Here is a 60,948-nt window from a genome sequence, read left to right on the forward strand (position 1 = left end):
TTTAAGGACAGAGAATATGACATTTGTTCTCTCTCTACCTTCTCAATCTCAGTTAAAAAGACTGCAGCTGGAGTGACTGGTAAGCAGGTTCACCTAAGACAGCAATATCAAAGGTTAATATTAAACATACATTTCTATCAAAGAATTAGAATAATGGTGAGAAAAATAGGAAATACTGTTAACCAGCCATGTATGAATCAGAATCTCAATATGTTTGGGATCTTCTACAAATTTATCAACCATATTCCGGATTATGTTTCTCCTTGTTTTCATCAGCTTTCTGTGATGAACACTATCCAGGCAAAATTCTGATAAAATCTGTCCTATCCAATTTTACTCTTCTCAATGAACTGTAAAACCTTTCCAGTATTCAAATTATTACTAGTAATATCAGAGTACTGTAATCAGGTCTGCTTAATGGATTTAAGGAGATAGATGAGTGTATTGCAGTAAATGTAGAAATCTATTTTCCATCTTTAGAATATTTTGATTCTCCTTCCACATTTCAAATGAGCTGAATGCTTTTTTTTTTTTTTTTGGGGGGGGGCAAGAGTCAGTCTTGTCTGCTTGGAGACTGTTGGAAGAAATATCCAAGTCCAGGTCCAAGCCAGGAGAAAAGCATTGGAAATAAAATGGAGGCTGGGGGCTGATTGGAAAGAAAGGTTCCCTATATTGATGAAGCAGCCACTGGGACAGCACCAACTACTGGGACAGCTGACCAAATGTCTGAATGAATGGATGGATCTTTATAGTTTCTGTAACTTTGAAGTTTGGGATTTGTGCAATATGGGCTTTGTGTACTAAAAGGGTATTGGGTAAATCTTATTGTGGCTGATGGCTACGTCCTGTGTTAGATTTTTGAGTGAGGGGCAACTTGCTCTAATCCTATGACTCTGCTTTTGTTAGTGGTTGAAATTGCTGTAAGGGGTTTTGAAATATCCTGTCTTGAATGGACTTCTGCAGGCAGTATTTGCTTTGCTTATGAATGGAGCCATCTAAATAGTTGACTTCCTCATTCAATAAGCTTGTTATCTTCTTAAATGCCAGCATCTGCAGTTAGCTTCTTGTTACAGTATTTTCTTTAGGTGCTTGGCTGGAACGTGGAATGGGCTTCAGCAAGGGTGGGATTCAAATTTTTTAACAACCGGTTCTGTTGGTGTGGCTTAGTTGGTGGGCATGGCTTGGTGGTCATGTTATTGGCTGTGCATGGCCAACTCAATATCACTCACATTGAGGCACGCATCTCCTCGCCTGACCTCTCATGACTGTGGGAATGCTGCAACAGTTATAAGTGTGAAAAATGGTCATAAGTCACTTTTTTCAGTGCCATTGTAACTTTGAATGGTCACTCCACACAAGCAAAGTACCAGCAAAGAAGGGGAAAAAAACACCAGAGACGTTCCTGAGACAGAAAGTCCAGTCCTGCCAAGAATGTAATAGGGGTTAATGGAGAGGCAGGTTCTGTAAGCAACACCAGAATGTTTCCTTCTTGTCTTCCTTACAGGATTAGGCCAGTAATTTCTTTTAACAACCGGTTCTCCAAACTGCTTAGAATGTTAACAACCGGTTCTAGTGAGTAGGTGCAAACCTGTAGAATCCCACCCCCGGGCTTCAGGCAGTTTTTTAATTAGCGCCTTGATCTTTTGGATTTTCGGAGACTTTTCCTTATGGCAGGCATGTCAAACTTGCAGTCTGCGGCCTGGATAAATCACATGCTGGCCCCACCCCTGCCCAGCTTAGCAAAGGGGGGGAAGTCCCGATAAGTCACGTGACAACACTGTGATGATGCAAGTTTAACACCCTTGCCTTATGGCTAATGTTTCAAAGGCTTTTCCTTATGGTTAATATTTTATTTGAGGTAACAGGAGGTTTGATTTCTTGTCACAAGACTATCTGGATTACACTCTGCAGTTTTTCTTGGCAAGATTTCAGAAGTAGTTTGCCTTGCCTGCTTCCTGGTACTGAGAGAGACTGGCTCAGGGTCACCCGGTTGGCTTGGTGCCTAAATTGGGATTAGAACTCATGTTCCCCCAATTTCTAGCCTGATGCCTTAATCAGCACACCAATGTGTTGATTTCATGTAGTTCACCAATATTTTGAACTCGTTGCTTTGAATTGTATATATCCAAATTTTGACATCTAGATGAAGTGAGGTAATATTGGTTTGCTGCCTTCTGCAGCAAACCAGCTTTCCAGCCCTGACATTATTCAGTTCTAGTACAAACACTAATTAATCAAAGCACTCTTCCACAGTTTATCCATCAGAATTTGGGATGTCAGCCATTATCTAGAAATAATTAGTTAATGACCAACTTGTCTGCTAATTCTTGAACAGTTGAAAGTATATTCTTGAAATGCCTGTCCTTTTTCTCTGTAACTGTGAAAGACACTTAGGAAACCCAGGCATGATTGAATGTTTTCATAATAATGAGCTGAATAGTCTAGAGGTTACGTCTCAATTCCAACATTTCAAATGTACTCAGCACAGATTGTAGCCGATAAGCAAACAGTAATGGCCAGTTTGCTTAACTGATCAAAAATCTAGTCAAGTTGTTGGGGGAAAAAATAGCATCCTTGTATTTTTCAGTGTAATGAGTTTCACATAGTAATAACACAGTTGAAATTAGAAATACCTATTTTCAATTAGACTTTTCTATTATTTTCCTAGAGCACCCATCACAACCTAACCAATCATTTTTGTAGGATTGAGCCAATTGTACACACGCGTCAATGATTGCATTTGCAATGGAAGCAACATGCAGATTAGTGTTGTAAAACCAAGGAGTTGCTCTGGAATAACTGCTTCAGGATCCAGTACATGATCAAAATGTGGAAGCGACAACTGCTCCTTTCTAGATACATCAACAGTTTTATTAGCAATAACTGAAATGTTGGCCATAAAAACTGTATCTTCGCTAATAGCTTAATCAGTTCACTATCCATTTGGAATTATATATAATGCATTTCCAAATGTTTCCACAGCATCTCTTCCTTCAGTATGAAACTCAAGGAAACTTTGTACATTTCCGATTGTGCTGTTTTTTTCTTTTTTTTATTCTTAAAATAAAGTTTATTTAAGTTTCATATATTTAAAACATTTAAGAAGAAACAAACATATAAACAAATATATATACATATATACATTTTGCAGCAGGTATTGAGCATTGGTTACATTTTTCTTTTCTTTTTTTCTTTTACCCCATAACATTGACGTGATCTACCTTGTTACAATACCTTCCTCGTTCTTTTAATGTTTTAATTTCACAGAATACTTTATGATTAAACACACGTCCTTCATAGTTTCATAACTTATTCAGTTGTCAAATGCTTTTTCTTTAACCATTAGTACCAAGTTTTTTTGTGTGTGCTGTTTTTTTTCCTATGTTGTCACAGACAATATCAAATATATATTTTTATGATTTTCATTATTGTAGAAGTTTCCCAGCACCTGCAGAACTTGCCTGCTTTGTATCTAGTGCATATGAATTCCTCTGTACCTGTATGTGTAGGTGTATCTGTGGAACACCTACATCCAGTGTTATTAACATTAGATATCATGGTATACAATAGATTCACCTCCTGGTGTTGATCCTGAATAGTTTCTGCATTCTCCCTCATTTCTTATTCTCTTCTCTGATCTTTCCTCCAGTTAATTTATTTTATTTAATCTGCATTTTGTTAAAAGCTCCCAGCTATCCATTCCTGGCAATCTGCGTAATGTGTTTCTAGTGGGAGGCAATTAGTTCATATTCCAAACAAACCATCCCTAACCTGGACTGATAAAACAGAAGAGCAGACATATGGCTGGATAAGATATTCCTAATACAAATTTCTGTTGTTTTAATTACTACTTCACATTACTAGTATTTTTATTCATAGACAGCATGAGTACAGATTGAAACCATTAAGAATCTTCACATAAGGGAGTTTCAGGCTTGGGAAGAAAAACGTTATTTCAGTTTTAGATAAACTGGACTGAATAAGGCAGTACAATACAACATGGTATACTTACTTACTTTATTTATTTAGTCAAACAATTATTAGATAACAGGTATAAGTATAAACATGGTTATAAATATATGAAATGGATACGAATAAGAAAAAAAAGAAACAATAGGACAGGGATGGTAGGCATGTTTTGGTACGCTTATGCACACTCCCTACAGACCTCTTAGGAAAGGGGTGAGGTCAATAGTAGACAGTCTAATGTTGAAGATTTTGCGGTTTGGGGAAGAAACCACAGAGTCATGTAGAATATTCCAGACATTGACCACTCTGTTACTGAAGTCGTATTTCCTGCAATCAAGTTTGGTGCAGTTTATCTTTAGTTTGTATCTATTTAGTGCTCTTGTATTGTTTTGGTTGAAGCTGAAGTATTCATTGATAGGTAAGACATTGCAATGTATAATTTTATATACTACTATACTTAGATCGAACCTAAGGCGGCGTAGTTCTAGGTTGTCTAGGTCTAAAATTTCAAGTCTGGTGGCATAAGGTATTCTGCTATGAGTAGAGGAGTGGAGGATTCTTCTCGTAAAATATTTCTAGACTGTCTCAATTGTATTAATATCAGATATGTAATGCAGGTTCCAGACTGATAAGCTGTATTCAAGTAAAGGTCTAGCAAATGTTTTATATGCTCTAGTTAGTAGAGTGATATTACCGGAGAAAAAGCTACGCAGAATTAGGTTAACAATTAGGTTAATAATACTGTATACCAGGATATCTAACGTTAATAACACTAGATGTAGGTACTCCACAAATACATCTTCCTGCATTTCACACGTTTCCAACGCTGGATCCTTTAAGAATCTTTAGAGTATCATGCGCCTGAATGAAATTAATAGAAAAGAGAGACGTTTTGTATCTTTCCCACCGCTATGTATTTATAGCATTTGAATACCGATTCCTAAGACTCTGGACAGCACATAATAAACCAACGTAAAAAACATTAAAACCCAACCAGCAACTTCTCAGCAAAATCCAATTCATATTAAACGACTTTTTTTAAAAAAAGGCGAGCATTTTGTTGGCGGTGAGAAGCGGCAGCCTAATAAAGAGGGTTGCTGCGCACCGTCAGCCCCCGCCCGCACTCTAAGAACAAGAAATGGTAAAAATAAATAAATAAATAAAAAGTGCAGCGGAGGGGACGAGAACCGAAGCCTGAAAAGACGAAGCGGGAGACGCCCACTTTTTTTCTTTTCTTTCTTTCGAGCCTGCAAAGGGACGCCGCCGCTGAATGCTCTTCCCAACTAACTCCCACCCCCTGCTTTAACTAGGCGCGCGGCGGCTCTTCCTTCTGTCACGTCACCTCCCACCGGCGCGGCTTCTGCCTTCGACGCGCTCCTGATCCGACCTCTCCGGGGGGAGGCGGGGAAGTTCCGAGCCTCCTCCTCCTCCTCCTCCTCCTCCAGACTCAACTAGCCGATCCCGTTTTGCCGGGTTTGGCCTCCCAGGGTTCTTCAAAGCAACGTATCGAAGCTCGACTCCCTCGCCTTTCCATCCTGCTTTGTTCAAACAATTGCGGGCGGCGCGCTGGGAGTATGGCTCGGTGCAACGATCGGCTTTTTTTGCAACGCCGGGGACAGTCTCTGGCATGGCTCCTGGGGCAAGTGCTTGCCACGGGGCTCATCCAGGCCGTGAGCGTTGACGAAGCCCTGCCTTTATTCGCAGGTATAGCTGGCTGGAAGCTGCCGTCTGAATTCGGTTCCCCAGCCAACAAGTTTCCATTAGATACGACTTCTGACTCTTGAGTCCCGCTCAAGACATAATCGGTTGTCTGTCCTTTCGGATTTCTGCTCCCCTAATACAGATAGTCCTCGACTTGCAACAATTCTCTTGGTGACCGTTCGAAGTTACAAGGGCCCTGGAAAAAGTGACCTATGATCGTTTTCCACACTTAGGACTGTTGCTGTGTCCCCACGTGATTTATGTTCAGACGTTCGGCAGTTGACTCGCATTTATGACGGGTTCCGGTATTCCCGGAGTCATGTGATTCCCCTTTGGATGAGCCAAGTCAAGGGGGAAGCCAGATTCACTTAACAACCATGTTACTAATTTAAGAACTGAGGTGATTCTTTCAACAGATGCGGTGAGAAAATTTGTAAAATGGGGCAAACCTCACTTCACAAATTTCTCACTCAACAGCATAAATTTTGGGCTCAATGGTGGTCTTAAGTTGAGGACTATCTGTAGTCTGTTACCGTTCTTTCCCCGAAATCTTTGGACGGCATCAGCTTGCCCACCCACTCGCCTGTCGTCCTTTGGTGCTTCAGATGGCAGCGCCTAGCAGTGTAGACAGTGTTCTTGCGCCTGCGTCCCTCTTGGCTGCTTGGAAGGCAAAAGATGCGCTAGGACTGTACGTACAGGCAGTCCTTAACTTACAGCAGGTCATTTAGCGACCGTTAAATGATACAAAGACACGGAAAAGAGTGACATGACTTTTTTTCACACTTACGACCATTGCAGCATCCCCATGGTAATAGGGTCTAGATTCAGATGCTTGGCAACTGGTTCATATTTATGATGGTTGCGGTGGATCATATGATCATCTTTTGCGACCTTCTGTCAAGCGAAATCAAGGGGGAAGCCAGATTCACTTAATCGTGTTACTAACTTAACAACTGCAGAGATTCACTTAATCAAGGAAATAGGGCAAGGTTCACTTAACTGTCTCGCTTAGCAACAGAAATCTTGGGCTCAATTGTGATCATAGGTTGAGGACTACCTATACTTGTTCACAACTTTGCAAATTAATGTATGAAATCTCTGGCTCAGATTGCTTAGAGCAGTGTTTCTGAACCCTGACAACTTTAAGATGTGTGCACTTGAACTCTCCGACTTCAGATAGCTTAAGTTCGCACATATGCTGGCTGGGAAATTGGGAGAGTTGAAGTCCAAACTTCTAACCTTGCCAAGATTGAAAACACTAGCTTAGAGTAAAGAGGGAATGAACAAGGAAGTTATGCTGCCAAATGGTTGCAGATGGGACAACAGTGGCCCCAAATATATGTGGGTGTGTTTTTCATAGGAACAATTTAGGACCACAGTAATGGATTGCAAGGCTAATAAACCAAATCCATCAAATCATAGAAGGCAGGTGTATTTCAATATGGTAGCTTGATTTGGTTTGTGACCACAGTTATAATGCTTGGAAAATGCATATCCAGTATTTCATGATGCTGTGATTAACTTTCCATTTTGTATAGATAGTGGCTGTAAACAGTTGAAGATAATGAAGATAATGCATAGTACAGAATCAACTTGTTTCTGCTACATTCCAAATGGAGCAATGCACTTACAAAATACTTGGTCAACTGTTCAGGTAAAGTCATGCCCTTGATGCACTCATAAATTAAGTGGTTAGGATTATTCTCAGCAGCTCTTGATAATACTGATGCTACTTAGGATTTTACATGTTCCAGTTCACCAACATCTAAAGAGCTACATTCACCCTTATTCTAAATAAATCATGTGGTCTTATATAAGGTAGCATCTACATGTAGAGCCTCAGTACTATGTGTAGATTTATTTTTGGGAGAGCAATCTTGTAATTTTTCAGACAAACATCAGTATTTGCCTCCTGTTTTTTTCTTCCTCTTATATGATTGAATACAGAATAAATCATTTGTGTTAACTGGAACCTGAGTTTTTAGTTTGTAGTTTACAATCAAGGCAAGATATTAAGCCAGGAATTACAGTATTTATGGCTTGCAAGCTCTGCTTGGGTTTAGAGCAACAGATCCAAATTCCAAGTTTAAATGCAATTCGTTATTTACAGATAGCATTCTTCTCACAACGATTTTTTTAGCCACTGTTTGACTGTCACTGAAAAAAGTGACTTATGACCAGTTTTCACATGAACTTTGCAGCATCTCCATAGTTACATGATCAGAATTAGGCTGCTTGGCACCTGGCGTGTATTTATGACAGTTGCAGTGTCCTGGGGTTATGTGATCACCATCTGTGACCTTCCCAGCTGGCTTCCAATAAGCAAAATCAAAGGCAGATTCGCTTAATGATTGCATTATTCACTTAACAATAGCAGTGATTTGTTTAACAACTGTGGAACAAAGCTCATAAAATGAAGTGCAACTCACTTAACAACTGCTTTGCTTATCAGTGGAAATTATGGATTCAATTGTGGTCATAAGTTGAGAATTTCCCATATTTGTACTAGGTCTTTACTTGTGCAAATGGCTGAGGTAGGGTGCCTCAGGATTTCTGTCTGAAAGCGTGTGTCAACATAGATAAACTTTAATGGTGTAAGAAATCCCATTGTTCCTTATTTCACAATTCCTTTTCATTTTTGAATATATAATTAAGAAATTATATTTTTAGGTGTCCATAAACAGCACTGAATTATTTCAAGTGATGTATATCCCAGATGAACATGAATGCCAAAATTCTGAACATTTCCTCGATTTTTTGAAGTGCCTGATTAGCAATATTTGGCAGCCTAGTGTGTCTAATCAAACGATCATGACAGTGGACCAGTATGTTGGCAAAACATGTTTCAGGATCGAACCAACAAATAAAGTACTCTTCACTGTGAGCGTACAACAAAAGAGTGAGTAATATTAACAGATAATCCATTTATAAAATACTTTCGTATTATCAGAAGTATGCATTTTCAGTACATAAGCGAAACAGGTTTTGATTTCCCATCTTTTTGCTTTGTTCCAGTGTTGGATTGCAAACTCGTTCTGTTATTTGTTGCTGGTGGACTTCTTTTTCATTTTGCCTATAACCTGAGTAGGTACGCGCTAGCTTTACTGGAGTCTGTCAATTATATGAACTTGCTACTTTTGAAAATAAAAATGAGCTGCAAGTCTGCAAACCTAAGAAATTGTGTTGATTTCAGCAAGACTTGAGACAAGCTACCATGGGTAGGGTTGTCGTTCTTCCAATTTTTAAAGAGTGTATTTATTTAGATGTGAAATATTGTCTAAATCAGTGATCAGTAAGTGGGTGGAATTAATAAAGGAACATATTGAGAAATAAATTGAATGACTATACCAGGGCTGAGTAGTTGGCTTGACCATGATGTATTTAGCAAACTGTGACTGAATTCACCCATCGCATTAAGCTATGTATCATGCAAACCAAAAAGACTGGATTTACACATTAAGATAATCTAAAACTGAACCAACCACTTTATAGTTTAACACAGTTTATGAATCCAGGCAATATGAGGCAAGGCATTCTCACTGGATTTTAATTGCAAGATTGGGGGGGCTGTATAAATAAGTGAAGTGATCCGTAGAATTTAAATAAAGCTGTATCTTTGCTTTTCTACTTTCTTGAACTTGTTTTCCATGTGTAAAAGATTTATTAGCATTCATGTGTTTCTCCCAAACAGAAGTAATATCTTCTATTATTGTGCTGGGATAGCATTTGGAATTTTCATGCCTCTAGTCTTTCTCATTTTCATGCTTAAAAGATTTATTCCCAAGGTAAGTTTATGACTTTTAATATAAAATAAGGCAGAAAGTATTTGATCCTTCCCCAATGTTAACTGCAGTTTTAGTTTTGTGGGTGAATCGAAGGTTACTGAAGTGGTTTAACCATGGAATAAATATTTCAGTAGCCAGCTAGTAGCATGGTCACTAACTAGTAAAGCAGAATAAAACCTTAACATTACTGCAGCTTGAGGTAAATAGTTTTGAATCCTGTATTTTCTATAGAAACAGAGTCAACTGGTTATTTATTTTTGGACAAGATTTCACTATGGGTGGAAGATTCAAAATCATAAGATAAGTAACGGAGGGCAAAGCATTTTGGTATTTTTTGTCTCTATAAACAAAGAGCATTCAAGAAAACAGTTGAATCCAGATTCTTCTTCTCCACTGGAAGTATTCCTGGAGCAGAATTCAATTTAAAATGTTGTACTGGTAGAAGAAGATAATTGGTCTCCTTTCCTCAGGAGATCCCTGGTGCTTCTTCTTCCTGTTATTCTAGAAATCCCTTAATCCTTCAAAGCAAATTTTCTGAAGACATAGGGAGCTGCAGTCGAAGGAAAGAATCACTGAAATATAACCCAGCAGTTCTGGATATATCTAACACAATAACTTTCATCTTTGATCATGAAACAGAACAGTTTCACTTTACTTTCCATGTCAGCGAAACACACATTTCCGTTTCCTAGCGATATACAAAGAAACTCCAGTCCTTAAAATGCTGTATTAAAAATACCATGTTTGTTCAGTGTTTTGCTTGGTTTTGTTCCATGTAAATTTAGACCCTGGGTTATATTTTAATTGCTTTTTGTGGCTCTACTAAGTTTTTTTCAAACAGAAAAGTAAGAGCTTCCCAGCCATGGGTTGTATTTGTATCTGTAGAAGACCTTTCCTAGAGACCATTAGATGGTCATCAGAGGAAAGGCATGTGCTGTTTCCATAGGGGTGTAGCCTTTCTAAGCTTACATTCAATGTTTGTGCTAATTGTGAAAATATGTACCCATGGAACAAGCGGTATATTTGGCTCTTGCGAGAAGAACCTTTTGACTTTTAAATTCCAAAATGACATTATCATTAGGTTTGTCTAATTGCAAGCTCTTCTCTTCAGTCCTGACTTGCTTCAACTTGACTTGCGGTGTTTCACTAACTCCACTTTTGTATATCTGTATGGACAAACATACACCATAATCAAATGCATTCTTCTTTTCTTTTCCCTTCTTTTAGCGAAGTACCTTCTGGATTTTAATGAGTGGGTGCTGGTTCTCTTCTCTGTATATGTTCTATGTTTCAAGAGAAAAACTGAAATGGATGTGGAATAATTCTACGTATTATATACTGGGTATGTGAAATAATAACAATATAAGAGACTTTGAAAAGGAAGGAGCTTCTTTTAAAATGGAAAGCTTGTCAAGTGAAGTACATTATCTCCCAAAGGTTGCAGATTCAGCCTAACACTATCCTAATTAGACATGCCTATTGCAGGTAGTCCTCAACTTACAACAATTACTTTAATGACCATTCGAAGTTACAGTGTCACTGGAAAAAGTAACCTACGACCGTTTTTCACACTTACGACAGTTGCAGCATCCCCGTGGTCGCATGATCAAAATCTGAGCGTTTGGCACCTGGCATGCATTTAGGACGGTTGCACTGTCCTGGGGTCATGTGATCACATTTTGTCACCTTCCTAGCCAGCTTCCGGCAAGCAAAGTCTCGTTCTGTTATTTGTTGCATAAAAACAAATGGTTTTATGATTCACTTAAAACTGCAATTATTCACTTAACAATTGCGACAAAAGATCATAAAATGGGGCAAACTGCTTTGCTTAGCAACTTAACTGCTTTGCTTAGCAACGAAAATTTTAAGCTTTGGTTGTAATTCAAGGACTACCCATATACTTACAAGTAGTCTTGGTTGCATTCCCGGTGAATCTTACTTGGTTATATTTGAATGACCGAAAGACTATTCTGAAAACCTTCAAAAACTGAGATTTTATTGTTTTCCTACCTCCTGGCTCTGGGATACAGCAACCTTTCATTACTTTGAATGTTAAAAAAGCTGTCTCTTCCTTGATGGGAAAGGTGACGCTTCAGATCTGCAAAATAGATTAGCTTCAAGAACCTCTGGAATTATGTGAAGTGATACAAAACATTCTTTATGTAGTGTCCTTTCATATATATGATGAATCATCATTTAGTGTTTAGTCATTGCTGCTTGTGTATGTTCATAGCACTAAATCAGGATTTTTTTTTAAATTAATGTGGCTCATAATGATAAGCTATCGGGTAGATTCACACATCCATATATGCTAGATTGACTTTATATGTGAACTAAATAACTGAGTAAGAGATATGCTTGTTCAACCTCTGCCGCATAGCTGCAATCATGAAAACTCCTACTTTAAAGTTCTCTTTAACAAATACAGATAGTCCTCACCTTACAACTGTAACTGAGCCCCAAACTATGCTTATAAGTTGTTGCAGTCGTAATTTGAGGCATAAACGTGACCGAATCTGATGTTTTTTTGACTTTTTCTGCCAGAAACCAGAACTTAACACTGGAAACCAGCAAAAAAGTACCAAATCATGGTCACATGACTGAGGGGCGCTGCAAATGGCATGAAGGTTACCAAGTCCATAAAATGTGACCAAAGGGAAGGTGCAACTGTTGTAACTTCAAAATGGGTTGTATGTAACTCTGGGGAGGTCTATTGTAAGTTTGGTCATTAAGCAACCAGTTGTAACTTGAGGACTACCTGTATTGTGAGACTTAACCTCTCAGTAAATTTCCACACGTATTTACGAACATATATACAATGTCACTCTTTTTTTTTTTCTGGAATCTTGATCAGAAAGTTTAAAAAACCCTCTTTCCATGAGTATTATTTTAAATGATGCAATTGGAAAATGAGCACATTCTACCATTTTATTAGTATTAATAAATATTAATCTGCCCAGAAAACGTTGGGCAGATACATTTCCAGAATAATCAGTCTATCTGCCTTTCAGATCAGCATACGTTGCTTAATTTTAAGCTGCTGTTATGCCATGAAAAGTATCCCACTAACATAGAAAAAAAAATCAGGGGCAGAAAGAATTTACTTCCAGTTTACTTAAATATCCCTCCCAGAAGCAAATGTTACTTAAGACTTAGCTCCAAGCGAACAGTTAGTTGCAAGCCTAAAATGAAGTAAATTGTCACCTTTTTATCTACTGATGTTTTTCAGGGTATATTTTATCAGTTGGATTGATCTCTTTTGCTATTTGCAAGAAGCATGGGCCACTCGGCAGTGATCAAAGTATGAACCTCTTGATGTGGATGTTGCAGGTGAAAGGCCTGGTCTTAATTCATTTTGGCATTGCAATCCCACGGGTTGCCTATGCAGTCACAATTGCTATGCTCTGTACAAAATTCCTGCATTATCCCCTTCGAGCATCCTGCTACATTGGCAAGTTAGTCACCTTTCACTTATTAAATCAAAATGATATTCTTAGCAAAATTAGGTGAAGCATCTGTTATTGTATAACAGTCTGACATTTCAGGCAGTCTGTTACTGTCAATAAAAACCATATCATAATTTATTAAATTTGTTTTCCGCCTATGTTCTGTTTTCTCTCTAATATGTAATGGAGCTTACACAGTGCCAGAATGTCCCAGAAGTTGTTTGTTTCTGTCCCCACTCAGCTGAAAGTCATTCAGTGCAAGGCTATGGGGACCTTCCAGCTCAAACATAGCATCACAATGTATAGAGAACAACTTGTCCTTGAGGATTTAATTTTTGGCATCAGTGCCCTTTTTCTAAAAGTTATTGTCTTAGTGGATTATGACTCTACAAATAAATTGGCTATGTTTGTAGCCAGTGCAATGCTTAGTTAAGGAAGCATGAATCATTCTTTGAGGATAAGCAAAAAAATTCCCATACCCTCAAGAAAGCATGGGTTGGTTTGAGAAATGGAGTCTGTTTAGACATTTGCTTTAGGACCTTGGTAAATTGGCAAGGATTTAAAGGGCAACATAGAAATCAAGGAAAAATCTAGGATTCTGGGATCAGTCCTAATAAAGCATGACTAAAACAAATCAGAATGTGTAACCATAATTTCTCTTTGCTTTATTACTTGTGATGCATTAAGAGATTGAAACAGTCTAGTTAACATGAAACCCGGTCTTATCATGATGTGAAATCCAAGTTTCTGTTTTGTTATTTTCTGTACTACCTTAGAAGCAATCATTCCAGGAAGCTTAACAATTATCTGAGTCCATATTCAGTTTATAATATTCTTTATATTTTGGGTGTGTCATTTTAGAAATAGTAGCATTATTAGAGATTTTTCTGACACATGGTTGTGTTCTAGTATTTGAGCTATTACACATTATTCAGCATATTTTAATATTAGTGCTATAGTAAACACTGCATGCAAATACACTTCATTTTATCACTGTTGGATCAAAACATGTTAGGATTTCTGCTTTATTTGACAAGATAATTCAATGTGTGTCTAAATACAAGTGTCTTCAAAGGGTGCGGCTGTTCATCCATTAAATTATACAATGATAAGGTATCTATGTTAGGGCTTTTAGCAATAAACTCAGGAACCTGGGGAGAAAAATTTCTTTTAGCATTTTGAATTCTAATCATAATTGGGCTTGGGATCTCATTAAAGGACTGCAGAACTGCTTGGGTATAAAATTGACACCTTGTCAAGAACTCAAGTTTGGTTGTGCTTGGAGAAGCCTTAAGAAGGAGATCTAATCTCCAAGGCAGCAAGGTTAGAAGGTCACTTCTTATTTTTCCCCATTGCAAAGTGGTACAACACAATCCTCTCTATATGTCTGCTTGGAAAGAAGAATCATTGGAATTTACTTAGGAGCAAACAGCATAGCCAATAAATTCAAACTGTCTTGAATGTAATTCTTTGGTTATTTTAACTTGGTAGGGATTTTCCATTTAGTATAGTGTAGTCAAGAGCAATAGTCTGCCTGTCAGATTCTAGATATTCTTTTTTAAAATATATTTCATACACTTTGGGTTTCGAATCCATAATACAATCTTTACAGTGCCCTCCCTTTCTCCCTGGTTTAGAAAAGCTGCTCAGTATTTCCACCCAGAAAAATTGGAGCCTCGTTATCTGACAGAAGACGAATACCAGGAACAAGGAGAAACAGAGACCATGAAGGCCCTAGAGGAGCTGCGCATATTCTGTAGGAATCCCACTTTCCCCTCCTGGGTAGCTGTGGTCAGACTGCAATCTCCACAAAAGTAGGAGCATTTATTTTCTTTTCCATATCTCAAAGCTTCATTTGTGGTTTAAAAATAGCGAATCTTATTTTCCATTGAGGCTGCCCTTCCACAGGAGTGCTCTTTGGCGGGCTATACTCAAGTATAGCCTTTGTGGATGAGATTTAAAGCAAAGTGGGATTGGGCCAGTATTTTTCTTCCTGGCATCCCTCCCCTTTTTCATCACTTTTAAGTGTTTGGTACATTGCTTTCTTCTGGTTAGTGACCCCTCTTTCTCCTTTCTCCAGGTTTGCAAACTTTGTTCTAGGTTCTCCTCATGTATCTGCTGAAGAAATGACAGCCCATGAGGCACAGTATGGCATCGGAGGAGTTCTCCTGGAGCAACAGCTTTTCCACCGAGAGACCGAGGCAGAACCAGAACCCCAAAATGCTTCTGAGGTGGAGGAGAGAAACAAAGAAGAGGGACTGAGACTATTACAACCAAACATCCGGCATTTTCACAGTAGAGAATTTCTTTGAGCTGCTGCCCAGGTCAGCAAAAGCATGCAATAACATGCTTTTTTGAACTGTAGAGGGCAGTTTAGACATTTTGAAGGACTTACCATGACCTCATTGTTTTCCAGGAAGCAGTTAAGTTTGCAAAGCCATCATGATTAGAGTTATGTAAGGAGGCAGTCCAGGCACACCTGAACAATACTGGATTTAGCCAATGTCTCTGCTTAGAGGAACCATTTGCTGGAGGTTTGATGAGGCAGCCTGTGGAGGGCTGGAACAAGGAATTCCTCTCAGTTGCTTTATCAATTTACAAGGCTCACTTTATAGTGGTCTTTTTTTTTTTTTGCCTGATTGTGGTTTCTGAGTTTGCACATTATTCCATGGTGTGCTTAACTCTCATTTGCTGAGTTTACGCAAACATGTTAAGCCATAACTTTCAAAATGGCTGCAATCCAACACAATCACGTTGCTTGGGACCAGTGACCCAGTGAAGACAACTGATGTTGGGAAAATGAGCTGAGAAATTGAAGTTACTGTTGATTAACCACTTTATGCTAATTATTTCTCTCCAGTAATTGGGCTGGTTATTTGTTGCTTGACTTTTTGTCTTTGGCCAACTGTTTTTTTTCCCCTTGATATACTTTGATGTTTTTTCTATAAGTCACATGGTGTCACTATGGAATCAAGCAGTCTTGAAATTGAAGTACATAAATGAACGTATGAAAGGCTTAGAAGCATATGTGTAACGAAAGACAGTTAAGAGTTGCTTTGGCTCCAACCAGCTGATTTCGGATGGAGGTCTGAAGCTTTGTTTTTGTTTCATTTTAAAGAAACTCGATTTTTCTTTTGAGGCAACAGGCTGCCAAAAGAATTGTGTAATCGTAGGTTACTAGGACTCTGATTTTCCTTGCATTGCATCCTGACTCCTTTGGACTTGGTAAACATGCTTTGGTTTTCATAGCAGTTCATGATTTGGGATGCAAACTCTTAAAGTCTCTAGTCCTCAAATTGAAACATTTCACCTAGAAGTATGTGTACTTAACATGCTCTTAGAAACATGGAAAGGGAACCAAGGAGATCTTGTTCTTGAATTACTCTCTAATTGCTTCATATTAGTCTAGCATGCATGAGTCCATTAAGTTTGCCGTAATGTCATCATGATCTCTCTGATTAACCTATCCCACTGGCTTTTGTGAAGATTTAAAAAATGGAGAGACCATCTTATATACCTTGATTTTTTAAAAAGTTGAAGTATAAATGTAAGCAAGAACAATGTGTGTGTGTGTGTTGATTGATGCATTGCTGACAAAATGCATTGTAGAAAACTGCTTGGATTTTGTAAATCCCAACCTGTTTTTAATACTCACTTTCAAATAAAACGAGCCATTGTAAATAGAAAGTGCATTCAAATGTATTAATAAAGTAATCTTAATCCCTGCACAGAGCAGCCCACAGGACACTACACACGGAGCATCTGATAGTGCTAAAGATGGAGATCTTTGCTGAACCAGATGGTTGATAATGTTGATTTACTGCTCATCTCCCGGGTTCAAAATTATTTCCGTGTACCCGACTTCCGGTTTGAGCTTCTTCAGCGACAGACTGAAACCTCGTCTCTGCAAGGCTTCGATCCGTGCTCGCCGCTGGAGCGCCCTGAGCCGGCTGGTTTCGGGGCTAAGCCACCCCGTAGAGGTGGTGAAGAGGGGGGAGACTGCCAGCAGGGTTGAGGAGAGCCGCATCTCTCCCCCCCAGCTGCCCATTACTCCCTTTCCCGAAGGCGGTTGCAGCAGTGGTCAGAAATGGCCACCACAAAGAAGAACTCGACCGGAAAAGAATGTGCAGGAGGAAGATAAGAAGAGAAAGTTTTGGTTGACCGGATCAAACAGCAAAAGCAACAAATAAGGTACCCTGGAATTGAAACTGTTAAAAAAACAATAACATTGTTCCCTAAGAAGATTTTTAAGCTGCGAAGGAGAGGGAAAAGGGAAAAGATTTGGTTTTATCCTTTTCCTATACTGACAGCTAAGAGACTTAAGCAAGAAATTGGAAAAAAAATCCACTTTGACATCAATAGGCATTTAATGCTGAAAATAAAAAGTCAAAGGGATAATAAAGATTTCTGGATAATTAAAAGCTTTTGAAAATAGGAAAGGAGAGAGGAAGAATAAAAGGGCAGGATCTGGAAGGGAGGAGACTGCCTGGAATTAAAAAAGAACTTATAGAAAAATCTCAACAAGACTTCCAAAAGATGCATTCTAACTGAAATATCGCAACAAAAACCCCAGGAAGAGAAAGTCGAAAAAGAAATAAGAAGATATAACTCGGGACTATCTGGATTACTTGATGATTTCTGGATTCTTGGTTATTGTTTTGAATGATTAAAATAAATCGGGTGGTTGTTTAAAATTTTTTAAAATGGCTCCACTTTTAGAAGAACTGAAAATGGAACTTAAAAAGTACAAAGAAGATGCACAAGAAGGGTGAGGTTCTTTTGGCTTCATATTTCAGTTTTTAGAAATGGAGATTTGGAATTATGAGAAACAACAAGAAATGTCTGCAGAACAAGAAGATTGCGACAAAGAAGAAGCCATCTTTAATGAACAAGTAATCTTAGATGGGGGGGGGAAGGAAAGGGGGGAAAGAGAATAGAAAGTTTAAGATTGGGAAAAACAATTCCAAAAAAAAAAAAATAGAGTGAAAAATAAGTATAAAATCAGAAAGCAACAGAAGAGGGAAATACAGAAGAGAGAATTAGAACTAGAGAGACAAGGGGGTAAAAAGGGGAGGGAGAAGATGAGAGGGAAGAAAGAAAGGAAAAGAAGTTATAAAGGACAGAAGCAAAATATAGAGAAACGGTCTATTTAGAGATAATGAGTGAAAACTTAATGGAAAAGGGGATTCTGCAAAGGTACATAAGATAGTATGGTTATATTAGAAGCAGAAATAATTTTAGAAAATATGAAACAATGTATGATTAAAATGTCTGATAAAATAGCTATCGTAATTCAGTGGAATGCTTGTCAATAAATAAATGTAACAGAAGGTATATTTAATGATTTATAAAACATGTGAAGAGAAATAAGGGAAAAATTATGGAGATTATATGTGTTTTTAAGGAAGTATGATATTTAATTGAAAAGAAATGTTAAAGATGTTATGGTTTTAATGATTATTAATGATAGAACTGAACTGGAATGGAATGAGGGTTTATAATTACATGTATTTACAATCTTTTTTTTTTAAAAGAATATGTGTATTATAAGCAGAATTCGATTGGAAGTTATGTATTATGTATTATATTGAAGGTCATAAACTTAAGGTATATATTGAAGTTTAAATAAGAGTTGAATGGATGTAATTAAAAGATATAAAGGTGTCATACTCCAATTAGTAACTACAGGAGAAAATTTGTTTTATGAGAAAAGATAATATGAAATTGAAACAGAACAGACAAAAGTATAAATATAATGATTTGAATTGAGATGAGATAATCAAAATAAAATTGAGAAAATTAAAAGAGGGGAAAAACTACATAGAAAATGTAAAATAGTATAAGATATGGAATAGAATACAAAAAGGAGCATGAAATCAGCCCGGGACCATGCTATTTTCAAAAAAGATGTTTTACTTGTATTTTGTGTGTGAAAACCCAAATAAAATTTATTAATATATATATATATATTTCCATGTACCCCTTGATGCCAAAAATAAAAACAAGAAAAGGGATATAATTAACTTCCTCTGGACAAGGAAAAGGAGGAGGGGAACTCATCTATGATCTCACAAGGGGACAGTTAAATCCATCCTGTGAAGGGCAGTTCTTGAACTAGCCAGACTATCATTGATCAATACTTGTCTGCACTTGCAAGGAATTTCTATGCTTCATGTACCAGTAACAATTTGATTGCACTCTAGGTACCAAAGAAGAAAAGCTGCCTTGTTGCAAAAAGTCACCATGTCAAGCCAACCTTGGGGGGGTGGGGGGTGGAGGAGTCCTTCAGAAAATCCCAAGCTATAGGGAAGTTGAAAAAGCAACCTGGAAGAAGAAAGTGACAAGTCATCTAGTAATCAGGAATCAAGCTTAGTGGGTGAGGTTATCAAAAGTAACTGCAGGACAAGTGTCATCGTAACCATCTTAAGAGCCATGATATAGCCGTTACTGAATTGAGGGCTTCCTTACTGATAATTTTAGAGAGAAAACTTGCTGTGCAATCACTTGCCAAAAAGTTAGTGAATTCTTTTTCTTCCTTTTCAGCAGATTAGCAAAAGGTTCCCTCAGTGCATATAAAGCAGGTAACAAATATGCTGAATACCTGCCATCATCCGATGGCTGAATGAGATGAGTCACCCATTCACTCCTTCTGCAAATAGAGCAGTCAGATTAGATCATAAAGTCTTGTTAATATTGTGTTTCATCCTGGTCTTTAAAGACCTGGCACTAATCAGAGCCATTAACTGGAGAAGAGAGGCTGAATGGTAAGTATCTCAAAACTAGCCTAATAGCAACACGAAGTATTTAGTAAATACAAGAGCTTGCAAATCCACCACCTCCTATGATCATTTATGTTGTTATTGGGACATGACATTTTTGACATACATAGAATTTTATTTATCTCACTACATTTTAACAACTTCACAAATACGAGAGCTGTCTACAGCCCCACTGTTCACAAACAAGGAAGGAACTGATTTGACTGGCAGGTTGGATATGTAAACATAATGTGCAAGTTCAATGCCTTACAATTCAGGAATCCAACATTAACAGTTATTACCACAGCGTTTATCATATAGACTTCAGATAAATTCATCTAAAGGATCCACCGTCTCTTAAATAACCATTTTCAGTTTACTTTGTTTTTTTTTTTTTTTAAAAAAATCATTTCCTTCCTTCCTTCTGCAATACAAACATATAATAAATAGAATTCTGATTTTATTTTTAAAGGTCACTTAAACAAGTCAAGAGAAATTTACAGTACATTTAAGTTGAAGTGCAAAAAATAGCTAATAACTACTTGCCAATATTTGGTCCCAGGTACAGATTATAGTCTGTACAGTCCCTTAAGGCTTATGTAAGGAAAACACCCTTAACATCTATCTTAAGGTATTCTATATTCTGCATTCAAAATCAAGTTTATCTGAAATTTAATTCTATGAGCCACACCAGCCCCTGGGGCATAAATGGCATCCCACTGGCTGCCAGAAGTCAAAAGACAACTGGGCAAAACTACACATGAATGGGACTCCTCTAATGGAAGGCTAAATTTGACATACAGTATATGCTTGAAGCCTAAGCGCTATGAAATTGATTCTGACGTTTCCCCTTAGCTATAATAACAAAGAATGTACGGGAACTGGGTTCAATTCTGTGAAATGTGAAATGTTGAATCCGAATCTGTCAATGTCTTGACAAGTAGTGCTACGACAACATGATCAATATGCTCTATCCATTTATCTCTTCTTCCAGCTGCTTTTATATTAACTATGTCTTCCTTTCCTATATAATAATTAGGATTTATACCCCTTCCCAATCCACAGGCACTTTAAATATATTCTATAAAGTTTTATTCCCTTTCCTATTAAATAAACACATTCTATCGTAAAATAAACTATATCGGCCTGGCTAAGAAAACTCAAGAAGCAGATGATATATATGCCTGCTGCTGAGGATCCTCTCATTACCAGTTTTCAGAACAGACTGCAGACCTTGGTTAGGGAAGTTGTATCAACATCACCACTCCTAAAAATCTAATAAAGCTAGACATTTCTGACTCTTTGTTGTTATTGTGTAACACAAGTAGGAACTTCTCAGATCTGCCTGTGGTGAAGGAGTCATGTTTCCCTATCACATACATCAGAGAGGCAAAAAAGAATCCACATAGACTGCTTCTGTAGGACAATCCCTCTTCGGTGATTAGGACAAATTCATCCTATATAAAATCATTAGTATCTTCCAACTGTACCATCACAGTTCAGGCCTTCAAACTCAACACCACACATCTCAACCCACATCCTGTTCTTGCAGGGTTAGGGACAACCACATTTTCTTGTACTGGTTCTTTCTAAAATGCCAATGCACTCTGGCCTGGCCATAGCAACATAAATGCTGCTTGTCTGGTTAGGAAGGCTTCAGCAGATATTTCATGTAGAACTTTTCCAGCCAAAAGTTCTCCAGCATCTCTGAGAAGTCTTTACAAAAGACAGAATTCTATGTGGCTCCTTCCTTCATTTCCATATTTAACTATTGTATTTTCTCTGAAGTTTCAGTAGGTTGCAGAACTGCTCTAGGGAAGCCTGCACCCCATAATAAATAATCACTGTCTAAGAAAAACTGCTATGAGATCTTGTCTTCCCTTTCCCTAATATTGAATTAAATTGTTCAAGTGCATTAAGCAAGAGGAAATGGAGCTGAATGGCGGGAGTTTTTGTCTGTGAGAATTAATTACAATCCAGAAAATTATGAAGACAATCAGATGTGTTTGTTTACAACACTTCCATTCAGGTGGGGGGGAAAAACAACTTCAGATGAAATAGCGTGCTCCTTTGCTACGTATTAACCTGGCCACTTTTGCTTAGCCTTCCAAATTGTCCCTGTAACAGGCCTCAGGTTTTGTCCCAGAAAAGGCATTAAATATTTTAAAAGCTTTGGCTGTATCAGGTTACTATTGCCAAGAGGAAGAGCAGTGAGTTCTCAAACTCCCACGTCAGTCTTTTTCTGATTGCCTAGAGCAGTCTTCAGTGCCACGAGCTGGATTCAAGAAAAGTCCTATTCATGCCTCCTCTCAGGAGACTTAGCTCTGCTTTCTGAAGGAACCAAGCTGGGGTGGTTTTCAAGGGTAGCTGTAGGTATTGAAGGTTCCACCATTGAACCATCATCAGGTCTTTGATCCAGAGGATTATCTGGTGTGGAGTCATGGTTACTGCTGGCATTCTAGGGAAGAGGAAGGGAAAACCACAAGTTAACATCCAGCTGTGTGGATTTGTTCAGAAAATACACAGAGACTGTCATTCCTGATAAGCCAAGGGAGCTTTGTCTTAACAAGGATCACAAAATCATATTCACAGCACAGGGCACAAGCAGCCAGGCAAGAGCAAAAGCCATCATACGCAGGGAACAGATCAGATAAACTTACCTGTCCTATATTTTCCTAACTGCTTTTCCCCAAGAAGCATGTAGAAAAAAAACTTAGTGTATTTTAAGACAAATAATAATTCTGTGTAGGTAAGAAAGAACGTTCCTCATAGCTTCTCTCTATGCACTTGGACATATTTTCCTCATAGACTTTCTACGTAGTACTTTCTATTGGAATGTCGGCAGTGTGCTATTTGGGGAACAGAACTATGAATATTTCAGCAGACAAGTAAATTATCTTTCCCAATAATCACAAAAGGGGTAGGACAAAAAAGACATAGGTACATTTTTTGCTAACCTAAAAATGTATTGTAAAACATTCTTCTCCAGCTGTGCAAATGAATATACTAAATAACAAGATTAATGTTATATTCTGTGGATGAACCACAGAATGGTTAACTGATATAAGAAAGCAACCTCGTGTGTATAGATGGCTTTGCTAGATGAGGTGCTGCCAAACTGTTTCTCTTGCACAACCAACCCAAGGCATGGGATGAGACACTACACAGTACCTCTGTAGGTCTGAGACAATAGCGGATTGACTATGCAAAAATATTAATGTCAACAGCCTTGTCTTCCTTGATATTTTTAAGAGGTGCTCCTTGGCACCCAATGAAAAAGTTCAGCTTTGCCTCTTGATCAAGAGTTCTAGGATTATTATTATTTTTTTAAAAAAGCTAATAGATTCTGCAGTCTGAGAAGGTTTGACTAAATATGTATTGTAAGATTAAGCATTGTCACTATCATACATCTCTCCATTAAAAATATCCCAATAGATTTTGTGCCTGTCACACAGGCCCAAGAGATCCTCTAGTTTGCTAGCTGCTCCTTTTCTCCAACCACACTCTGAATCCTTTTCCAAATCCCAAGTTACACGACAAATGAACTCTATTTTTTTTTTCTTCCTATGAAATGACAATACTGAATCCATCCAATGCAAGGCACAGAGCTCACCCATGTCTAACTGCCTTGCCCAAGCAAAATCCATGTTACATTTTTGTAACCTCTGTTACTGTTTTAATAGCACAAAGATTTAATATGTGAAGAATGTTATGTACTAATACTGTATTTTGGGAGCTTCTGTTTTAGAATAGGAAAGCCTTGAGTAGCAGGTGTGTGCAACTTTTTGCCTGGAAAATACCTTTCATGCACCCAAGCCCTGGTTACCTGCAAAGGCTGGTTTTCGAGTGCCTGATTGGTTTTGGAGAGCTGAACCATCTCTTTTATCTGATAAAGAACATAGGCTAAAGTAACCCAGGGTGAAGAACTGACACCCCAGGCAGGCTTGTGTACATCTTCCTGCTCTTCTTGATGCTTGGTCTTTTTGGCAGGAAGCTTGGGCAACGGGCGAGGCATGATATCTTCAGTCTGTTGTACCAGATCAATTGTGGCAATGGGCACCGGACTTGAAGGCACTGGGATCCTTTCGGCCAACATGGTCTTTTCTAAAATTTCAAACAACAGACAAGTTGTTCACTTCAAGAGAACTCACCATCTAAGAGTTAAGTGCAAGCACTTTTCTGAATCCAGCATTCTGATCCTAGCTTCTCTCTGGCTGTAGTAAGAATCCATTCCCAGATTTTGATAACAAGCTCCATTTCCTCAATTATGAAATTAGCACTTACTGACTGCTAGCTACTGTACTGGGGAAAAATACTTCACACCCAATATAATACAAAAGAGGTACAGAGTCTTCTCTCAATCCATTTGCAATATAGCTCTTTTTGTTTGCAAGAAGAAAAAACAAGCACTGTATAAAACAATTATCAATAATGTTTAACTTCCAGTCTTATTTTCAAATAAAATAGTACGCGGCCGGGCAAATGAAGCCAAGTTTTCAAACATCTCATGTAACTTTAGGTCATCTAATTCTTCTAAGATGCAGTTCAGAGAAAGGTATCAAAGCATCTCTTTTATTTCAATTACCTGAGCATTCACAAAACCAATTTTTAAAACGGACTTGAATTATTATACAAAGAAGTACAGTAATAGAGGCAAGCTTATTTTTAGCAACTTTTTTAGCTTATAGGTGAGTCATTCTACATTTCTCCCCATTCTACATCCTTCTATACAGACAGAAAAACTCCAGAGACAACCTCCAGATGGATCTGCATGATGAAAATTACAGATTTACAGGATGAGGACATGGAGGAATTGTTTCACTAGCAGAAACCATTTTCTATAGACACTGGATTTTACCATTTTTTCCCCCTGGTATTGTTTTCCCAAAGACATCAATGTTATAGGCCTATGTGCATGTCCTTTCAATACTTTTAAATCAATCTGCATTATATCAAGAACACAAATCAGGTTTACTCTTGCTTCAATCTGACATTGTGAAGGGGGAAAAAAAATCCAGTAACCCAATCTACTGTATAGGCATACTATAACAGGATTGCAAAACTACCGATGCTCATGAGATGGCAACACAGTATTCTGCTTAGGCTTGCTGCCATTATCTAGAAGCTATTTGAATTGTTGGAGTTCAGATCTGGTAGGGCTGCAGTAAATAAAGCTAAGTGGTAAACAACACAATATGTCACATGAATAAGAATGAATCCAATCCAAAGTCATAAAAAGTCATCACTCAGGCTAATTGGTTAGAGACAGCAATTAAAAACAAAAAACAAAAATGACTTCAGGATAATGCAAACTAAAAATAACCCAAAGGAGAAAACCAGTTAGGTAAGGTTATATACCTAAGGGAATAAGCATTTTACCTTCTTTCTCATCCTGAACTGCCACCCACTGAATCAAAGCAAAAAGCAAGAGGATAACAAGAAAAGCCATTCCTATCCCTCTGAATGTTGAGGCTGCTCCTGTAGAGGAAAAAGCACACAGAATAAGGTCTGATTCTGGTGGCACAGTGATTAGAATGCAGTATTCCAGGCTAATTCTGCCGACAGCAGTTCAATTCTCACTGGTTCAAGGTTGCCTCAGCCTTCTATCTTTCTGAGATGGGTAAAATGAGGATCCAGATTTTTGGGGGCAATAGGCTGACTCTGTAAACCGCTTAAAGAGAGCAGTAAAGCACTGTGAAGTGGTATATACAAAAGTCTAAGTGCTATTGCTATTTTGTTGCATGAGAGCAATTGACAAGGTAGGCATGTATTTACTAAAACTTGACAAGGTAGGCATGTATTTACTAAAACATGCCCTACTCATGCTTCAGTAAATAAATGAGCCCATTTGGTGTGGTGGTTAAAACACCAGGCTAGAAATCAGGAGAGTATAACCGTAGTTCTAACTTTAGGCACAAAGCCAGCAAATGACCTTGGCCAGGTTACTCTCTCTCAGCCCAGGGAAGAAGGCAAGGGAAATCACTTCTGAAAAACCTTGCCAAGAATAATGGGCAATTGCCGGGAGTCAAAATTGACTCAGTGGCACAAAGACAAACAAACAAAGCCCTATCCTCATTTAAATGAAACTTTCTCCCCTGCAAAAGTGTAGGAGAGAATAACATTCATGCTCCAAGGAAGCAGCTGCCCCAAGTAGTGGATCACTGCACCATTTTGTTTATTCTCCCTCAAAAGGCAGAAGATAACTTGAAGGGTCATGGACGGTGAGATCAAAGAGACAAGCGGAACCGTATTTTAGTTAAACAGACAAAAATGGATGCCATTTTTTTTAAAAAGCCAGAGAAAGCTATCTACATTTATGGATACTTTTCATTAACAATTGCTGAACAGCTATGACCTTACATTAAGGAAATTACACAATGTAATTATTATAGGTTTTATTTACACTACCGTACGAGAGGCTTTTTAATAGTTATTGTTCTTTAAGGACTCTTTAGGGGCCTCAGGTTTCATTATAAATGTGCACATTTGTCCATTTCAGCCTATAACTGGAACTGGAAAGTGTGAAAAAAGGTGTTCCCAGTAGGAGTGTGTATTTTTTAAAAAAGATTTTAATGCTAAAAGTTTGGTAGTCATTGGATATTTACACTTGAAATGTTTTCCCATTTCCTTCGAACAAGATCACATATTATCTGCTGCAAACTCTGAAGAAGAGACCATTGTTTCACTTCATTTCAAAATCTATGCACCTTTCCTGTGCCACTAATTTATCTGCTTCAAAACTTCCTAGTACAGTTTGCAAATCTCTCTATGTGTTTATCAGAACAATCTCTCTCTCTCACTCTCTCTCTCAAGATCTATTAATTATTAGTTTATATATCACATTTAGAAACCTCCCATCTTTCTTATAGAGCAACTTTGGGCCATGTACAAATCTAATAATAGCAATAATTACCAGAGAGGAGGCTGCATCCCAAAGAAGCCAGCCTGCCCAGCTGCTAAATCACCACGGTCATTGCAAGAGCACCATCTATCATGCAAATAGCAGGGTTTGTGCTGAGAGAAAATGAAAATCCCTACTTATATTGAAAATCTCACAATTAGTTGGCTTTGGTTATGGGCTAAGAATGAGATACCATCTTCCTCAGCAACATCTTCTATTTCCTAGAAGATGATGAGCAAAGTCCCTTTGAGATGAAGTTTGGAGGACTTGTAGAAATGTCTCTAGAACTACCGCAAGAAAGTTGAATTATTGATATTTGCTGATTGATATAGGCTGCATTCTCCCAGTGTGACTTTTCCCTTTCTGTTCATTTTGCATGTGTTTGCGTGCGCGCATGCATATATGACAGCCTAACAAAGGAAAGTATTCAAATTGACTGGTTGCCTGCAACAGTGAGAGCTACAGTCCAAGACAACAGGAATGGGACAACTTACCACAGCCAACTCGCCATAGCAAACTCATCATGGCCAACTCGCCACGGGTCAATTTAACAATTCTATTTAATTATTTAAAATAAAATAAAAATATTTTAATTTTTGCCGTTCACATTTCATTCTATCCATTCTTTTGCATCTTTTCTTTAATGATTCTATTCCACCATTTTCTCTGATGTTAGTGCAACTCTTGTCCTGCAGCGAGTTTTCCTGTGGCGAGATGGCCATGGCAAGTTGTCCTGCAGTGAGTTGGCCATTGGGAGTTGGCCATGGCGAATTGTCATAGACCCCAAGACAACTACACAGCATCTGGTTGAGGAAAGCCAAACCAGGAGTCTGGTAGCACTTCTGACTGCTACCACAGTTCTTCAATTTCCGTAACAGTTGAGGAAAAGGCTCTCTTCAAACAGTTGAAAGTCATATAAATGCCCAGGTTTCCCTTACCAAAATAATTGACCAACACTCCACCAATCATTGCTCCACATCCTCTGCCCAGGCCAAGGTGAAGACCCTGCAAGATCCCTTGGGCTGATGTCCTCAGTTCCAGAGGCACCGCAGCGCTTAGATAAGAAATGCAAGCTGCCCAGATGGCTGCATGGGTTACACCTACAAAGAAGAGAAACATGAACACCACGTATTCTAAAGATGGTTGTTCTGCAGGAGTGTTGGGAGTTATACAACAAATACAGATCATGGCAAGAGTGTGTGGCCATTTTAGGGTGCAGCTGCACTTTGAACCCTGTGTACTCTACAAGAGCTATAAAACTGAATGAGGCTGGTGGTAAAGAGTGCCAGAACACATTCATACATCTACCATCTGTCACTTTCTTCATCAGCATCGTATCTGGGGAAATTGTAAAGAGTTTCTTTATTTTCCCTTTATTTTTAAATTACAGATGTGCAAACTCAGTGAGATATATTTTTATTTTAAAAAACCCATGAAAATAAATTTGGCTGGTCAATTAATTTGCCTGCAAAGACTCACATTTAAATTAAATAAAACTTCCATACTCTTGTTAGAGTACTTAATATAACTTTTAGTAAAATACATCTTGCAACTAATCTAGAAGATTTTCTTATTTTGTAGAAACAAAATAAATAATTTTCTAAGAAAATAGCAAAAACAAATTTCGAAAAGTAACAAGTTCAAATTCCAAGCAATATTGCTGAATATCTATGGCCGTGATGGTGAACCTATGGCATGCATGCCAGAGGTAGCACACAGAGCCCTCTCTCTGGGCATGCGAGACGTCGCCCCAGCTCAGCTCTGGTGCACATGCACGTGCATTGCCTCCCACCAGCCAGTCTTCAGATCTCTGGGCGCGCAAGGGGGTCGTGCACGCATGTGGGATGGGGCGCACGTGTGGGAGGGTTGCCCATGCATGTGGCCTGGGGTAAGGCGCATGCATGGGTGCGCATCTATTGCATTTTGGGGGTGCGCATGCATGCACTTTGGTGCAGAAAAGGTTAGCCATCACTGATCTAGGGTTCCTGCAATCTTCATTCTTTCAGTCATATACTTGCTAATACTACAAATATTAAATAGTACTACAAATAACGTTATGAATATTGGAGAATCAGTTTTATGTAATTGTTAAGCTGTTAGAGTAGAAGCTGAGAGACTTCAGTTCTAGTCTTCCTCTAGCCACAAAAGGTGTGATTTTGGGCCAGTCAATCTCACTCTTGTCAGGCCCAGCCCAAGAACAACATAGAACAATTGAGGCAAAAGTTCAGCTCTTTGCTCAAGCCAGATAGAATCTTGTCAAACTAAATCTATACTACTCTAACACTAACTGATATATACTCTGGGAGTTTCTAGGGAGTGGCTATTCTAAATCTCTTCCTCCTGTGATTCAGCTCCAGGCTGTGTTCTCCCCTGTCTAACCCCTATCTGCAGTGGAATATGTTCCTTCCTTCCTGGGAAACTATCATTTTATGTAGTCCACCACACCACTTCCCCTTTGTGGCCTATCACACCACTTTAAATCCACTTTAAAAAGTGATAGCTGTGGGGAAAAATAGGAGGTGGGAACATTATACTATAGGCTGCCTTGAGTTGTACAAACGAAGTCAGAATATAAATCTAATAGTAAATAAAAATATTCTATTCATAGTTAGAATGTTAGCCTAAGTCAGGGGTGTCAAACTCGTGTTGTCATGGCATCATCACATGACATATCGGGACTTTTTCCCCCTTCACTAAACCAAGTGTGGGCATGGCCAGCAGGTGACGCATCCGGCCCACGGGCCGCAAGTTTGACACCAGGGGTGGGATTCTACCAGTTCGCACCTATTCGCTAGAACCAGTTGTTAACATTCTAAGCAGTTCGGAGAACCGGTTGTTAGAAGAAATTACTGGCCTAATCCTGTAAGGAAGGCAGGAAGGAAACATTCTGGTGTTGCTTACAGAACCTGCCTCCGTTAACCCTTATTACATTCTTGGCAGGACTAGACTTCCTGTCTCTGGAACTTCTCTGGAGTTTTTTTCCCCTCCTTTGCTGGTACTTTGCTTGTGTGGAGTGACCATTGAAAAAAGTGACTTATGACCATTTTTCACACTTACAACTGTTGCAGCATCCCCACAGTCACGAGAGGCCAGGCGAGGAGATGGGTGCCTCGATGTGAGTGATGTTGAGTTGGTCATGCCCAGCCAGTCACATGACCACCAAGCCATGTCCACCCAGTCACATGACCACCAAGCCACACCTACCAACTAAGCCACACCCACAGAACCAGTTGTTAAAAAATTTGAATCCCACCCGTTTGACACCCCTGACCTTAAGTGATGGAAGAATGTTAACCCGAGTGAGGGAAAAGACTAAAGGTATTTTAAGTTTCATGGATGAAAATGCCTTATGAGCATAGCTATTCTAATCTTCTACTGGATGGGCCAATTTTGGGGGCTTTTTGGTGGACCTGATTGTTCCTCAGTTAGCAACATTTTCTTGGACTTGGAAGCTTCTGTTTCCATTGCCTCCCTTCTAATCAGATGCATTAATTCATAGAGCACAGGACACATCTCAACAAGTCTTGTCTGGATCTCAGAAATTTCCACCTCTTCCCTGCCCCAAATCCATTATCAGCTATTTGGCCTTTAACTTTCACCTCAGTCGCAGAAAATGACTAATGCTAACCAAAACAGAACAAAACTGGTTCTGCCTGAATGCATAGTTAATTTTAAAAAAACAATATTTTCCTTTACAATTACACAGGTAATACGATATTAACAGGCTTAAGAAATTAATACCTTCTAGGTACAGCCCTGCTAGCAACTAAGCCTTATCTGCTGCAAGTTTCATCAGGAATCCCTTGTCTGAAAGGGTGCGTTGTTGGCTTAGATCACATGGCAGAATATTATGTCCGCCAACTGTAGAAATCACTTTCTGTCATTCACCTTTTTTGCTCCACCTGCCATAATAGAATTGTACAAAAAGGATCCCTTTGGATTAGAGTTCCTGACGAAAGCTGAAGCCCAGGTGGATTTACTATATGCTTAGTTATGGCTCAGCAGGCATTACTTGTAGGAACCTGAATCGTAGAATTCAGACACAGAAGCACCCTGTTTTCTTACCTTGAAGGACTTCCATAGGCAGAACAGTCCAAGCATTTTCTAGATAAGAGATATAAATATAACGAGCTGTATTGCAGGCAAGACCGATATACAGGACTCTGCAAGTAAATAAGAGGAGAGATCACTGATTACTTCTGATGTGTTTTAATATTCTTACCCACAAATTCTCTGTATTGCTTTCAATCTGATCTACTTGAGCTTCACAAAAAATGAAGATTTAAAAATATATCCAGGACTGGACACCAAGTTGTTCACAGACCCTCTTAAAATGCAGAGGGAAAATGCACAGAGATAGTAGCGGCCAAACTATTTAAATTGGACACATTTTGCCCATTCTACTCAACACATAGAACCAGTTGGAATGGTGGTTAAGGGTCCAGGCTAGAAACTAGAAGACTATTCGTTCGAGGCTTGCCCTAGGCACAAAGCCAGCTGAGAGACTTTCAGTCACTTTCTCTCAGCTCTAGGAAAGTTTGCTAGAGGTGAGAGAAGCTGAAGGGTGTAGTCCAGTCACCAAGAAACAAAAACTGAGTCAAAGGTGTGTGCACGCAAGCACACCAGTGTGTGTGTGTGTGTGGACGCACGCACACACACACACACACACACACAATCAACAGACACCGAAGAGTATTGTTTGTTGATGGGGGAAATGGACAAGTAGGGTGGTACAGCAAGGAATGACAAGGAGTGAGAAATGACACTGCAACATTTCATTGCAGAATCCCACTTACCGTTCAATCTACAGGTAGTCCTCAACTTACAATTCATTTTGGGACCATTCAAAGTTACAGGAGCACTGACTTAAGACCGTTTTTCACACTTACGGCTGTTGCAGCATCTCCATGGTCATGTGATTTATATTCAGCTGCTTGACAACTGACTCACATTTATGACGGTTGCAGAGTGACGGGGTCATGTGATCCCCCTTTGCGACCTTCTGACCAGCAAAGTCAATGGGGAAGCCAGATTCATTTAACAACTGTATTTACTAATTTATCAACTCCAATGATTCAGTTAACAAATGTGATGAGAAAAGTCATAAAATGGGGTGAAACTCACTTGCCAAATTTCCCACTTAACATACACTTTGGGCTCAATTGTGGTCCTAAGTCAATGTCTACCTGTATTTTCAGTGAAAATGTTATGCACAATAGCAGTTGCACATTTCTTTTATAGCATTTTATTATGTTTATTATCTTTTATAATATATTAGTAAGCATATATATGCTGATTGCTTTAAATATTTATTGGCATTGAAATGTTAAGCTTTCCTGCTGTTCATTCTGAGTACTACTGCAGAGAAACCAGTGGGTTTCTTTTTTTAAAAAAAAGAATAAATATAAATCATATGCTATACTTTATTGAGTCTCAAGTACTAGGTATAAATACAGTGGTAAGAATATTCAACAAATTACCAAAAATATTTCTTGGCTTATATTTAATGTAAAACTATACAAAGTAAATAGTAATAATAAAAAATGTAACTGGCAAAAAAGAGGATATTTATTGTAAATATGTCATGCCTTTATTAGAATAAGCTGTCTTTCTAAATGCATAATATTGGAAACAAATACATTTCAATATTAACAGAGCCCATATGGATTCACTGGCATATTTAATGTCTCTCTGAATGTCTGAATTCCAAAATATGTTCATAATTATAAATATTTATTTTGCTGAAACTGGATATACAGTAGGGAGTCTTCCACTTATAACCACAATTGGGTCTGGAATCTTGGTCATTGAGTGAGAGTCCGTTAAACAAGACGCTACATAATCATTTCATTCAATGATCACAATCTTGGTTCTCTCAGTTGCAATTAAGCGACACGCAAATCATTAAGCGGAGTGCCAGGAAGATGATCTAAGCCTCCTGGCACGGTGAGGTGGGAAGCCTACTTATTTATTTATTGGTATCCCGCCTTTATTATATTTACAAATAGTTCAAGGCAGTGAAAGTATCCAATATACCTTCTTCCTCAGCAACAATTTTGTTCTTCCACCTTTTCCCCACAGCAACAATTCTGTGAGTTGGGCTGGCTGAGAGAGAGTAACTGGCCCAAAGTTATCTAGCTGGCTGTCATGGCTAAGGCAGGACTTGAACTCACAGTTCCTGCTTTCCAGCCTAGTGCCTTAACTAGACCAAGCTGGTTCTATCCCACATCAGTTTAACCACTCAGTACTTCTGAAAGCGGACTGCAGCCCGTGAAACATACGCATTTTAATAAAAACTCAAAAGGTATTACCAGATTCCTTTTAATTTTTGACACCATACACTAATGTAGCTCCTACAATGATCAACAACTATTATATTTAAGAAAAGTAGAAAGGGTTAAAGTATTTTGGGAAGGAAAAAATAAAGAATGCTGACCAAGCAGGTGAATGAACATGAATGAAAGTGCTAACCACAGTGACAGTCACAAATAAATTAAATGCATTCAGTGGAAACTGTGAAGTGTGCAACATGAGTAGGAAATAGCATTCCCATAAAACTATTTGAAATACAACACACATAAATTAAAAGAGTTAAAAAAGAATTGTTAGAAAGAGAAAAAATTCTACACACTACAACATAATTCCAAAATCATGATGGAATAGAACACAAATTCTACACTTTCTCAGACTCCAAGGAAGGCCCTTTCCATCAGCTCCCTGCTTCTCTTTCAAGGCATCAGAAGGTTTTCTTTTTCTCTTCTGCAGCTTATCACTGCACTTCTTACCAATTCATACTTCCATATAATTCCCTCTGGCTAATTCCATATAACTCACAATTTAGCAACCACAATCAATTTGGTATAACTCTAGGCTTTTCTACTTTGCTTTGCCATATACAGTATACTTTGATATTTTATCACCTCTTATTATCTTAAATTATTTTCAAGGCCTTTTTAAACTCCTATTTATTTATTTTTGTCAATTGCTTACAAGATAATAGGTATAAGTAAAAACATAGTTATGAATACATGGATACATATAAGAAAAATAAAAAATAAAAGAAACAATAGGACAGGCTGCTGTATATTATTGCTAAAAGCTGGAATAGCTCAATTATAGCATCAAAGACATGGCCAGGTGCTGATTGTGGAATAAATTATGAACTGCTCCTCTGCATATTGGTGGTGATGGAGGAGGCGGAGGAGATTTCCACAATATGATCTTGAATATATACCCACCATGATCAGGAATCATGATGAAATCCTAAGCCTCGCTGATAAAGAACCAGAGGAAGGATTAATGTGAAAAGAGACGATCAAGAGAAGAAAGCAAACTGGATGTCAGAACAAACTATGGAAATTGCTGAGAAGAGAAGCTAAAACTAAGAAGGACAAAATAACCCAGAAAAGAACTTAACAGAGATTCTGAAAGCTGTTAGAAGTAACAAGAAGTAGTATTACAACATCTGCTCCAATCTCGAACTGATGTGCTAAAGCAGGGATCCCCAACCTTTTCGACGCCGCGGCCCGGTTCCGGCGTCAGCTGGGCGCCACGGCCCGGTTCCGGCGTCAGCTGGGCGCCGCCATTTTTTTACGAAAAATCACTTCCGGTGATGTCACGGAAGCAATTTTTCGTCAAAAAAAATGGCGGCGCTTTGCGTGAGCTTTTCGGTAGAAATGGCTTTCTACCCGAAAAAGCTCACCGGAAGCGCTGGCGCCGCCATCTTTTTTGATGAAAAATTGCTTTTTTTACCAAAAAAAGATGGCGGCGCCCAGCAACCAGCGGCCCGGTAAGGCTTGTTCCGCGGCCCGGTACCGGTCCGCGGCCCGGCGGTTGGGGACCCCTGTGCTAAAGGACACCAATGGATAGTCATTAACTGATTCAAAGGAAATCAAAGAAATTTGGAAGGCTACTGAAACACTGCACAGTAAAAATGTCAACATTTAAGATACCTTAGGCTTAGAAAGTATTTTCTTACTTATTAGAACCGCTAATACTAGAAGATGAAGTTAGAGCAGCACTCTGGTCATTACTAAGTTGGAAGGCTACAGGAACTGAACCACTGAAATATGACAAGAGTCAGTCAAGGTTCTAATCAAACGAAATTCAGTAAAACTAGAGAATAATGGTGGCCAACCGAGTTGAAGAAGTCAATTGATGTTCTAATACCAAGGAGATTTAATAGAATCTGTAAACTATTATACAATAGTGAAATCCATAATTTCATATGTTAGCAAAATGGACAATCCAACACACATTAGCTACAGGGTGGGTGGATGGGTACAGTAAAGCTACAAGGTGGGTAAAACAAGAACCCAGATTGTTGGGGGCAATATGGTGACTGTAAACTGCTTAGAGAGGGCTGTGAAGCACTGTGAAGTCTAAGTGCTATTGCTACATGGAAAAAGAGATGTCATATGTTCAGGTTTTAGAAAAGACTCAGGAACACAAGACATTATTGCAGATGCACACTGGATAATTGAGAAAAACCAATAAAATAGAATATGTATGTCGTTGATTATAAAAAGGTCTTTGTGTCAATCATATCAAGATATAGAAAGTGATCAGAAAAATGGGAATCCCAGAACATCTCATTCTCCTCATGAGAAACACATATACAAGTAAAAAAACTACAGTATGGACAGAACATGGTGAAACAGATTGGCTCCAGGCTGGCAAAGGAGTATAACAAGATTGTATATGCTTCCCTTATTTATTCAATTTATATGGCTCAATATATATTAAGGGAAATTAGACTGGAAGAAGATAAGCATAATTTTAAAAAGGGAAGAAAAGCATCAATAATATATGCTATGCTGATGACACTACCGTGATAGCCAAAAATGCAAAGGATCTGCAAGCCTCATTGCTATAAGTCAAAGAGTGCAGTGAAAAAATGGGAGTAAAATTAAATGTGAAGACCAAATGACAAGTAAACAAAGCAATGGTTCATTGAACAAATCAACCTAGAGTTCTCACTTGAGGCACAAATGACCAGGTTCAAATTATCCTATTTTGAACAACTTTATCCAGTAGCACTCAGGTTATGTCATCCAATAACTGTGCCTTTCACAACCTCTCTATTTTGAGATATATTCTTAAAGTAGTTTCAAACATACATACTTACAGTTATCATTAAGACTTACCAAGATCAAATGTTATTAGAATGGGGGAGGGGGGTGTAAAAAGAAACAGTTCAATTTTGATTTGAAGCAGCTTGAGTAATGATCCAGCCCCTGAAAGAAACCTATTCCAACTGAAACACCATGAACTGAAACACCAGTTCAGGGGGTTAACTACTAGATCACTCCCTGCATGGCTGAATCAGCATGATTAGGAGAAGAAATGGAACGCCCAAGGGTGCTGACCTAGAATCTGGTTGACCATGAGTTATAGTTTTCTCTTGGGCATAGAAATCTAACTTCTTAGCCCAACCCACCTCACAGAGTTGTTATGAGGGAAAATAGGAGGAACATTATGTACACTGCCTTAGATTTACAGAAAATGAAGGAGTTTACTTTAATAAACAACTCATTCTTAAAATAGATAATTAGGACCCAGATTTGGGGGGGCAATATGCTGACTCTGTAAACCGCTTAAAGAGGGCTGCAAAGCACTGTAAAGCGGTATATAAGACTAAGTACTATTGCTATTACTACGGCACAAATTTAAAAAGTGATATTTTACTTGAACTGTAATGGATAAGATACTGAAGTCTTCCATTAACTTACTAGGTACAGCAGCATTAGGTAAGATAGTCTTTCCATATCTCATCCTCATCTGAGACATACAGGAATTAAAATTTTGAGAATTAAAGTTTACAGCCAGAATAAAATACAGAAATTGTTCTGAATTACTGAAAGTGATTTATAAAGGATGGCTCTATAGTTTTACACTTCTTGGAACGGCTAATTTTGCAGATCCATTACTTATTGTAAGAAATAATTGTTTAGCTTACATGAACAGTACATGAAAATATAGTTCTTTGTTCTGTACTTGTTCAGTGTATGACACCAAGCAGAATGTTTATGTATCCTAATGTATAAGAACATGCAAATTGCAAAAAAGAAGCCTCTGGGTTCCCACACAGTATTGCCTATTGCTGTTGCATGCTTATAGCTTTTGCTTACCTGATGTGACCAATCAGCTCAATCAGTTTGTGGCTGAAGAAATACGCCGTCAGTTCAGAGATGTGACTTAAAACAGAGCAAACTCCAAAGAGTGTGGTGGTGCCATTCAGATCTTGCAGGTGCCAATAAAGGAAGGTGAACACAAAGCCGTATCCAAAACCCATAAACCATGCCACAAACAGAACTGAGCCATACTGGATACTGCAGAGCAGCTTAATCAAGTGCCAAAAATTAAAAGACTGGGACTGGCTTGTATCACTCTGAGTGTCATGGGAGGAATCTGTAGAGCAGTTTCTGTCCACACGGGAATCCTCCGGTTCTGTGCTTTGAGTTTCCTCTTGCTTGTAGTGATTATACCGGAATCTGAACTGGGTGGCCACAATCAAAGAGAGTGTCATCAAGACTCCAAAGACTATGAAAACGATCCTATAGTTCTTGTAGTCTGGAGCCTTACACCCTTGACCTTCAATGAGCACATCAATATGGGTAGAGTCAATGCCAATGCCCACTGACAGCATGGCCAGACCCCAGCCCAGAGATCCCCACATTCGTTGTAGCCCATAATGGTCCCGGTGTTTGCCAAGATACTGCAGAGTCACAGTGTCTACTATAGTGACTGAGGAGGCACTGAAAAACTCTCCCACAATCACAACAAGGAGAATGAGCAAGAAGATCGCTTCAACCTCCTCATGATCATATAAAAGAGTAAAATGGGCAGGAGGGGCTGATTTTGTGGTGACTGTAGGTGATGGCGTTGTGTAGCTGGTGTTTCCCAACAGACCCGCAGTAACAATACCTTTTGGAGTGCTGACAACAGTTGCACCCTTTTCTTCTTTTAAAGCACGCTTCCTAGCTCCATTTTGAATAGTTGGAGAAAAGGTAGTTTTAGAATTTGTGGACAAAGCTGAGCTCAGAGTTGGCAAGTTGTAAGTCAGCAAATCTCTTTTCCCTCGACTCTTTGTTATCGTACTTCCCAGAGTGGGAATGACAGAAGAAATGGAGATATTTTGCGGGGATGCTGTTATAAGGGGACTGGCATTGGTAGGGGGAACGTGGATAGGTTTCTTTATTGTACACCTTAAGGTTGCTGGTTTAACAAATCCAATTCCCAAGTTAAACAGCACCCAGCATAAAAGGGAGAAGAGAAGAACAACTTTCCCCTTTTTAAAGCGATCTGCTACCACTCCCCAAAAGGGAGCACTGCAAAATTCAATGAAGTATCTAATCCCTACTAGGAGTCCACTCTGGCTGGGAGTCATGCCTAGTTGTTTGTAGTATACAGGAAGCAATGGGTACAAGGAACCATAAGCAGCATAAAAGAAAAAATAAAAAACTTTTGAGATCAAGAGATCATTATTCACTTTCACGCAGTGTCTTTCAAGCCAATCAAGCTCTTCGTCTGGAATAGTAGTGGTCTCTGTTGAAGGAGTATCACTTTGGGTTTGGAGGTCTTGCTCCTTGGGAATCTCACTGAAAGGATCAGCAAGCACATATTTTCTCTTCTGCTCTTCTTCATCATCAGTTAAGATGGCTACTTTATCATTGGTCGCCATGATTTCACCGTAAGCATGAGATATACATGTGATTCTCCAGACTTCAGTTCAAGGAGCCTGTAGATACAAAAAAACCAGCAGTTAATAGGATAGTACTTAAATATTTGGGGGGAAGAATGCTGCCATTCCAAAGAATAAAATATTTCACTTCTCACTTCACTTCTCACATATATAAAATCTGAATTAATCTGAGATCAGTATCACTCCTAGAGCTCCATGATCTTATGTGATATCCAGAGTTCTTTTTGGCTGAGCCGCTTAACTTTCAACTTAGCTGATCCTCCACCAGAAGAAATATTGTGAAGATATCAATGTAGAGTTTCCTTCAAAAATGTATGGTAGATAGCATCATATCATTAGGAATTCCCTCCTTGCCTCCCTGCTGGAATTTCTCTAGTTCAGTCTCCTTGAGTTTAGCTATTATGTCCCTTGCTGCCCCTTCCCTTTTCTGTTGTTTCTGTTGACTATTTTTCCCCCATTTCCACATATAGTGGCTGGCATGCAGAAACAAAAGCACCACTAGGAGTATCTCTTTTTGCTTTTCCCATTGACCAGCTGAAAGGGGCACTAGTCTACACATAGGTAGCAGTATGAGGAGATATGGGGTTGGGGGCAAATGCCAACAAAACTATGGAAAACAGAAAGCAAGGGGTAGTTGCAAAGATAAGCATTGAACATGAACTCACTCACCCAATTGCTTCTTGAAGCCAAATAGTAGCAGTAAATAATCAGCATCTTAGATTAGCTATCATAGTTTTCTAATAAGAAACCCTTGTAATATGTAAAACATGCAATCTCTTAATAAAATTTAGCTTAGCTTTACAAAACATTAATTCTATTTATTTCCTGTACCAACAGTACCTTATATCTTCTTAATCAAAACAGAATTATATGCAGGCATATGTTTAAAGGAGCAGAGAATCGGGAGTGGAAATGGAGTGGAAATGGGAATGACCATAAAGCAAGTTATTTAAAAATGGTCAGGAACATTGGAAATAATCTGAATCATATCTCAAATCATCTGCTCATTTGATAGAAAGTGAACAGCCAGCCCCCTGACCCAGAACCAAAGAACCTTTCATAAATTTATTTTTATTTTAAAATGTTTGGTCACTTTGTGGACGAATGGTGCTTTAGACAAAAAGAGCATCCCTTTTCTTGGTTCAGCAAAAGCACATATAGAAACAAACACAAATCTATATTATCACAAAACCAGTTCGAACAATTTGACATTCCAAAAATAGCTGTATTATCCCATAAGGCTTTGTGCAAAAATAAGTTAACTCACATTTGCTAGACCAATACTCGAATACAGTTCATCAGTCTGGAACCCTCATTACGTATCTGATATTAACACAATTGAGAAAGTCCAGAAATATTTCACAAGAAGAGTTCTCCACTCCTCTACTCGTTGTAGAATACCTTATGCCACCAGACTTGAAATTCTAGAACTAGAAAACCTTGAATTACGCCGTCTTCGGTCTGACTTAAACATGGTATATAAAATCATACATGTCCTGTCAATGAATACTTCAGCTTCAACCATAACAACACAAGAGCACACAATAGATACAAACTCAAAGTAAACCGCACCAAACTTGATTGCAGGAAATACGACTTCAGCAATAGAGTGGTCAATGTCTGGAATACTCTACCCGACTCTGTAGTCTCTTCCCCAAACCCCAAAAACTTTAACCTTAGACTGTCTACTATTGACCTCACCCCTTTCCTAAGAGGCCTGTAGGGGGCGTGCATAAGCGCACCAACGTGCCTACCGTCCCTGTCCTATTGTTTCTCTTATTCTTTTATTTTTCTTATATGTACCCATTTCATGTATTCACAACTATGTATACACTTATACTTATTATCTTGTAAACAATTGGCAAATCAAATAAATAAATAAAAAATAAATATTCTTAAATGACCACGTAAGCTGTTTCTCAATGAAACTGATCTTTGTTGTTCCTTAATGTCCCCTGCTAATTTTAGAATATTGTCATTCCTGATATCAGATTTATGGTGATGCTGTTGAAGAGAATTGTGCACAGACTAATTCATCAAACATAAATTACAAACTGACATAACTGAGACTATTTTAGCAGTTCCCATATAACCATTTGGAAGGATACAAATAATTATTTCAGCAGACATTTTACCTTGCAGCTATATAGGAGGATGGAGGACTCTCTTTTTAGTGCTTGGGAGGGAGAATACAGTTGAGGTTATCATTCATAATCTACTAGGAGTTATAAATTATATGACATATTACACTATGCTATGGTGAGTGAGGCACACACAAATTCCTTTTTAGATTACACTTATATTTTAGAGGCACTAAAACATCTCTTGGACCACAGCATGTACAACTCTTAGATAACATGGTGATATCGACTCACTAAACAATTATGGAGTTCTTTTTAAATAATTCATAAGACTGCAGTGATCAATCATCTGTGTCAAAATGCTAGGCTGATGTTTTTAAAGCATTTATCTTATTAGCACCACAAAAAAACCTTATTTCAGCCAGAAACAATTTTAATAATTATACCAGTCACCAAAGTAAATTAATTATTGCTGTAATTATTTATTTTTAAAATATTAGGAATATTGCAATAAAGATGTCTGATTCATTGGAAAAACATTTTAAGGTAACGCTACCTCCTACATTTTGAAAACAAAGCAATAATGCAAAGTATAATGACTATTATTATTATGACCCACAAAAGGTTATGTAAAGGTTAATATATTCATCTGTAAAAGAACAAAGCTTTATATCAGCTGCTACTTATGCAACAAACTTCCTGGGCTTTTTGATCACAGAAAAACCTAAGTGGTCACCTAACTGGTCTATAGAAAATTAATCAATAGATCATTTAAACCATAATTTAAGCTAAAAAGTATTAGAAAACTGAGTTACAGTATCAACTGTTTATTTTTCACGGGTATTCATTATTCAGGTCACATTTTTTCTGATTCTTTTTATTTATTATTTTTTCATATTTTTTATTATTTTTTCAGATTCTTTTTTTTTTCAGATTCTTCTGATTTATTCTTTTTATTTTTCTAATTATCCATCCTATCTATTGTTGATAAAGGACTAGCTTTCTACATATGCTGCAATATGGAAATATAAAAGAAAGACACATTTTCAGATGCTTGTCTACAGAGATGTTGACTCCAATTAATGATGGATGCTGCTCAGAGATAAAGAAAATGATGGCATTTAGCTGAAAAGCATTTAGCATTTGGTGCTTGAATAGACCTCCAGCTTACACTTTAGTGCCATTATGGACATCAGAGGAAGAATACTTGCTGTTAAACCATGTGATGTGGACTTGAAATTAACCCCATCACTTAGCTGAAGAGAAGGGAATAAATCTAGGCTGAAAGACATTCACCATTAGCACTCCCATTAGGGAGAGATGGATTGCATCAAGAGAGCCATGTGAATCTCAGGAGGCAGTTCACATAGGAGCCTCTCTCTTTCTTAGAAATTTATTTATTTATTATTTATTTATTTTTGTCAATTGCTTACAAGATAATAGGTATAAGTAAAAACATAGTTAATGAATACATGGCTACATATAAGAAAAATAAAAAATAAAAGAAACAATAGGACAGGGACGGTAGGCACTTTGGTGCGCTTATGCGCGCCCCGGGACCTCTTAGGAAAGGGGTGAGGTCAATAGTAGACAGTCTAAGGTTAAAGTTATTGGGGTTTGGTGAAGAAACCACAGAGTCATGTAGAATATTCCAGACATTGACCACTCTGTTACTGAAGTCGTATTTCCTGCAATCAAGTTTGGTGCGGTTTATTTTTAGTTTGTATCTATTTAGTGCTCTTGTATTGTTTTGGTTGAAGCTGAAGTATTCATTCACAGGTAGGACATTGCAATGTATGATTTTATAAACTATACTTAGATCGGACCAAAGGTGGCGTAGTTCTAGGTTTTCTAGGTCTAGAATTTCGAGTCTGGTGGCATAAGATTTCTGTTTCAAATTGTGGGATGCAATTGGCTCAACCAGTAATAATGCATTTCATCCCCCTGGTGCCTCACTTTCCTAGTTTGTCATTGCATGGCAGTAGGTTCATGATTTCTCCATGGGGAATGAAAGAGAGGAGCCAGGTGGCTGACATAACTATTGACTTCAAAGTATGCGCCTTCGCTATTGCGTTTCATCACAATTACCAAACCCCTTCTATTTCAGTCACTGGAAAGTTCCCTAAAGGCATCCTTTCTATTTGCCTACTAAAACCAACTTAACTGGTTGGAGCTTTAATGAAAGCAGGAAGGGATCTTACATAACCTAAGTGTAAAAACAGTAAAGGTAATCCTTGATTTACAACAATTCACCTAGAGACCATTCAAAGTTACAACAACACTGCAAAAAGTGACTTATGACCATTTTTTACACTTAGAAACATTGATTCACTTAACAACTGTGGCAAGAAATGTTGTAAAATGAGGCTAAGTTCACTTAACAAATGTCTTACTTAACAGATTTTGGGCTCAATAGTGGTTATAAGTTAGGGAGCAAGTGAATTGAAAGAAACAAAAAAAAAAACAAGAAAAGAGAAGTCTGCAAATGTGGAATCTTTCTAACATCAGCATAACTCTGTCCATGAAATTACCAAAAGTCCAGATCAACCTGAAGGAGGCTTTATGATTTCTCATTGAACAAATTGTAAGAAGAAAGCTAGATTAGTTCAAGGTAGTTTTCATAACCTTATTTCCTTTTAATAAAATGTGTTGGTTTGAAAAACTTTCCTAGATTCCCCTTTGGTTTTTTATTATTTCTGTAGTTGTCTCAGATTTTTCTACATAATGAAGAAGGGAGGAAGGAAGAAAGGATGGAAGGATGGAAGGAAGGAAGGAAGGAAGGAAGGAAGGAAGGAAGGAAGGAAGGAAGGAAAGAAAGAAAGAAAGAAAGAAAGAAAGAAAGAAAGAAAGAAAGAGAAAAAGAAAAAGAAAAAAGAGGAAACCTTTTTTTCCTCAGTAAAGTTTTGGTGAAGATAAGTATAAAAAACTAAATGTACAGTGAACAATATAAACTTCTACACATGAAAGTCTTCCATTGACACTAATAAACCATTAAACAATAAGATTAGCTAAATGAAGGCTGGGGGGGGGGAGGGAAGATTGATAAAAATACACAAGATGGTTTATTAGCTCATAAAGAAGAGGAAACATACACTGGGGGGAGGCATATGTTTCAGAAAAGGCACTACTAAAACCCTTTAGTTGAGTACAATCATTCCTTTGACCAGACTTCAAAGGTTAAAAAAAAACACAGAATAATGGGTAGCATCCCTTTATTCATTTAGAACAAAAAACAGCTGGCTTGAGATTTCCATTTTTTAGACAGGCCACCAGCCATAAAACAGCCACTTATCAAAAAACAAACTCTTATTCTTTGCCATCATCCTTTTAAATCTGTTTCCTAAATGGTTCTATTTTTATTTTAAAAAAGAAAATAGAAAAACAGCATCATCCTTGCTTCACAAAATATCTGGAACATTTACACATTGAAGCAAGACAATCAGTAGAGAATTGTACCATAGACTAATACAGCATTTCCCTAAGCCACCCATCAAAAGAGGGCCCCCAAAATTACATTTTCAGAAAATTGACTCCCCCCCCCCAACTTTGCACATATCCTATCTCAAATCAGTGGGGATTTCTAGGAGCAACCTTTGGGCCTTGGGTTAGCATGGCCTTTGGTACACGTGACAACTCTGCCCCCCCCCCCATGTTGCAGTTATTATTTGATTTTTTAATGACCTGATGACCAATAGAAAACTCACCTGTATATGAAATCAGACCATACCATTTTATGAGTTCAAAAGGAAGGGGGTTAGCTACAAAACAATGTGCATACATACCAAATATTAAATATCTATGCCTGTGAAGTGATATAATTCTATTTCTCTGATTTATTGTGATTTGAATCTTCTATAATCATGGAAGACATACATTTTAATATAAACAGCATTGTTTGTAAAGGTATTAACAATTTATTAAGAACAAAATCTCTAATTAAAAGGTAGACAATCATTTGTTGTAAATTGTTTAGATATTATTTGTGATACATTATTAGAGGAAATTAATGAATATTGGGGGGGGGGGGGCTTAAATTTTTATGGTGCCTAAGGCCTCACACAGGCATAATGTATCACTGAAGACAATTAGAAGCCTGCTTGTCAGCATTCCTATTTGTTTCTTAGCAATACATTTTCTTGCTCACTCTTGTTCAAACACTTTTTTTCTCAGTGAAATTCCCCCATCATCACTGACATCTCAGTCAAAGAATGTTTCCTTCATCAAGTCCCCTAATTTGATCCATCAATCCCCCCATTTATAAAGTAGACTAAAAAAACCACCAGCTTTAACTACAGAATGTATTTAGCAGCTTAGCTAGTTTTGTGAGTTCAAAAAAAATGGTGCCAAGTGCTTTTCCTGCAACTACACAAACCACATGGCCAACATCTCCTAAACTTTCCCCTTACTTATGAACAACACACTCCATGTGGTGATTCAGGTGATTCACTTCCATATGCTTTTTGGAACTGCCACCATGCTGGAACCCAGGAAGCTACACATCAGTTGACTCAAATCCATCCATTCACAGCGGTTGTGCTGTTTTCCGGAAGAGAAAACAGTAGCAATAGAAAGGGATATATTTGCTCTTGAAAGAGGAAAGGGACAGCATCATTGGTATGCACAATGGCAGCTATTCACCTTACAAAGGCCAAGTGATGTCAGAGAGTGCTCCAAGGACTTGCAAGGAAATCAGACTTGTTTACTTCAATGAAAAAGAATTCAAAAAAGCTCACGTGCTGGCTAGCTTACTCAACAGAAATTATTATAATTAACTGTAAACATTTAAAATGCTGCCTAGTACAACACACTGATCCAGTCTTGTCTAAATTTGCAGCATGATTTCGTTGCAAATTAAATTTTTTATTATTAAATTTTTTAAAATGCCAAATGTTATTTAAGAGTTATTGTTTACAGTCACTGGCAGTCTTACTGAACTTTCTTTTCAAGTGCAGTTGTATCCTAGAAATATTTTTTGGGCAGTTTTCTTTTTAACCTCTGGGGAAAAAATGGTTTACATTATAAAAACCCTGCTGTTAATTACCTCAGTTTTGCAGACCTTTCTATCAACATACACCAACCCACATTTTAAGTGATTTGGGAAAATTTACCTTAACTCTGACTCCTCCAGGCCCCCACTGACTGAAGTTAGTGATCTGCCAATCAACTACAATAGGACACCCCTGTGTCCTATTGTTATGTCACAATTCACCCCATCTGCCTCTGTCAATGATGTAAGAGATTTCAGGGTACACTCTCAACTTGATGGTAAGGTTATAAATTGTACCCATGTGTACTTAAGTAGCCTTCCTTTTTTCTTTAAAGTATACTAGTAATAGAGAGATAGCATAAAACCGAACATGGTAGTTCAGCACATTTTAAGGACTAAAAATACCCATATGAAGAAGACTCTGAATTAAAAAAAGAGACAAAATATTATTCACTGCAAGCTTTCATCACAGGTCAGGAACATCATAGGATAAGCTTGTCTATACTACATGTTTGCCCTTGGTTGGTGAATATCTGCTTCTAATACAACCACTACATATTTTACAACCTGATCTCTTAAATAATTTTTCTTCTGAATGTATCATGCTCTCAAACTGTTTTAGGCTGTTTTTGTTGTCACTGGTTGAAATAGTCTGAAAGGACCTGGAAGCTTCAGCCAGCCTCTTCAGACACAACAAGATTATTTATGCCTGAGAACTAGTGTGGACCTTTTTTTTTTTTTACCTTTAAGTGCACACCAGAAACTCAGGGTTATCTTCGTATTTCCCTTTGACTATGGTAACAGTCAGACACTTTTTTCCAAAACTAATTTTCAACATGCATCCACAGCTGTGAAAATAAATGTTACTTTTTTAAAATGAGCATAGCTGCTCAAATTTAATTTACCGAGCCATGTATTCAGAACCTGAAACAACCTGCATAACCTGTCCTGTCTTCTGAATTCATCACAATTTCTTTCCTTAAGCATTACATATTTATTAGGATCTTAACTTACATATGGTTATACTTATTTTCATTTCTCCAAACATGTTATTACTCCTTACTGCTTTATTGAGTTTTTATGCTGACTATCTCATTTATACAGCAAATGCAGGAAGCTTACAATATGATAAAAATAAAATACTATAAAAATTAAAATTAGAAGAATTAAATAGAAAATTAAAAGCAAAATGACATGGATCAGTAAGGTTTTAAATGTTATTTTACATATTGGCTATTACTGAAGTTAGACAGTGGAGGAAGTGAGGTTAACCATTTAAAACATTGATTTGCAAGCTGGAATAAAAGATATTTAAATAAAAACATCAAATATCAACTACTTAGATATGAGGATTGCTATGGGAGAGAGACAAAATACTGGGCAGGGAAGAAAAAAAGGTAAACAATTTATTTTGCCAAAACATAAAGTAATATAAGAAGCTAGTCTTACACTGTCTTGAATCAGATTATTAATCCATTTATCTCTGTATTTTCTGATACTGACCAAAAGGGATTCATCAAATTTTCAGAAAGATATATCTAGAAATGATAGGATATTGTATCTGGGATCTTCTGCACACACTCTTATTGAGATGTAACCCTTCCTGAACCATGGGATCCTTAGTGAAGGATGAAAAGGTGTTTTGGTTAGACTTTGTAGAAAAAGATAATTGTTACCTTTGACAGTGTATATAACAAAAAGGGGAAAGCCCAGTGTGAATCTCAGTAACCAATATATTGCTTAAATATGATGAGTACCTTTATGCACATTGTGAAGATATACTCCCAGGTTGTATACTCCCAGGTTGTAATCTAGAATTTATTGTCATAAAAACGGAGATAGGATTAGAACCACAGCTGCTACAACAGGGTTAAATTACCCAAGACAGGAATTGTCACAAATGTGCATTCAGACAAAAAGCTACAACTGTTACCTCTTTTAAACAATTCATATGTAAGTTTTAAATTTAAGTTTTATTAGCTGATGTAACTTGCACAAATTTTAAATAATAGTGTATTACTTATATATTTGAAACAATGGTTGTAAATGCAAAGAGATAGGCTGCCTTGTTTTTAAAGGGGATATGTAAAAAGAAGGTCTGTCTTTGAAGAACCCTTCTGTCATGCCCCTGGTGGAGACTTACTCTGAGGGAGAGGAGGAACAGCCAACAGGGAGTGGAAGTGTGGCTCCGGAGGTTGTGGAGGAGGCTGGGGAAGGGCAGAGCCTGTCTGAGCAGTCAGAGGAGGATCCAGGCCCATCCCCTATCCATCCTAAGGCACACAGGGAGGAGAGGATAAGGGAGAGACGTGGTCTCCTCGGGAGGAGAGGGCCTTGATCCTCTTCATGGGCTGCAGGTGTGAGAACTGCATAAGAGTTTGGACCTGCGTTCTGGCAAACGCTGGAGACAAAGCGTGTTTTATTTTGGTTTGAGGTTATCTTGGTTGGCGTCCTTCCAACAGACTGTGCATTGTTATCTCCTTGAATTTGGTAAATACTTTTCCTGTTCCGCTGTGGAAATTTCATCATTGTAGTTTGTTTGGTTTTATTTTCACCTCATTAAATTTGGGTTGTATTGCTTTCTTTTGAAGATTATTTTTGAGTACGTTTTATCTCCAACTGAGAATTATTGAACATTGGGGCCAAGTTGGAGGCATTAAAGGACATTTATTTACGTTTTGGATTTTGTTACATTTGTGTTACACTCTGGGTCATCACACCTTCCCTCTGGCCTAAAATACACAATACCTCTTCCAAAATAGTAACTCTCATTTTAAAACTGTGTTGTTCTATATAGGAGCACACAGCACAAGCGCCAACTCATATAGATGCTGAGTTCTTTGTGTTCTCTGAGCTTGGATATTTTTTTGAAATCATTTCATTACCCAACTAGATGCAAACATATTGATGTTACTCTAGATGAGCATGCAAATGAAATATTTGCATGCAAACAATCAAGCACAAAGAGCACCAAGAACTCCATAGTTCAAGCCTGAGCTACAGATATTCTTTGGTATTTCTGTAGACCTCCCACTGGAGTACATTATCTATCTTCATTTTAAGGAAGCACCCTAAGAAAAATCAATAAAAATGCCAACTTCTACATTAGGATACAGCTAGACCTTAACAACACCAATACTGGTATTGCTCTTAGTTCAATTTAATGGCAGATTTGAAATGTGTAAGTTTTAGTCCCACTGAAGATATTATAAAATAAGTAAATAAACCAGGAATAAAAGCCAATTCAAAATACTGAATTGCCTTGTTGATATACAGGTTGCTTTAAGTTCATAGCTTCTCTCACTTTGTTACTCAAACCTATAATGGCATTGTTTACAGTAATAAATCATCCCATGGCCTGGTTTCTTCTAACAGTAATATACGGACAAATCTATAACAGCTTTATGTTACACATGAATCAGACTTCTATAGCTTGGTCAAAAAATCATGTTCAGAATCCTGATTTAGCATAATATATGAATTAGATGATTGGTTTAAAAATGGGAATGGATCAGTTTCCTTCTCATGGTTGTACTTTAAGAAGAGAAATATATATTATCTCAAAGCTAGCTGCAGTTGTCCCTAGAATCTAAATTACAAATTAGAATCATGGCAGCCTTCAGATACATTAAGCTACACTAAAAGGCATCAGGCATCCTGGGGAGGTAAAGATGAGCACAAGCTGCCATCATATAATAAACAACTGGGTTCCTATGCAATCCTGGGTTTCAGTATTAGGAAGGAGAAGGGAAACTCCTGCTATTCATAATAAAGAACACTTATAAATGGGACTGAACATACTTGGAAAATGGCTTGAAGAAATGCTTGAAACCTCAAAATGGTGCATTAAGTTTAAAAATGGCCGAACTACGGCACTCGAGAAGTCCTGAATGCTTTCAAGTGGGAGATTTTTCCTCATCCGCCCTACAGCCCTGATCTTGCACCAAGCGACTACCACTTGTTTCCGAGGATGAAGACCTGACTTGGAACACAGCGCTTTGACGCCTGAGATTTGAGCCAGTCAGTCACGCACGCACGCAGTTTCGCGTCGTCATCAAAGCGCTGTGTTCCAAGCCAGGTCTTCATCTTCAGAAACAAGTGGTAGTCGTTGGTGCAAATCGGGCTGTAGGGCGGATGAGGAAAAATCTCCCACTTGAAAGCATTCAGGACTTCTCGAGTGCCGTAGTTCGCCATTTTTAAGCTTAATGCACCATTGGCGCACTCCACCTTCAGTGATGATGTTGTCCCCGTACACTTCACACAGTTGCCGAAAAATTTCAATCGGTTTATGGTTTTTTGCCAACAAAAAAACATCACTGATCGCACCTCACAACTCGAGGGATTTTCAATTGCAGTACACATTTCAAACGTTTGCTGTGAAATAACGGGCAACGATACGAACCTCCCACTAGCACGACTAGATGCAGACTGAGCGGCGGATGCACAGACCAAAGATGGCCGCGCTAGCTCCGCCCCTTCTTGCTACAGACGAAAACGTAATCTATTTTGTGGATAGCCCTCGTATAACACTGGCAACAAAGATGGGATTCTAGAAGAGAATAAAGGAAACGAGGTGAAGACGGAAAATTCTAACAACAGAACGCTGCTATCACTGTGCTGATCAGAATGTCCACCCACGCTCAACCAGAACCTTTTGATCCAAAAAAGCATGACTGGGTCACATACATGGGACAATTTCAAATGTTTTTAGAAGCGAATTCACTGCAGGATGCAACAGAACAGAGGAAGAGAGCTCTATTCCTAGGATATTGCGGAAATCGCCTTTACAAAATGGCTAGAACCCTAGCTGCTCCCAAAGATGCGGAAACAATGGAATGGAAAGAATTACAGAAGATGTTAGAAGAACATTATGCTCCCGCTGCATCGTCACTGGCTCACCGACTTGACTTTTACCACACAGAACAGAAACCAGGTGAGACCATAAATGATTACCTTACAAACCTACGAGATATTCCTGCAGGCTGTGAGTTTGAAAATGTGGAAATAACTTTAAGAGATAGAATTGTAATTGAAATGAGGGACCTGTGATTGCAAAGGAAGAGATAGAATTGTAGTTGAAATGAGGGACCTGAGATTGCAAAGGAAGTTGATAACTAAAAAGAGCATCTCTTTAAAAGAAGTAATAGAGGAAGCCCGAGCAGCAGAAATCTCAGAAAAACCAGCAGCTAAAATTGAGAAATCTGAGAGCGTTCACTAAGCATGGGGGACGACCAGCAAATATCAGGGAGACGGGGAGATTGGAGAACTCTCCGAAGAAGAGGAGGAAGAAATACATAGAGTAAAACCTGATAGAAGATCAGGGGGGCCCCAAGGGATGAGCCAGAGACCCCTATGGTGTGCAGGCTTGTAAAGGGAACGACCCCGGGCGGTTAGCAAATTCAGGGATACAATCTGCCGCCGATGCGAGAGAAGGGGGCATATTGCTGAAGCATGTAGAGCAAATCTGCCAGCATACCCCAGGCAGAGACAAGCAGGGTTTTCTAATCATCCACGTGGCCCACAACAAAGGGGATTCCAGAGACCTTCTCATTCAAATTACAGGAGGGAAGAGAATAGAATGGAGAAGGACAGAGACTATGAACACACAATAGTGGGGCATTCTGATCACCATAAATCAAAGAAATTCAACATCACAGTGATAATAGGAGAAAAACCTTGTGGAAATTGACTCTGGATACTACATATCTATGATGTCCTGGACAACTATAAAAGAAGCAATCCCTGGCATAACTTGACAACAACTAAAACCACAATGTTTAATACTAAAAAATTTCCAAGGGAACAGATTTCCCGTGTTAGGAAGAGGAATTTTTCCAATAAAATTCAGAAACTTCACCAGTGAATTGCTTTTAACCATCGTGGACAAAGAAGTACCAAGCCTCCTCGGAATAGAATGGTTTAGAGCCATAGAAGTAGAGGTGACTATCCACACCACACAAACAGAGGAGCACAATCAAATGAGAGATGACCTACAGACTGAATTCAAGGATGTGCTCGACAGAACCCTAGGCAAGTATAAGGGGACCCCTATTTCCCTCAAAAGTTGATCCAAAAGTTCCCCCTGTCAGAATAAAACCAAGGCGAGTCCCTTTCTCCTTGAGACCCAAAGTGGATGAACAATTAGATAAACTCATAGCTCAGGGAGTACTAGAGCCAGTTGATCACGCTAAGTGGGAGACCCCTATAGTCACTCCAGTTAAGCCAGATGGGTCAATCAGAATCTGTGCTAATTATAAAATTTCAATTAATATGGCATTGCAACACAGCGTGTACCCAGTGCCAGTTGTACATCTATTGCATTCAATAGGAAAAGGGGGGTTGAACTGTGAAGGTCCAGGAGCACTCACAGGAGTCCCTCCTACTTACATGATTATGTCTGTGAGTGAGAACTGATCGGATGAATGCTTCTTCCAGGAGGGGAGGGGTGTTAGATATTCAATGGGAAAAGTCAATGATGTCAGACTTCCCCTATTGGTTCATTTTCCAGGCGGGAAAATGAACAGTCGTCAGTGGCTGAAATTGTGGACAGCAGCCTGTAAAAAGAACAGCAGGCACACCGGGCGGCAGTCTTTTGTTCAAAGCTAAATAAAGAAATCCTTTCCTTCTACTGTTGTCCTGCCTCTTCAATCTAGCCCATATATAACAGGGGTGGCACCAGCACGTGACACATCCAGCCCGCAGGCCACGAGTTTGACACACCTGACTTAGATACATAGTAGGCAGTTCAGAAGCTGTCACTCTGTTTTGATATTAAGAACATTTGCTCTTGTCTCCAAAATCTAACAGTCTCTTGTAATCTGGTAGTTTGGGGAAGCAAAGTATAGTTCTGAAAGGTAATGTTTCAACAACTACAATTAAGATTAACCACTGGACTGGTGTCATTTAAACTGTGATTAACACGAAGATCCTGAAGCCCTGATCTTGTATTTATGTCCATACTAAAGCAAAAAAAGGCCCTTATGAGCAGAGAATGACTGCAGTTCATCTGTGTAAATTATATAAAATATGAGTAACTCCTCTGTTGCCAGACAATAACTTTCAACAACATACTACTCAACATGAAACTTGAATATATGGCTGGGGGAAAACCTCACTATTATTTCTTCTCATCTTTACCACAATAAAATCAGGAAGTCAAATGGATTACCCGAGAGGTTCTTTCTATAAATACATTTTAGCTATAGTTAACTTAACCCAATTTTCCATATTTGCATAAAGAAAAACTAGCATTCAATGCTGGGTCTATGCAATATATTAAGACAGACAGTGGTTGATTAATTTGTGGTGACAAAAGAACTGTGTTTGTCTACTATCAGGGTCTCTCAAGTCTATGAATTAGAGAGCCATGGTAGCACAGTCATTATAATATAGTATTGCAGACCAATTCTGCCAACTGCCAGCAGTTCAATTTTGACCGGCTCAAGGTTGACTCAGCCTTCTGAGGTTGGTAAAATGAGGAACCAGATTGTTGGGGGCAATATGCTGACATTGTAAACCACTCAGAGAGAGCTGTAAAGCACTATGGAGCAGTATATAAGTCTAAGTGCTGTTGCTATTAGCTTTGGGAAAACCAATCATTATTATGGTTATGGCAATAGCAAATGTTAAAAGAGCACTCTCAATTCTACACAATTAAAGCCATCTCTATATTTCCATTTCAGTGTGAGCATATACTGATATAGGGAGGCATTCTGATTATGCAACATCCCTAGGTCCCCTTTTCTTTTCTTTATAAGAAAAATGATGATGGCCCTTGTTTGTTACCCTTTAATGCAGTGCTTCACATTAATTGGGTGTTTTTTTCTTTGGGGGGAGGGGGTAATGAGTTCATGTGCTGTTAGCCAATCACAACAAGGACACTTAAACTGATTTAAAGTGTTTTACCTACATGGAGCAAGATGGACTTTCTGACAAGTGGGTTTGGGTACTGAAAGAAAACATTTGTGAAGCACTGCTTTAATGCAAGGTGGATACCCACTGCTTGACCAGAAGCTAAAGGAAATTACACTGAGACATTGAAACAGTGAATGTGTTTTTATTAGAGATGTAGCCTTAAGAAATATAAAGATGAAGGGCCACTGCTTGACTAGAAGCTAAAGGAAATTACATTGGAAGATTAAAACAGTGAATGGTGGTTTGTTGTTTTTTATTTACCTAGAGAGAGAAGTAACATGATATATGAAGGGCCATAACTCATTCATAAGGTACACACTTTAGGATTCTATTCTTGATATTTGTAGAAACTCCTGGGGAAAATGCCTATCCAAAATCCCGGACACCATCTTTCTAGCCAGTAAAGATCAATGAAACACAATGAAAGCTGCAATCCAATTCTCAAATATTGGAGGTTGTACATCACCATCACACCATGAACACGGCTGACATGTTAACAACAAATTATTGTTTACAGAGGGGTGTTTAGCTTTAAAGTTTCCTGTTCCCCATTTCTGCTCAAACAGGATATCTGCAATAAAAGTTTCTCTTTTAACCGAACTATTTTATTTATTCAGTAAAAATGAAAATGCTACCCAGTATTTGGACAGTATTGTCATCTTCTCAAAAGAGGTTGTTCTAACAACATTACAACAAATATAAGCAATTCAAGACCATCAAATTGATCCTTGCTACAACTGAGTTAGTGCTTTCTATCCTATTTTAAGTTGGAAGAACACTATACAGGTGTGCTATTTGCTTTTCTCATTGCAAATTCTTACTTTAGCTCTACGCCCTCTTTCCCTGTCATGACTAAGATCATGGGTAAAAATGCTTAACAGATTTGATATACCTCAAAACTATCCCTGGCCTGTTGAGTAAAGAGAAAATATTACTTTAATAATGGATACAGCTAAGGCATGCTTGTACCTGACTCCTACTTAGGCTGGGGCCAAAGTAAAAGCAATATCATGAGGAAGCAACATCAGGAGGAAACAGCTGTAGACAGGCCATGATTGTGTTAATTGACTGCAAATGGGAAAAGGACTTTATGACCTCCAGTCACTCATCCATCATTATAACAGTAATAGAGGACTTCTGCTACCTAAATAATGGTTGTGTGGTGCTAGAAGACAGAAATAAGAAGCGGAAAAATCAACAATGGGCCACCAAATTTCATGTCAGTGTAGTTTGTCAATCATAGGTAGAAAGCACTTCAAAGCATTGGATTTAGAGAAAAGAGTGATATTCTGGAGTTGTGCTATTCTCATTCATGAAAGTGCCTTTAAATGAATTTGTAACAAACCACAGAAGGCTCCTTCTGGTCACAAGTTTAGTGTCATCCTAGAACTATGGTAAAGTCAAGAAGCAACTCAAACAACCAAGAAACATCAAGAGGGAGGGGAGAGAGAGATTGAGGGAGAGTGGAAATTGGTAGAAGAAAAAGATAAGATTTTTTTTTCTTATACCAGTTCTTCCAAAGTAGCATGGATGTTATCCAATTTGGCTAGTGTGGACAATAGAATCCAATAGATCCCACTCCTTAAGGATTGATAACCTGGCTAAAACATCAACCAAGCAAGATCCAAGGTACATCAGGCTGTGTATGCAGGAACACTGTTGCGACTTGTGGTCTGTTTTATAAGTGGAAAGCATTGACAGGGGAACTAAAGACTACTTAAAGTGCTCAGGTACAGAATAGGGATGAGATGAAGGCAACTGGGAAAGCTGGGTGGGGGGGTTTCCTGGAAGAAAGTGCAGGGGAGGAAAGGCCCAAAATTTCTGATAGGGAAATGGTTCATCTTGGGCATTCCTAACCTATTGGTTCCTAACTGTTAAGCTCATTTGAGTGATTACAATAAAAACCATGTCCTGCTTTAAACCTAGTGACCATAACATAAAGTTTGGCACTAGCTTGCAAAACAAAAGCAGGAATTGTATGCCCAGCCATAAGCTCATGAATTGATCTAGTGGTTAAGGTGTTGGCCTAGAAACAGAGGAAAATAAATTTTAGTCCTACCTTAGCCATGAAAGCCAGCTTTGAGCCAGTTTGACCCAGCTCACCTCACAAGATCGGTGTTGTGGGGAAAATTAGGGGGAGGAAGGAGTATTAGGTATCTTCATCACCTTGTGTTATTTATAAAAATATAAATACATATAACTAATTCATAATATAGGTAGTCCTTGACTTACAACAATTCATTTAGTGACATTCAAAGTTACAATGGTACTGAAAAAAGTGACTTATGACCGTTTTTCACCTTTACGATCGATGCAGCATATCCATAATCATGTGATCAAAATTCAGATGCTCAGCAACTAGTTCATACTTATGACCGGCGCACCATCCCAGGGTTATGTAATCGCCTTTTGCGGCCTTCTGACAAGCAAAGTCAATGGGGAAGGCAGATTCACTTTACAACCATGCTACTAAACAACTGCAGTGATTCACTTAACAACTGTAGCAAGAAAGGTGATAAGATGGGGCAAACCTCATTTAACAACAGAAAGTTTGGGCTTAATTGTGCTCCTAAGTCAAAGACTACCTGTATACACACACGTATATATACACACACGCCACATATCTATAGATAGCTGGACGATAGAGATGTAGACAGACAGAATCAATAAAAAACCCGAAGCCTACAGCAAAAACAACAGCGGGCGCGCCAGCGTCGTGAAAAGGATGCGACGCTTCCTCAGAGGACGCCGCCGAGCCTGTTCGCGACTAGCTTGGTTGCTTGCTCGATCGCTTCCTCAGCTTCCAGACCAGCTCGGGGCTTGGCCATATTTCCCTTTCCCCTGGCCCCGGAGGCTCTGCGGAAGTCACCGCCCGGGCGATGCCGGCTCTTTGGCATGTCGCGAAAAAACAAGACGAGAGGCGGACTTCGGCTGACAGAAGTGGAGGATCTAGTCTGCGCCAAGCCGGTGCTCGGCGATTTCCTGTTTTCAAGGAAGATCCATTTGAAGCGGTCTTGGAAGGAAAAGCGCGAATTACAGAACCGTAGTAGCAATCCTAGGGGTCGGGAAGCCCGAGATATTTTCCTCAGCACAGTGGAGGTGGCAGCGTTCCCACTTCTTGAGAAAAAAAGTACTCCAGGACCATCATCATCCAATCCGAGTCTAGAGTTAACTCCCAACTCAAGGGATTTATTCCAGGTAAATGTGGAAATAAAAGAACGGCAAGGATCACTTTAATTCTTTCCCCTCCCGCCCGCAACTCTGTCCCGCTTGCAACCGAAGCCCTTCGAGACGCTTCTAAACCCGTTTTGCAACGCGTTCCCACGAAGCGATTGGCAGCCCCTGAACCCGAGCTCGCGATGTTAGACTTTCAAAGCGATCGGGGTCTTAAATCCAAAGGCCGGGCCCTCATCTTAAAGAGTTCGCCGGTCTTTCCTCCGCTTTTCATTCCAAGATCAAGCCCCGGAGTCGTTTCAAGCTCTCCTTGCACACCGGATGTCCAGGGCGAACGCTTCGGGTTGCAGACGCCATGGCTCCGACATTCCCACCTATTGCATATTGCATAGGGGCACCATCACCCCAAGGAGCGCGGCCAGAAATAACGCTTCCCCGCCGGCGACCCACCTAACCCGGCCTGCCCGGAGCCTTTTATTCGCCGCCTTTTCCCTCGCGATCGTTTTCCCCCGGCTGCGGCCGGGAGAGACTCACCTTGATCAAACGCGGGCGCTGCCCGAGGCTACTTCTCCGTGGCGGCAGGCGCAGCTACGGCAGGTGGCGGCCCTCCCGGCCGCGCTCCGAGGGCTGCTGCCCAGCTTCGCGCACCATCACCCGGCTGCTACCCCGGCGCCGCTTCTCCCCGGGCTTTCTATGCGAGGCCCGCCTTCTCGGCTTGCAAAGTGCAGGGCGGCACCCAGGCGGCCTCCCTGAGGGGACTCCGGCTCCAAGGCGCTTCCAGGGAAGGCAGGACCCAGCAGCCGCCAGGTGCAACCATCAGCCCCGCCCTCCTGCCCAGCGCCGCGCCTTTTCTCCGCCTTCCCGGTGCGGCTGCTCCTTCTGCTTCCCTTTTCTTTCCCTTTGCCGAAAGGCGCACGAGAGTGGCTCGGCCGCTCCAGCCTCGATTGCTTGAAGGGTGAACAGCCTTGGCTGCTCGCCGCAGGAACGAAGAGCGCCCGAAAGCGTATGCTGCGTTTTTGTATGAAATATTAACAGATCGCCGGAAGGCCGCTAAGCACCTTGGCCTAATAAGAATTACAGGTAATCTTCGACTTACAACAGTTCATTTAGTGACCGTTTGAAGTTAAAATGGCAGCGGCTGATGATCATTTTTCGCACTTACGACCGTTGCAGCATCCTTATGGTCCTTGTGATTGTAGAAAGTTAGCACCCACCCCTCTCCTAGAAGAAGGAAATATTTTGAGAAATATTAAAAAGGCAAAATGTTATATTTCCCTGGATGAGAAATGGAGAAACATACTCTTGGAAAGCAGCCCCCACCTTTCTTAATAGCCCTCAGCAGATGTCAGCACTTAAGAGATAAAGAGATAGCTAGCTCTATTCATAAGCAAATATCCTCACCCAAGATCCAACAAAGATAGGATTAGCCCTCAGCTACAATGGGAATTGCCGAAAGCCCCTTCATTGCATCACCCTCCAAACTTCAACCAAACTTACCTCAGACAACCTACTGAGCCAGCTATGACCCCTACAACAGCCAATAGAATACAAGTTCTTGCACAGGAATGGAAGTTCAAGTTCAAAGCCTAAGAAAAGGTATAAAAACCCCTCACTCTCAACTCCATGTGGTCAGTTACTGAGAACCTAAGTGGTTCATCTTCATCATTAAACCATCTTTCCAATCAGACTTCATTATTTCCAGTGTCTTTCTCTTGGCTTGGAACTGAACCAATGGATATTTCTTCCAACATGATCAAAATTCAGACTCTGGGCAACTGACTCACATTTATGACCTAGAATGACCTGGGGTCATGTGATTCACTTTTGCAACCTTTTGATGAACAAAGTCAATGGGGAAAGTGGATTCACTAATATAAGAACTGCAGTGACTCACTTAACAAATGTGTAGCCTATTGAAGTAGATCCCTCTCCTTATCATTTTGGGTTACTTACAGGAAGGCCCAATGCAATTCTTGATTGTGTTGGCCTGCTTGGTAGGAATTCTACAGAATTTGATCTTGTAGAATTCTAGGCTGTCAGGGGATTCAAAAACATATTTGAACAAGACCGTCTCTGACATATTGTCCTCAAGACAGATATGTCCAGGTGATCACTGGGAATTGCCATGGACCATCTTTTGTGCCATTTTTTTTACTGCAATTGAATTCTTTTTAAAGCATGGTGACTAACCACGGAAATAGAGCTATGAAGTTTGGGACCAAATTTTAATAACAATCCCTAGAATTCCCATTTTAGTTTTGAGCCTCTGTATAGGCTTGAACTCTCAGCACTGTGTATCCAGGGCTTGAGGTATCTTTACTGCTTCAAGGAGGGCTCCTAAGTAGCTGAGGAAGAGCATCTTGCTTTGGTATGTTATGCAATTTGTACTTGGCTAAACATACCTCTGTTTCAAATGACTTCTGAAAATACCACAGGAGTAAGTCAAAACAGAATACAGAACTGAATACAGAACTGAAGGAATTGCTTAAGAAAACCAGGCTTCCTCTGAGGCAAGGCATAGCTTCTCTGAAGCTGCTCAAGAAAACCAGATTGTTTCCAAATTTAAATCCAGATTTTGAAGGAAGCGAGTCTCATAAAGAAATCATTCTAAAATTGTTAATGTCTGTGCCCCCCCCCCCCCAAAATGACAATGCAAGGTGGAAAGGAAGAGAGTAATGCAACTTCATGACTGAAACTTCATGACTGAGACTGTGGTTTTTAATCTGAGTCTTCTCGTTTTTACTTCAAGATAGTGCTTGGTGAAATATAGGAAGAATCTGCCAGCTGGTCAGAAAAAGAGATCAGCATGTAAAGAAATAGAAAAAGCCTACAGTAGTGTAATTCTCCTTCCTGTCATTTTACTTAAATACGATTGCTGGCACAGGAACTCTGATTCAAGAGTTGGAAGAGACTGCAGTCTATATTTTTATTTACTAAACAGATTTATATAGCCACTCAACTCACACACAGTTAATCCCAGGCAGCATACAAAGATGCTTCCTCCTATCCTTGTGTGTTTGGAAAGCCGCACCTTTGTACTGACATTAGTTTTTAATATATTTATTTGATATGCACTTATATTTAAAGGCAATGCAAGACCCTTCTTTCCAAATCTGAAAGGATCCCTGACACAACTGTCCTCTCCCATACCAGGAGCTTTGTTACAATAGGAGAAGTGTGAGAAACGTGGCTTAGATACAATCATTCACATTTGTCATCAAAATACTGGAGAGAGAGAAACACAGGTTGGGGTTAATGAATTGGGAGTCAGAACTAAGCCAAACCAGCATTATTGAAGATAAACCAAAGAATAGCACCAAGGAATTTATCTCTGATCCTTTATAAGATATTACACCCAAGAAAATTATGCATTTGCTGTAATTTTATATTGTCATATTGTCCAAGGACTAATGCATGAACTAATAATAATAATATTCACCCCCCACTTCCCAAAGAAGCTATTTGTAATATAATACCCAATTTATAAAAATAATGATTGCAAAATTGTGGAAAATTACTCACAGGTAAATTCTATTTGAAGTCACAATACTTCAAGAAAAAAATAAGTAAGATCAATAAGGCTTCCATCTTTAAAGGAAAACCACAATTTCTCCTATGCCTCCTGGACAGAAGATAAACTATATTAGTGACATCTTTCAATTACTGTAATCTCCAATAAATTCTTCACATCTCACATCTCAGAGAAACTAACCAAAAAACATAAAAACAGCTGATTTTTTTAAAGGAAAGGAAATGGAGCCTGAAGTGGGATTGTGTCAGTCTTTTTTTTAGGTAGATGTCAGTTTAGTCTTACTGAGAGATTCTCAGTTTTCTAATTTGATGGTGGCTATTATGATAAGAACCTGCAGGACTTAATGTTCAACAGAACAGGATTAACTGCAAACACTTCTTTACAGAGGGCTTTTTATACAACCTGCAAGACAACTTGTATAAATCAGAAGGGCAATTAAGGTTGTTAGGTACTGTTGCCTTCCAAACTACTAGCTGAAGACTCCTAAAAAGCATTCAGGAAGTGTTACTATAATCATTCCATTTGCAAATCAGAGCAAGGAGAATTTACCAATGACAGTTTCCTTGTGCTATAAAGCCATCGCTATAGTTCCAGGGAGAGGGGATTTTTAAGTTGCACTTCAAAAGTCACTAACTGAGGCTGACAGCCAGTTCTTCCTTGCTGCTACGCCACTGCCTAGCAAGTTTAGTTCTTTTATAAAATGGAAATATGGTAGCTTGATCAAGGTGACCAAGGAAGGATGGTGTAGAAAAATATGATCAGAATGGTGTAGTGGTTAAGGTACTGGCCCAGAAACCAGAGACTTGAGTGCTAGTCCTGCTTTAGTTGTGAAGGTCGACTGTGTGACTTTCACACATGCTCAGACCAACCCACCTCTGAATGGTGATTGTGGAAGAAAACAGGAGAAAGAATGAGTATTATGTATGTTTGCTGCCTTGAATTATTAATAAAGTAATAAAGGTGAGGTATGAATCTAATAAATATCAGCTTAGAACAGGT

The 60,948-nt window shown here is 38.9% G+C and overlaps 2 protein-coding genes across 4 annotated transcripts; one reads left to right on the forward strand and one right to left on the reverse strand.

Moving 5' to 3' along the window:
- The first annotated feature begins 5,437 nt into the window (after nt 1–5,437).
- NEMP2 (nuclear envelope integral membrane protein 2) lies at nt 5,438–17,348 on the forward strand. Of its 3 annotated transcripts, XM_087949553.1 has the most exons (10): nt 5,438–5,673; nt 7,209–7,324; nt 8,341–8,569; nt 8,686–8,758; nt 9,362–9,455; nt 10,683–10,797; nt 12,685–12,910; nt 14,539–14,715; nt 14,982–15,225; nt 16,633–16,767. In XM_087949553.1, the coding sequence occupies exons 1-9, from the start codon at nt 5,544–5,546 to the stop codon at nt 15,211–15,213; spliced, it is 1,392 nt and encodes a 463-aa protein (XP_087805679.1). In that variant the 5' UTR covers nt 5,438–5,543; the 3' UTR covers nt 15,214–15,225; nt 16,633–16,767. The 3 variants fall into 3 exon arrangements, with proteins under 3 accessions (XP_087805679.1, XP_026523669.2, XP_087805680.1); XM_026667884.2 differs by having other exon boundaries at nt 5,439–5,673; nt 14,982–17,348; XM_087949554.1 differs by having other exon boundaries at nt 5,515–6,091; nt 14,982–17,348.
- A 2,714-nt stretch (nt 17,349–20,062) lies between these two features.
- Nucleotides 20,063–57,256, reverse strand: MFSD6 (major facilitator superfamily domain containing 6). The gene is made up of 7 exons (XM_026667998.2): nt 56,952–57,256; nt 36,691–38,300; nt 30,626–30,723; nt 27,499–27,660; nt 25,039–25,137; nt 23,486–23,763; nt 20,063–22,117 (listed from the first exon to the last, which is right to left on the reverse strand). The coding sequence occupies exons 2-7, from the start codon at nt 38,241–38,243 to the stop codon at nt 21,953–21,955; spliced, it is 2,355 nt and encodes a 784-aa protein (XP_026523783.1). The 5' UTR covers nt 38,244–38,300; nt 56,952–57,256; the 3' UTR covers nt 20,063–21,952.
- Nucleotides 57,257–60,948: the final 3,692 nt, after the last annotated feature.

This window comes from Notechis scutatus, chromosome 1 (genome assembly GCF_049901735.1).
Source record: "Notechis scutatus isolate UNSWTSFEM ecotype Mainland chromosome 1, rNotScu1.2, whole genome shotgun sequence".
Classification (NCBI taxonomy): Eukaryota; Metazoa; Chordata; class Lepidosauria; order Squamata; family Elapidae; genus Notechis; species Notechis scutatus.

What these genes read in the sequence shown, in the direction of transcription:
- MFSD6 (XM_026667998.2), bottom strand. Translation starts at nt 38,243, where the DNA reads ATGGCGACCAATGATAAAGTAGCCATCTTAACTGATGATGAAGAAGAG. An exon ending in GCCTATGGAAGTCCTTCAAG is followed by an intron (nt 27,661 to 30,625) that starts GTAAGAAAACAG and finishes TCTTCTTTGTAG; the next exon opens with GTGTAACCCATGCAGCCATC. An exon ending in TCGAAAACCAGCCTTTGCAG is followed by an intron (nt 22,118 to 23,485) that starts GTAACCAGGGCT and finishes CCTCTTCCCTAG; the next exon opens with AATGCCAGCAGTAACCATGA.
- NEMP2 (XM_087949553.1), top strand. Translation starts at nt 5,544, where the DNA reads ATGGCTCGGTGCAACGATCGGCTTTTTTTGCAACGCCGGGGACAGTCT. An exon ending in AGCCCTGCCTTTATTCGCAG is followed by an intron (nt 5,674 to 7,208) that starts GTATAGCTGGCT and finishes CATTTTGTATAG; the next exon opens with ATAGTGGCTGTAAACAGTTG. An exon ending in ATACTTGGTCAACTGTTCAG is followed by an intron (nt 7,325 to 8,340) that starts GTAAAGTCATGC and finishes TTATATTTTTAG; the next exon opens with GTGTCCATAAACAGCACTGA.